This window comes from Strongylocentrotus purpuratus, unplaced genomic scaffold, assembly GCF_000002235.5.
Source record: "Strongylocentrotus purpuratus isolate Spur 01 unplaced genomic scaffold, Spur_5.0 spur5_scaffold_18, whole genome shotgun sequence".
Classification (NCBI taxonomy): Eukaryota; Metazoa; Echinodermata; class Echinoidea; order Camarodonta; family Strongylocentrotidae; genus Strongylocentrotus; species Strongylocentrotus purpuratus.
The window spans coordinates 31,956,596-32,024,444 of record NW_022145603.1 but is presented as its reverse complement, the minus strand read 5'-3'; the positions used below and the strand labels follow the sequence as shown (position 1 = coordinate 32,024,444).

Sequence of the window (67,849 nt, the reverse complement as noted above, 5' to 3'; positions counted from 1 at the left end):
CCCCCCCCCCCCCCCCCCCCCCCCCCCCCCCCCCCCCCCCCCCCCCCCCCTATTGGAAAATCCTGGATCCGCGCCTGGCATATGAGTAGGGAAACAAAAATGTGAAAAAGAAACCAAAGATAAACTTAAGAAAAAAAATAGAGAGAAAGGAAAGTAATAGGCCTATTATCTTGCTCCTTTCATTTCAATTTTCTTGCAATTTAATTATTTCTATAATCTTCAGCCTTCTCCACTTGCATCTCTCTCTTTCTCTCTCTCTCATTATGGGATAAAAAATAGCATATGAACCTACTCATGTAAGGCATAATTTTTCCTATCGGTCTGTATTAATTTGAAATTATGCGAGCCAAATATTGGTAGGTAATGGTGACCAGCAGTGACGAACTAGGGGGTAGTGCAGGGAGGGGCGAGTTTCCCCCTCCATCCTCCGCGAAGCTTATGACGTTGCATTAAATTATTCGAGAAAGAAGACGATTTGTTGTACCGTTCTCGACTCTTAATCCTTGTCTAAATTTAGTTCCCCCACCCCCCTTCTGCGCAAAGCGCGAAAGCTTTGACGTTTCATTAAATTATTAGAGAAAGAAGATGAATCGTTGTACCGTTCTCGAAAATAATCTTCGTCTGAATTCAGCTCCCCCTTGATATCCCTCCTGCGCGAAGATCGAAAGCTTTTACGTTTCAGAAGACGATTCGCTTACCGTTCTCGACTCTGAATCCTTGGATCAATTCAGTTCCCCCCCCCCCCCCCCCCTCTCCTGCGTGAAGCGCGGAAGCTTTGACGTTTCATTTATTTATTAGAGAACGAAGACGATTCGTTGTACCGTTCTCGACTCTTAAAGTCTTAATCCTTGTCTGAATTCAGTCCATCCCCTCCTGCGCGAAGATCGAAATAGCTTTGACGTTTCATTAAATTATTAGAGAAGAAGACGATTCGTTGTACCGTTCTCGACTCTTATCCCTTGTCTCAATTCAGTCCCCCCCCCCTCCCGCGCGAAGCGCAAAAGCTTTGACATTTCATTAAAATATTTAAGAAAGAAGACGGTTCGCTGTAACGTTCTCGTCTTGTATTCCTTGTCTCAGTTCAGTCCCCCCTCCTGCGCGAAGGCTTTGATATTTCATTAAATTATTAGAGAAAGAAGACAATCGTTGTACCGTTTTCGATTCTTAAATCTTTGTCTGAATTTCAAAAGTGTTTTTTGTCTGCTCCCTTTTCTTCCTACGTCCTCTTCCTTTACAATCCTCTCTTTTTTTTGGCCGGCTTTTTTTTTGGGGGGGGGGGGATGGCGCCCCCACCGCCTCCTAGCCACGCGCCTGCTGTCAGATGAACATATTTTGATACTAATACCCCTTCTTTTCTTTTCATCTTCTCCAATTTCCTTCCTTTTATCTCCTCTTTTCCTTTTTTTCCATTTCCTTCCTTCTCTCTTATTTTTTTTATTTGGGGGGGGGGGGGGAGGGGGGAGGCAACAGCCTAGGACGCCCCCGATCTTCTTCTTCCCCTTTTCTTTTCCCTTTCTCTCCTCTTTCCCTTTCCTTCTCTCTCTCTCTCTCTCTTTTTCCTTCCTTTTTTTCCTTCTTTTTGTTCCCCCTTTTTTTCCTTTTTTTCCCCTTCTTTTTTTCCCTTCTTTTTTTCCAGGGGGGGGGGGGGGGGGCGGGCCCCCGGCCCCCCTGGATCCGCCTCTGCTTTCGCCCCCCCCCCCCCCCAAGTCAAGAGCCTCCCCACCCCCACCGAACTACAACTTGTTGGCGGGAAACTTGTTACTGATATCCCCCTTATTTTGTTCTCTTCTTCCTCTTTTTTTCCTTCCCTTTATCTCCTTTTCCTTTCATTTCTCTCTTTTTTCCTTTCCTTTCCCTTCCTTCTCTTTGTTTCAGGTTTGCAAGGGGGGGGGGGGGGGGCAAGGCCCTTTCGGCCCCCGATCCACAGGTTGTTGGCGGGATTAATCGCAACTGTTCTCCCCTCTTTTCACCCTTTCTTTTCCTTCCCCCATTTTTGGGGGGCGGGGGGCAAGAGCCCCCCCCCCCGAACTACAACTTGTTGGCGGGAAACTTGTAACCGATATACCCCTTATTTTTTTCTCTTCTTCCTTTTTTCCTGTTTTCTTTCACTGTCCTTCCTTCTCTCTTATTTTTTTCTGTGGGGGGGGGGGGGGGTCGGGGGGTGGGGGGTGGTAAGAACTGGGAGGCAAGGCCCTTCCCCCCCCCCCCGATCTCTTTTTTTTTCCCCAGTTTCTTTCTCTTCTTCCATTTCCCTTTCTCTCCTCTTTCCCTTCTTTTCAATCTCTCTCTCTCTCTCTCTCTCTTCTCTCTTTTTCTGTTTTTTCCTTTTCCTTTTTTCCGGGGGGGGGGGGGGGCCTTGATCCGCGCCAGAGTTACACAACATATTCTGACGTGAAGCAGCTTTTTTGCTATTAGTCTCTTCTCAATGACAATTTGCATTATTTTTTTAAACGCCAGCGTCAATTTACGTGAGCTTTCGTAGATTGCATATAGCAAATTAACTATTTGTTGGGTCACGTAACCCAACACTTCGTAGATTTGGGTGACCTGTTTCACGAAAGGGCGCAATACGTGATACGTGATCACGTGATCACGTGATACGTGATACGTGAGTGTTCGTTGCAAGCCCAACGATGTGCGTGCAATGACGCCATGTTTCTACGTGTCAAACGAAAGAGCTTCTCTCGCCCTATCCAGAGCAATTTGTACGAAGTCTGTAGCTTCTGTGATATTGGAGATAGGTAGGGCGAAAGAAAGGCCTCAACAGTGACCTTGATGGGATGGTAGTGACTATGCCTACGAAGTTTGAAAGAAATTGGGATATGGGAAAGGACGTGGAAAGGGCTCGCAAGCACTGCGTGCAAAAACCAAGGGGATTTGGTGCATGTTCGTCATTGCAATAAAGATCGTTCTGGGGGTCAAAAGCGTGAACCCGATATGCCCATAGACAATGCGTGTAATGCATGAGCGGAAAACGTACAGGATCTGTATTATGACCGGAGTTAAATTGTTTTTTCTCTCTCTCTTTATGTCTCTTTATGAGCCGTATTTGGTATCATTAGAAAGAGAATTTCATGAATGTTATTGTAAACCACTCTCTTTTTTCCCATGATAATCCTATCGAAACACGTGATGTAAAATAGATTTATAGGACAAAATGGCGTCTTAAATGGCCCCCTTGACCAATTTTAAAAATCCGGCCATGAGGTGCCCTGCGTATTGGAACTCGGCATGTCACTGCAAATTTTCAAGGAAAAAAAAGGACGTTTAAGGGGCGAAAAGCAGTCTGAAAAAATGACGTCATAGCCGATACGTGTTAGATTCGGGCGGAAACTCGGCGGAATTCGTGTAGTGATCTTTGTTCAAATGCGATTTATTCACAATTTTCTGTGTGAACATATACTATACTTGGTATCATTCGAAAGGGCACTTCATTGCGGTCAGTTTGACACCATTGTTATCTTCGCGCAATGTATTGCACGCATTTAACGCGCTATCACGCAATGCATAGTAAATACATCATTTTTTGAGATAACTTTGCGCTGACATAATCAAATTTTACCAAACTTTGCGGACAGTTGTCACGTATATAAATACATGTGTGTGCCAAGTTTTATTGACGTAGGTCAAAGGATCGTAATTTTAGAGCAAGTTGAAGTTATTTTGGAATTTTCTTGAAAATGGCGAATTTGGAGGGCAATTTTCTCAAATTTGGTCAGTGATAGGGTATATAATTTTGTATATGGCTGGAAAGGGCATATCTTCAAGTATCTAAATCCAAAAAAGGGTACGGGTTTGCCAAGCCATTATGGAGATACGGCCACAGAGAGAAAGCCAATTCCCAGAACTTTAGAGGGCGCTATTTATGTTGTGCAAAGTCATTGGAGCGTGAAATTTGGCATGGCTATGTGCAATTATGAGATAAGGATACTGTGAGATTTAAATACAAAACGGAATTTATATGAGAAAGTTATGGCAGTTTTAGATTATTTAGGTGTCAATTTTTCAAGAATTTGAGAGATAGTTGACGGAGTCGGTTTCAGATTTGAATTTTGAGTATGAAGATGGCATTTTGAAGGGCAGGTTATACGTCGCAGATAAAAGAACATCTCTTAGACTATCTAGAGGAATTTGTTAGAAATGTGTAGGATCTAGGATAGTGGAGATAGGAAGGAGGAAAGAAAGGCCTTAAAATGGACCAGAAACGGACAAAATGGCGCCTGGACGGTTATGCATGAGTGATTTCGAAAATCGAAGAATGTAGTGACCTTGAAGGGATGTTAGAGACTATGCCTATGAAATGTGAAAGGAAAAGGACATGAGAAAAGCACCTAACTAGGAATAACAAACATTACGTGCAAAACGAATGCGATTCCTGACGATAAGGATAAGGATAAGGAAAAGGAAAAGGAGGAAAAGGAGAATATTAATGGGGCAGAGTGTGAACGAAAACAAGGCAATGACGAAGGTCGTCATTGCAATAAAACCTCTCCATCGTTATGCTCGAAAAATGAATAGACATTCGTCGCGGATCCAGGTACCAGGGGGCAACCGCTCCTACCCTCTTCCTACACCAAACAAAAGTCAGAACGAAAATAACGGGGAAGAAAAAAACACATATATGATTTGATGACCTTTTTGGGGGGTGTGTTTTGTGTGAAAGTGCGCGTGCGTCAGGTAGTCTAAAGACACAAACTCCAATTTGGCACGTTAAATCATTCCTGATGCATTGAGCAGAGCCATGATTTGTCAGACATATCCCTGGTCAGTGTCTGGCAACCAGCTAAAGTACAGAGCCTATAAACAGCATTCTGTCAGCCTAGTCTTACAGTACAGACACAGTTACGCTCAACAAAGATGGATTGTGACTGCAAACTTTGCGTGAACGTAGACGTTTGGCTGTGTGCGTGTGCTTGAGTAGGTGTTCCCGCGAGCCTGAGAAGTATCGGCGCCTGATTACGATCACGTTCGCAAAAGGATTTATGCCACTGAACATTATTTGTTGTTTCTATTCTTGAAGCATATTTAAGAGTGCAAATACGGGTTCGTTGCTTGGGGAGATACATGTGAAATTGAAAGCAAGTCAAACAAAATCCAAAATGTACTCAAATTTTTGACTGGTGCAGATATAGATTAGCCACGGTGTTAGCGCACTCGAGTATATGAGGTGTAGCTCACTTTAAGACTCAACGTTGACAGGCATGCAGCAGCAATTTCGATGCGAATATCTACAACTATGTATCCTAAAGCATGTGTTCATTTTATTCCCTACTCTATGTATTAAAAGTTTTTTTCAGAAACCACCGACCGTTGAAAGAAAACAATAAATTAAAGGCCGACGCCGGCTGCAGCGCGTGCGCGCAGGATCGCATCGGTCATTTCAAGTCATCTTACTTGTCCGGGAGCCCAAGAGACCGACATTATCAAAACAATACTTAATTGACAGTTCACTAGAGCGACAGCCCCGTGGACCGACAATGACACAAGCTTCAAGAGACCAATATTGACAAGACCGCGACACCCCAACTAGATCCGAACTGACACTCCACTAGAGCGACAGCCCCAGGGACCGACAATGACACAAGCTTTAAGATACCAATATTAACAAGACAGCGACTCCCCAACTAGATCCGAACCGACAGTCCACTAGAGCGACAGCCCCAGGGACCGACAATGACACAAGCTTCAAGAGACCAATATTAACAAGACAGCGACTCCCAACTAGATCCGATCGTGACCGACACAAATAAAATGCATAAACAAATATAGAAATGGAGAAAGTTTCAAAACGTCCACGAGGCCCATGACACAAGACACCAACAGCCGTTAAACTGACGAAAGAAAGAAATACTCGGGGGAAGATAGAAAAGAATACTGGTCTCCTGGGCTGTAGCCTACATCGAGAGATGTAGACAAATTAGCTAAGTAAAGAAAATGCCAAAACCTTGTATAATTTCTTCACGAGGGCACATTGGGGGAGGGGGGGAGGGGGCACGCGGGGGAAAAAGAGGTCCCCTCCCCCCCCCCCCAAAAAAAAAAAAAAAAAAAAATTAAAAAAAAAAAAAAATCACTTTTTTTTTGTCACGAAAGTTATTAATTTGACATTTTGCTCCGTTGTGAGGGGGGAGGGGGGGGAGGTCACCTGTTTAGGTCAGCCGTTTGTATATACATATATATAACAAAATTGCCCGGGGGGAGGGACACGTCCCTTCTTTTTCAGTACATTTTTGCGAATTTAGGGCTAATTTTTACATATTTTGGGGCGGCGGAGGGGGGGGGGGGGGTAAGTGCCCCTTGTGCCCCCCCCCCCCCCTGGATCCGTCCCTAAAAATTGTCCTATGTGGAAATTTTCTTGCGAGTCCAAGAAAACAGAACGGTAATTTTGGAAGCACATTTTCAAGAGAGATTCTGTGATTTGATATCAAAATAGCTCTAAGAGTCTTATTTTGCCCATGATTGAATAATTATCAATGTGAATGATACAACTAATTTGCGTTATTTGTACTAATATTCAAAGTTTGAAGCGATTTTCAGTTTGTATTTAAACATATGTTGACGTATCATGTGTAAAAGCAAGAAAAGGTGTGATTATGTGGATAAGCTCAATAGAAATGTTGTCATAAAATATCCCTGCGACTAGCTGGTTTCGGCTCATTCTAAATGGTCATCCATGCATATCTTCTATTTTCATGTACTTTTGCAGCGCATTCCAACAAAGCCTAGATGAGGTCATGGTGACGTACTATCATGATGATGTTCTACACAACAACGCCCGATTCTCACAAAAGGATCCGCCATTTTCTCCGTAACTGTTCAATCGGTTAGTTTGATTGGGAAACTGTAAGCAAACTAACATCATTTATTTAGCTCTTACCTTCGTGTAATATACCGTACCATCAAACACAAGGTAAAATTTTCGGATAAAAAGCAGGAAGCTAAATTTTAAGAAATGTTCCGAGCGTTTTATAGTTAAACAATTGTATGCACTGATTTGCCAACTGATTGGACAATCTACAATTCATTTTGAAGCAACAGACCTTTGATGTTATATTTGGATGGACCGGAGCACGTTGGGTATATAAAGGAAATCAGACAAATAAATTGGAAATATCACACTTGTACTGAAAGCGCCAGGACTGTCCAAGACGGATTCTATAATCATAACATTTCAATTATGCTCGCAAGTATTTCTTTAATAAATTTAAAATCTTTTTGATAAAACAAATTATTTTATCTGCCGTAATTTCCATTGCATGGTCATAAGTAGACTATGAAAAGTTTTAACCTGCAGGGTTACAGAGATCGATATATTCCTCTTATGCTGTAGAGCGGGTAAATTCATTAACGTATTTAGTCTCTTCTAAGAAACAAATTACAGAACACAAATGTGACTTGATTGACAAACAGATATATAAGGTCCAGAACGAAGAAATATTCATAAGATTTGCCTCACCATTGGGCCCACAGACATAGCAAAAAATGAATGTAAGAGCAGCAAATGAACGTGCTGAGGTCGATAAAGCCTTTCGTACGGCAGCTTCAGAGGGTCATCTTGATATAGTTCAGTTTTTCGTTGGTAAAGGAGCACCGATAGAGAAAGGTGATGCAAATGGTTACACCCCACTTCTTATTGCATCAGGTGAGGGTCACCTTGACGTAGTTGAGTACCTCTTTAGTCAAGGAGCAAATATAGAGGCGAGCAATACTTATGGTTCGACACCACTTAATGCTGCATCAGGGAATGGTCACCTCGATGTAGTTCAGTACCTCGTTGGTCAAGAAGCACAGGTTAATAAGCATAGTAAAGATGGTAGGACAGCTCTTCTAACTGCATCACTTAATGGTCATCTTGACGTAGTTAAGTATCTCGTGGGTCAAGGAGCACAGTTAGAGCAGGAAGATAATGCATGTGTAAGACCTCTTCACTGTGCATCACAAAGTGGTAATCTTTGTTTAGTTCAGTACCTCGTTGGTCAAGGAGCAAATATAGAGGCGAGCAATACTTATGGTTCGACACCTCTTTACTTTGCATCAAGCAATGGTAATCTTGATGTAGTTCAGTACCTCGTTGGTCAAGAAGCACAGGTTAATAAGCATAATAAATATGGTAGGACAGCTCTTCTAACTGCATCACTTAATGGTCATCTTGACGTAGTTGAGTATCTCGTGGGTCAAGGAGCACAGTTAGAGCAGGAAGATAATGAATGTGTAAGACCTCTTCACTGTGCATCACACAGTGGTAATCTTGTTTAGTTCAGTACCTTGTTGGTCAAGGAGCAGAGTTAGACAGGGGTGATAATGATGGTACGACACCTCTTCATTTTGCATCAACCAATGGTCATCTTGATGTAGTTCAGTACCTCGTTGGTCAAGGAGCACAGATAGAGAAGGAAGACAATGATTGTCAGACCCCACTTATTGTTGCAACACACCATGGTCATCTTCGTGTAGTTCAGTATCTCCAGAATGAACAAGAACGGAGGAGAGGAGCATCATCTAAAGGTTTGATTCGCATTTTAACAGTGATTACTATTTCATGTAAAAAAAAATGGATGTATTTATAGGAACAGAACTGGCATAATTTTTTTTAAGTTTTTAATTGTTGTTATCCTTTTTTTTAAAAACTAATTGTAATCACTATAAATGATGTATTGCCGTTACCTTTACAACAATGTTTTTCTTTCCGAATGCTAGTATTATTAGACTAGACACGCGATGTCCTATATGACGATTTTAATATATTATGTTCCTTTATAAAAACAACATATAAATGCATTTTATAACATGAATGGAAAGACTTGCAACGAACACTCACGTATCACGAGTCACTTTCACGTTCACGTTTTGCGCCCTGTCGTGAAACAGGTCACCCAAATATACAAAGTGTTGTGTTACGTGACCCAACAATTTGTTGATTTGCTATATGCAATCTACCAAAGCTCACGTAAATTAACGCTGGCGTTAAGAAAAATAATGCAAATTTTCATTGAGAAGAGACTAATGGCAAAACAGCTGTTTCAGGCCAGAATCTGTTGTGTAACTATGTGGTTTACTCTGCGTATATGCATAGACCTACTACAAATGCGGCGTATATGTATGCTTGACTAATTCAGTATTAAAATGGATTAAAACAAATACTACTACAATTACTTTTTGTAGTTAAATAACATGTAAAAGAAATATAATGTACAATAAAATGTAACAATATAAACTAAAGTATCTTGTACGGTGCTATGATCGACGTGGCGATCGAGGCTATAGCCAGTGCTCAGCGAACCGCTGACTATCGATGATACAAAGTGAGAATGTATACTTTGGGATGATTATGGGTGATATTCTCGAAAGCTAAACCTAGCCTAACTTAGCCTGTGGATTACTTAGGAAAGGTTTAACTTAAGTCCATGGACTAAGTCATTTTCAATTCTCGAAAGATGGACTAACTGATCCATGGAATAAACTCCTGATAATAAAAGGGGCACTTGCTGGAATTGTTAACATTATTAAAAGGACAAATATCAGAGGTGAAAAGGGTCACTTATCGCACCTGAAAAGGGGCATTAAACATATTTTTAAGAGGAGCACTTATGGGAATGAAAAAGAGGCACTTATAATAAAGGAAATGTGCATTTGTTGAAAGAAAAGGGGCACCGATAATTTCGTTAATAGGGTCACCTCTCAAATTTGAAGAGGGCAATTATCAGAGGTGAAGGGGCACTTATAACAATGGAAAATTGACAGTTTTCTGCAAAGGAAAATGGAAACTTGTTAAATAAAAAGGGGGCGTGTCAAAATTAAAGGAGCACTTATCAGAGGAGAAAAGGGGAGGGGCACTTTTCCTATGGAAAAAGGGGCACTTCTTACAAAGTTAAAAGGGTACTTTCCTATATAATAAAGGGCATTTGGGGGTCATTTGAAACAGGGTGCACTGTACTCCCGACTTATCTCCATCTCTCTTTTACAGACACTATCTCACATCATTGTTTATTTCTCATTTTCATGACATCTCTCACCATTAAATTGTTCTTTCTCATTTGCTTCCCTTTCTCTTTAACTCTCTCTCTTTCTCTGTTCTCCCACTGTTCTATTTCCAGACTTTTTCCATGTATGATTCAATGATCCTAACAGTATGCACACTTAGAATCAAAAAGATACGAAAGGAATAAAGTATATAATATATCAGAAATTATGTTCAATTTATTTATTTTCTTAAAACAGAAAAGATTGTAATTCACGATGAATACGATTATAAAATTGAAGGCCAAATATCAAGCTCCAATAGCCTCATAATCTGTTTCTTGACATTATTAGAATCCAATGTTATCTATTTGTTACATTACTTTTTCCCAATTTCTGTAAACAAAGCATAGTTTATTTGAGCCCTATTTTTTGCAGGGAATCTGTTACATCATGACTTGCACTATATGTAAAACACATTATAAAACATGATTTCTTAAATTACTAAAAATCACATTTTTCCAGTGAAACAATGAACATCTGATGTTCATGAAAAAAACATGTTTATGAATGATGATCGCTTTGTTTTTCACACACACACCAAGGACATATCAGGCTTTTTTTTTTTTTTGTTGAATGAAAAGAGAAAAGAATGAAAGGAAGCACATTGAAACCTATTTCTGTTAAAAATTAAAAAGGTCTTGCACATATGAACATTGTGACTAAAGTGGACTTGCATGCAAATTGTGGTAAAGGAGGAGTGCATAATCAATTACATGAAAGTATTGATGGAAAAATGTGAATGAACAAATGCCATCCTTGAAATACCTGGTCATACAAACAACAACTTATTCATACAGCCTACCTGTCAGAAATTCAGCAGCTCAGTAGTTCTCCTTCCTCTCTGAATTCGTCTCAATTCTCAGGGAATTTGCCTTCATTTATTTTACTGAAGAAGAACATCATCCTGAAACAAAAATAAAAAGGTTTAGACCTCATTAAGATATCAAAGATCTACTCCATTGATAATTGGTCTTAGTTAAAGTGTCATTCATATTCTAACTTTAAAAATAAATTTAAGGCTCCTTTCATGTAGGCAGTGACTAGGCACCTCCTCCCCACTCAGTTACTAGTAATCATTGATTTACAGAATGACGACCGGCATCTCTTTTAAAATCAAGAACAAACATACACATTCTTGCAGTACTCATAAATGTGCTTGCACCAAGTTCAACTTGCCATGTCATGGCCTAAGAAAGCTCATACATAGTTAAAGTCTATAGCCAAGTTAGTCCCCTTCCTGAAATCAAGTCTAGAGGTCTACATCTTACATAGATAACCAGCTGACAGTTGGCTTTACCTAGATGTAAATGCAGCCTGGAATGTAGATTTTACTGGGGCCCCAATCGTTAGAGCACAACTTTTCCATTTTACTAGTTCAATCTAACATTAAACCAAAGATTGTCTGTTTTAATGTTATCTCCCTAAAGGAGCTTCGTGAAAGGGAAAAAAAAAAATGAACATTTACTGCACTGTACTGTACTACAGTCTGTAAGTCTCTAAATGTATTATGTTCCAGAACGCTAGTGGTTGGTTTGAATTTTCTTCTGACCCAAATTTGAAAGTAGTTGATCAACTGTTGACTATTTGTCTCTTTTTTCAGAGATAGTTCCGCCCAAAAGTCTAGACCAAGCTGTCATTGTCAGGAGTGACTGGTAGGCATGGCAATCGAGCAGAAATATTAGCTCGTGTCGATGTAAAATGAATAAAAGTATTTGAGTGTAGATTGCACCTACATTCTCAGACAAAACAATTGTGAATCACTTCTGAATGTACCTGTAGACACATCTGCAGATGTTTTCAATAACAATTGTATAAACATAATTTAGTACAAAATTTAGGCGTAATTACAGCTTTACTCACCAGCAGACTTTCCAAGAAAATGGAGTGTCTACTTTTCCTGTTCAGGAAATAACAGGTATTGGGCCAACTGGCTTTGAGATACCTATGTAGGTGCAATCAATAGCACCGGCCATAACGCCAGGGAAATGGCAGTAAGGAAGTGAGATGTATTGCTCCCATCTCCTGACAATGGCTATTGAGATGGACCTCACAAGGCGGGACACCGTAGCTTGGGAGAGGCCTTCTTTTTCATCCCCATGCATCAATTGAACAGAACCTGAAATAGCAGAAAATCAAGAAGAAAAATATGTTGATAAGAAATTACAATTTCCCTTCCTCTGTAGTTTACGAACTAATAGAATTGTTAGACTAAACCATTACTGTAACATTATCAGTAAATGTATGTCAACAAGAAATTGAAACTTCTGTCCATTTTCTTTCAATCTATATTAATTGATGAAACTTAATATTGTATTAAAACAAAATTATTTTATTGGGGGGAGGGGTGGTTATGAAAATCATCATCATCCTGTAGAAAATTATCGCACCAACATCCACAGCTAGCAGCTCAGGCAGAGGTGATACTAGACCTAAATTTCTGTCTCTTTCGTTTGTTAGCCTCTGATTTAGGTAGGGTCGGCTCCTGAAAGAGAGGAGCTGACCCTTTATCTGGCTTATCCTTAGTCCACCTTCGAGAATACCGTAAAAGTTAGTCCATGGTTTAAACCAGGTTTAATCCATGGACTTAAGTTAGTCCACTTTCGAGTATACCACACAATAAGTATAACTCTTCAGCTGTTGTGATTTCAGCTAGTAATAGTATAGACTCTGTAATGACATGCCATACTATACAGTGCGTCCCAAAAAACTATACACTTTTGATATGGCCGCCGAATAAAAAAATATATAATTATGGGGGACAATTTGTTATATATATGGAAAGCTTATGAACTCAGCTTTCATATGACACCAAAAGGTTTGAAAATAATTCATGCTTGGGTGAGCACTGCTCACTTTTGTAAAGGGTATGAAAATTAGGTTGCGCAGGAATTAGCCTTCTAATTTGTGAGAGGTAAATCCTTTGGTGCTTACAAAATCGAGGGTGATATGATACATTCATGATTTGCTGAGTGAATTACATGGTTTATAAAAACCAAAATTGTATGCATGAGTGAACAGGAATTTTAATTTTTATTGTAGGATTCTAACTTTCCCTGTTAGACTCAGTGGTGTGTTCATGGGAGTCAGGATGGGAGGATGGTACATGTTGTAATTTCCATCTTACAAACTGTTATTTTTTACATCTGTGACTTTGAATAAAAACATTCACCCCACATTTCAGTTATTGTAAGATTAGTTGAACATCTCATTGATTTACTTAATAACCAGATGGGGATTATGTAAGATTATTGTAAATTGATTATTCAAATACGGTTTGTTGAAAATAGGAATATCACAGATGTAAATATCCATATTATTATTATTATGTTGGCTACTTATTCTTAAGGTTACCCATTTACCATTTACAGAAACTCAAGTGCTAAAATGACTGGTTGGTTGGTTGATAGATTGAGTGATTGACTGAGTTATTGATTAATTATGATTGAATGATTAAATTGGTTGAAATACTGAATGGTGATTGAATGCTTGATTGATTAATTGATTGACAGATTGACTGATACCGTTCATTGTTCATTAAGTGATTGATAGCTGAATGTAATGGATTGTCAAGATATGCACAAGCACACCCAGGCAGAGAGAGAGAGAGAGAGAGGGGGAGGGGCATACATGTCCTCTTGACCCTAAACCCATCTACCAAACAAGGTCCTACCCTACATTTCACCTCCCCTGCACCATGTACCATCACCCCGTCCTGACTCCCATGAAAACTCCACTGAGTCTACCATGGAAAGTTACATTGCTATACGGTAATAACAAATGCAATTCCTGTTCACTCATGCATAAATGTTAATCCCATAAACTACAAATTTCACTCAGCAAACCCAAACTCATCACAATTGATCATAAATTGGTCATATCATCCTCAATTCCGTAAGCTCCAAAGGATTACCTCTCACAAATTGGAAGGCTAATTCCTGCGCAACCTAATTTTCATACCCTTTACAAAAGTGAGCAGTGCTCACCCAAGCATGAATTATTTTCAAACATTTTGGTGTCATATGAAAGCTGAGTTTATAGGCTTGCTATACATATAAAAATAATCCCCAGGAATTATATATTTTTTTATTCGGCAGCCATTTCAAAAGTGTATAATTTTTTTCGGGACGCACTGTATACGGCTACGCGGCAACGGCTCAACACGGCTTTGCCACTGCAGTGGACTTTGGGCATGCATTGGCCTAGCTACTGTCCTAGCCTGCCCGAGCTTTCTGGGTGAGTCGAGTGAGACAGAGTGAGAGTAAGACCAGACATTTGCATATATGACTATATTTTTGGTCTTTTAACTTCTACTTGATATTGTTAATATATGTAGCCACTATTCATATTGATAATCATTTTTGTTAAGGACCTGAATTGTTATGTTACCATATTTTGTATAACTTTGTATCTATTTTGTATTTTAATTTGTTATACTTGAATTCTGAATACTGAATTGTCATTGTTACTACTTTTTATACTTTGCTTTCAATACCAGATCCAAGATGTAAAACAGTTTTTTTTTTATCTTGTGTACCTGTATAAATATGTATGAATAAATAGATATATAATTAAATAAGACTGGTGATGGCCTGGCCTAGTGTTTCATGAATATGCATGTTCGTAATCATCATCTGCATATTTCAACTTTATCTAATCATCAATAATTAAATAATGCGATTAAAAATGAATAAGACACCCATTTGGCTTGCCATATTCCACCTCCAGTCGTTCAAAAAGTCATGCATAACTTTACGAACATGCATCTCTATGAAACACTAGGCCAGGCCATCACCAGTCCTACTCTCACTCTGTTTCACTCACGCTGCCCCCCCCCCCCCCTGCCCCCACTCCGTGAACGGAGGGATTCCATGCGTGTTCCCAAACTCTCCGGCTCGTAACAAAAGAAAAAGGTCGATCCGTATTGATTGTACACACCGCACTTTTGCTGAAAGGGGGGGGGGGGGGTGGCTGGGAACACGCATATGCGTACCCTGAATAAGACTGAGTAGGGGGGGGGGGGGGTGAGGTTCACTCGACTCATAGTCACACAGGAAGCTCGGTCAGACTAGTAGTTAGGCTAATGCTTGCATGCAAAAATGCATGCCCAAAGGCCAAAGTCCGCTACAGTGGCAGTGCCGTCATTACAGATTCTATAAAGTATAATAATACTAGCTGACATCACAACAGCTTAAACATTATAATCATCCCAAAGTACACTTAGATTCTCACTGTTTATCATCGATAATCTGTGGCTCGCTGAGCGCTGGCTAGCCTCGTTTGCCGCGACGTCGAACCGTACCGGCTTCGTCCTCGTCGATATCGTCGCGACGCGTTGTCAGCTAGCTAGGCGCAGGCGATACGCACTGTACGTACATGCTTAGGTTACGTAATGACTAGTCTTAGTAACAAGCGCTTGCAATTTTAAAAATATGGATTAAACACCCACGTCACGTTTTGTTAGACGTGATCAGTCGTGTTTTATCGGCGTGGAAAACAACGAATGTTAGGACCCTACACTTCGTAAATGACCTATTTTACCAAACAGCGCAAAACGTGAACGTGATACGTGATACGTGATACGTGAGTGTTCGTTGCAAGCCAATGGAAACGTGCGTAAATGGTACGGATAGAAACAAATGTTATGTTGTGCCATTGCAGTGCAACTGTTCTACCGAGGGTGATAAATGATATGATATAATATGATACAAGTATGAAGAAGTGGCAAATAAATCCAGCATTACATAAGCTAGCATTACAAGAAATGATACATTCACTTTTCTTTACAACCCGAGCCCCCCCCCCCCCCCAAAAAAAAAAATAAATAAAAAATAAAAAATCAAATGTATTTGTATTTTGAAGTGACCATTATACGGTGCCCTTCATGACCATGATTTAAATGTATGTTATAAAATCCGTTAGTAAACAATCAACAGCATGTAATAACATAAATGAAAAAATGGGAATATGTTACCGATGGGAAGGTCTGTTCAGTTGTGCTATTGCAGTGCAACTGTTCTACCGAGGGTGAAAAAAATTAACAAAAATGTGAAATTATTTGGTATGGCTATGGGAAAGTATTCTTAGATTAGACAAATAAATATAGCAGTGTCCTTTATGATGATGATCTGTATTCATGGTTAGTTATTTTAAAAAAAAGTGTTACTGCCTATTTGCCTATTTAATGCCGTCCATACCGTTCCTCCTTACTAACATAATTAGAAGCAAGGAAGAAATAGTTACGAGTATTTACGAGTTCTTATGATTTTGCAGCTTTTATACTTTCCCCAAATCGTAAAAAATACGTAAGAATACGTTAAGTATTCTTATCTACTCGTAAAACACTTGTAACTTCACGTAAAGTGCTCGAACTAAATCGTAAAGAAAACGTAAGCATTATTATTAATCTGTAAACAAATCCGTAAAGAAATCGTAAACTAACCATAAAAAGAATCGTTTTAAAACATTTTACGAGTAATTTATGGATTCTTGCGAGGGGTTTACGGATGATTACGTATCGATGCAAGCTGTTTAACGATATATATATATTTATATATAGATTGTTACGAGCTATTTGCAAGTTATTTACGGAAAAATAAATCCGTGGACAATCGTAAGAAGATTTTTGACAAGTCGAAACATTTACGTCTCCTTTCACGGATCTTTAAGAGTGTCTGCGAGTTGATGCGAGCTATTTACCGATACCGGCGAGTTATTTACGGATGCTTGCGATTGACTACGAGTTGGCGATCCGTTAGGAAAATCCGTGCATGTGAAGGGGGTTTTGGACACAATTAATTATTAAATGGACAATATGGATGATGGAAAAATGTTGTTGGACGAAATTATGTTAGACCATACGAAAATTGGACTAAATGGTAATTTACACCTTTTTTCTGTGTACATAGGGTCTGCAAGTATTTCAAAGGTGTCCAGCGCGATGGCATCAATGAGTTTGAACGTCGTTAATGATGACATTGTTTATCAAGAAGGTACGAAGACTAAAAAAACGAAAATTATACATGGCAATATATCTGAAGGTAGAGACATTTTTGTTTTGTTTTTTGAATGTATAGTTTTCGCAGGGAAGGTTTAATTTGGCATTAATTTCACGCTGAGTAAAGCAAAACAAATGAAAAGTTAAAAGACACTCAATAGGATCAGTGCACAATGAAAATATCGCCATAGCGTACTGAGTGGGATAGTTTTGCACACGTACGCGGACAAAACTTAATTCATGGAGCTCCAAATAGTCCCCTTCTACATACATGGAAGGAAACTACTCCGGCGTTTCATGACTTAAAACTTGAGTGCGCAAAAGTGCGCTTTTCGCAACTTTCCCTCTCAATACACTATGGTAATTGCGACGTCGTTCCATTTCTTTAAAGCCTTTCTCGGAGAAATCACTACTAACAAAGTGATCAACTCATTCAACGTATGGTATTGTAATCAGTATGTAATGCTAGGAGTCCACTGGGCCGGCGCCAGTTGGTGCCAGTTCGCGCCAAAGATTATGTGATTGGCGCGTAGTGGCTCGCTGTGGCGCCGAATTAATGTCCGCTCGGCATGTGTCGCTAAGTGGAATAAACTGGGTGCCATATGGCGTGCGCCAAATGCCAAATGCCAAATGCCACCCGGCAACGCCAGTTCGCGCCAGTTTGCGCCATTACACGGCCATTTGATTCCAAAATTCACCCTTGTTGGCGCCATTCGCGCCAATAGACGGCTACTTTGCGCCACTTGGTGATTAGTTTGTGCCAAAGGTCGCCAAATTGGTTTGAACTTGCCGCCGCTTGGCGTTACTTGCCGACTAAATAAATATGGCTACCTGGTTCAGACCAGGTAGAATGAAACGCCGATAATACCAAACAACAACAACAACAGACCTGGTTCAGACCCTCCTCAGCTGCTGTATGAACAACATCTCTAGTAAATATTTACAATTTTGATATGTCTGAGGCTTTTAATAATGTTGGGGTGATGATGCTGCTCCATCAGAAGATGATGAGAGATGCTGAGGTGGCCACTGCCTATCAACTTATGCTGGCCAATCCTGAAGAAGAAGAGCCTCCTAAGAAGAAAAGGAAGCACAACTGGTCGTTTAGACCCATGCTCCACCCACAGTTGAGGGCCGAACGTGGACTGTACCACACTTTGATGGAAGAGCTGAGTGATAATGACAGGAGGAAGTTCAAGAACTACACCAGGGTGTCCCCAGAGATATTTGATGACCTGTTGGTCAGGCTTACACCCCACTTGCAGAAGAAGGACACCCACATCAGGAAGGCCATTCCCCTGGTCTCAAGTTGTCCGTCTCCCTGCGCCATCTCGCCACTGGGGCCACCTATGCCGAGCTGTCTTACAACTTCCGAGTGGGCAAGGAAACCATCCAGAAGTTTGTCCCTGATGTAGCCAGAGCGATAGTGGATGAGTATGCTGCAGAAGTCATCTCCCTCCCCACAACCAATGAAGGCTAGCTTGAGGTTGCAGGTAATTTTGAAGCCAGATGGAATCTTCCTCACTATCTGGGAGCCTATGATGGAAAGCACATCCATCTCCAGAAGCCCAACAAATCAGGCAGCCTTTACTTCAACTACAAGCAGTTCTTCTCGGTTGTCCTGATGGCTCTGGTAGATTCAAAGTACCAGTTCCTGTGGATCGATGTGGGTGGGGTTGGCCATCAGTCTGATGCCCAGATCTACAACAACAGTGAACTGAAGGAGTGCATTGAAGCTGGCACTTTAGGCATCCCAGATCCAGCTCCTCTTCCCCATGATGATGAAGAGCACCCTATGCCGTACTTCTTCGTGGGAGACGATGCCTTCGCCATGAGGACGTACATGATGACGCCCTATGGCCGTCGTAACATGGACCAACAGCAGAAGATCTTCAACTACAGGATGTCCAGGGCAAGGCGTGTGGTGGAAAATTCTTTTGGTATTCTGGTTCTGCGGTTCCAGTGCTTCCTTGGCCAGATGAGACATGAACCAGACACAGTCCGCCTGCTCATTGAAGCTGCCGTCATGCTGCACAACCTCATCAGGAAGCACTATCAGGCACTGGACGTCCGCATGTTGGACCAGGAGGGTGCCCAGCACAACCTCATCCCTAGAGCTTGGAGAACTGCCGACATCACTGTGAGAAAGTCCTGCGATGCCGCCCTGCTTTTATAGGCGGCAAGCGCCGAATGGCGGGCAATCAGGTGGCATTTGGCGCGAAGTAGTCACCAATCGGGTGCCGTTTGGCTCGCGTGGTGGCGCAAACAAGGTGCCCCTTGACGCCAAATGGCGCCATGTGGCGCGAAATCTCTTTGGCGCAACTTGGCGCGCGCCATTACATTCCAGTGGATTCCAATAGGCGGATTGTTTGCGCCAAAGGGCGATATGCTCGCGCCATTTGGTGCCACTTGGCGGACACTTGGCGCTGATTGCTAGATGCAAGTGGCGCGACGAAAATTTCAAACATTTTGAAATTTTCTTGCCGCCACATTCAAATTTGGTGCCGTTACGGGCCACCACGAGCCAATTGGGAGGCAGTTTGAGCCACTACACGCCACTAGGCACCTTATTGGCGAAACTAGGCGCCACAGTAAATTGCATTGGCGCAAACTGGCGCCAACTGGCGCCGGCCCAGTGGACTCCTAGCATTATAAGCAATCTACTGTACGAAACAAATGAGCATGTTTCTTCTTATAACTTTCCAAAACATTCAACTCCTTAGAATATCACTAATTCTAAATAAGGAAACAAACATGTACTATAATCCTTGTTAAAAAACAAATCCTTTATATTTCAACGCATTCAAATTTATTAATTTATTACGTGGCCTCTGATAAAAATATCAACTTTGTTTTTGTTGTAGATGCCGAGAAGGTGACGAAGGAACATATCCAGAACTTGTCAAAACTACTTGGAATAAATCATTTTGACCCGATTTGCGAAACCTTTAGCTTTGATCACAAAAGTTCTCTGAACCTCCTAGACTCGAACGATTCCGATTACAGTACAACCTACGAGCAACTACTGAGCAGATGGAAATCGGGAAAAAACCTGAACGACCTGGACAAGTTATTAAAGGAATCAGGAATAAGATTAACATCGTCTTACAAAAAAAATACTCAAAAGTAAAATCAATAATTGACTGCTTTATTTCATTTATTTATGAATTTACTTGACAAACCACGACTACTTTCTAACAAATCAACTCAATGGCAATTTCAGAAGCCTAGTGCATATTCTACAGAAATCATGTTTGTATTACGTTATACGTCATTGTAATTTTTGCGTATTTCTAGAGGTGATCGACGAGGCTATTGAAATTGTCTGAAGTTGGCGGTCTCCTGCGTTCACAGATACTGGTAATTGTAAAATTAAAGTTTCATATATGTGTGTTTTCTTTATGTGTTTAAAAGTGATTTGTTAATGTCTGAGAACATATATTTCAATGTGATATTCAATTATTATGCATTACATTATCAAACGCAGAAGCAAATTTAAACAAACAAACAAAGAAGTTGATTTTTCGAAAATAGTTGCGATCTTGTTTTGTCTAGTGTTCATACTTTATCTAATATTCCTACCATACTTAATTGCCATTGTTATATACATGCGTCTTATGAATGTTAGCAGTATGCGAATTCTGAATAGGAATGTATTCATCATTTGTCAACCCTGTACATACCATTCGTGTTCAGAGTACAAATGTGTATGAAAGTCAAAGTTTATTTTAGTGTGAAAACAAAGAATTATTTTCATACATTAAGTATCGTTCACAAAATATATTAAATGTAATTTTCTTTTGACTGATTTGAACATAGACTATTCTGATTTGAGAGAGGGGTGATAATATATTTTTTTTTAAAGAGTGTTCTAAGTTTGCTTCTATTTTGATTATCTACATTATATAAACACGCCTAGTAAGCATTGTTGTAGATTTGAACTCTTAATAGGGGCCTACCAAGCTACAATATAAGCAGGCCTATTTGGATATCAAAGTTGATTTGACTGTGAAACCAAACGATCAATACAGTGCCTCATTCACATAATATTTTAAATAACTTATCTTGTGACAGAATTGTACATGGACGTTGTAGACTAGTCTAAAATGGTGTAAACATGATAACGAGTTTTAGTCACATTATTATTCAGTTTTAAAGGTTATTATTTTAGTTTGAAAGATCAGTTTTGTTATAGTTTGTATAGGCCTATATGTTTTATACGGATTAATTTTATGACAAACAGGTGATTTGTTTGTTTGTATCCATAATTCATAATTTCGTAATGCCATCTTTCTATCCATATCTAATCCGAGTTGATAAAGATTTCCACGCATCAATATCTAACAAATGAATGTGCATGTACAGCGTGAGTAACAACACAGAAACACAGATTCAATTCTATAAATAATATGACCGCAACTTTTCCAAAAATTCAACTCAAAGGGAATTTGAATACCCCATTGAAAGTCCCATGGAAATCATGTTTACTTAATACGTCATTGTCACGTTCGTACATCTCAATAGCTGACGCACAAGGCTATTGTAATTGCCTTAGGTTAATATTTCTTAAGTAGTTGCTATCGTATTATTATTGATTCCTTTTTGTCTCTGTACTACATGAGCGGAACCCGGGTATTCAGTTGGTAATGTAGTGTGCTCCCCATTGATGTCTGCTGGCTGTCTCGCCCGGCGTGGCGGTCCTTGGCAATTACCTGAGGGCTACTTGCTTGCGTCAAGAGATTATTATTATATGGTTGTTTTTTGTCCCTTTTTTATGTTACATATTTGGCGTTTATCAATCGCCATGGTTATTACTGCCTGATTGGCTTGGCGAGTGGGATCGGGACGCCGGGGGAGGGGGGGGGGGGGGGGGGTTATGGATGAGAGGATTGTGTGGGTGAGTTCGTGTGTGCGTTTGTTTGATATTGTTTACATGTGCAGAGGGGGGGGGGGGGCGGAGGTTTCACACCAACGGATCGGACCCTGTTTAATATATCGTGCCCTTGATCGCCAGTCCGGACGCTCTTGCTGAGGTCATCGGGAGGTCGTGGGGTCATTACACTAAGCCTCGGTCTTGCTCATGTAAAAAACAATTTTAAATGCTTTTAATACTATTGATTCTGTCACATTTTTGTGTTTGTTTCTTTTTCAATTATTTTGAATTGTACCCTAATTATACGAATCTCCTGTAAGTATTGTAGTTATATTTGATTTGTTATAATAAAATACAATCTTTTTTTTAATATTCATGCAATCACAATATAGTTATATACTTAGTCGGTTATGCACAAGTTGCAGCCTGTCATCTTTTTATTTATATTTTGACACCTTGTGCGATACAATCACAAAGATAACTGAACATTAGCAACAACGGTAGTATTAATTTTGTATCAAAGTTATTCTTATTCATATCACGTTACTTATGCGTGTAGATTCCCTAATTATAAAGATGGGCCTACCTAGCAACGTTTGAAACAAAGAATAATATCTTTTAATACATTGCCATAATTGTACATAGACTGTTCTAAAATGGCGTAGAAGGAAAATAATTCAGTATTTATCAAACTTGCATTATGCCTTTAAATCATGAATTCATTTGTTGGTATCTTTTATTCAATCGTTTAAATTGTAGATAGTCATACAAGTAATTCTTGTCTATTTCTAATTACCCATTTATTTACAAACAGGTGATGGGTTTATACTTCACAATGTTATGGTCTCATTTGTTTCCTGTTTATTTGCGACATGTCCGATCATGTTTTCTTACTCTAAACAACTATTGCCCAATAACTTTCATGACTATTTCGAATATAATTGCAACATCAATAAATATAAAACAAGAAATTCCAATAAAATGTATGTACCTTTTTATATTTTTAACTTTTCAAGAACTACAGTAAGTTTTAAAGGCCCACAGCTTTGGAATGAGTTGCCAAACGTATTAAAAGAAATATCCACTGTTTTTACATTCAGGAAAAAATATAAATGTTATCTTCTTAATTGTGAGTAGTTTTATTTGATCTAATTGCCTTTTATGTGATTTATGTAAATAATTATGTTGTGTTTTTTATGTGATTATGCTATGTTATATTATCTGTTTGTTTGATTGTTTTTATTTTTTATATTTTGTATAATGTATTTCTCTTGAAGGGTGGAAATATAGGGGATCAACCTTGACAGGCCAATGGCCTTTGTTGATCCCCCACATCCTCCACCCTTCATCCTTATTTCATCAGTACAATGTAAATGAATGTTTTTTGTATGTATTTATATTGTTTTAAATGATGATTTGTTTGTATATCTTTTAATGTGTTTTTTTAAAGAGATGTGAAATAAAATTGAATACTTGAATACTTGAATACTTGAATCAGCAATGCTATACCTACTTGAACATCAATGTTTTATAAAGTGTAACAAAAAAAAATTCATCAATTTCGTTTATTTTACAAATCGTTGTATTTTGTTCGAAATTGTACATTTTAGATTATTCTAAATTGGAAAGGGTGTTTTTTTAAAGTGCGTTTTAAGCCTGTTTTTTTTTCTTTAAGCGTCGACATATAAATTATTTAAACAAGTATCTGTATTTTGCTACTTACTAGTATGATGCTAACAGGTGGTGGGTTAGTTTCCTACTTATACTTTGGGATTTCAAGGTGTAAATTCTTGTTCATATCCAATTCACAATGCTTTACATATTAAAGGTACTATGTCCCATTGGCAGGCCCACAAATTGAAAAGGTTAAGTTCCAACGGCATTTGAAAGATTATACTAATTTAGAACTTTCCTCAAAAAGGGGGGCTACAAAATGTCTTTAAGCGGGAAAATAACGACTATTAGTTCTCGAATCGACTTAAATGCTACCAAGTCAGTAAGTCTGATTTTCAGACCATATTACCGAATGGTCGTACGTTTTTTGCTGCGCAAAGATTCAATCAGTTTAATTTTGGCCATTATAAGAAGTGGGTTATTGATGTAGACACAATTTATGCCCATGTACCCTTTACAGTTAATTTTATGTATATTATTACCAAAGAAGAAAAAGAGCCAGTCAGTCACTCAGTAGCGTCTGACAGTGAAGTCTAGCAAGTAAACGGGTTTCCTTGCATAATTTCAATATTAGGACATTGCTAACGTTCACAGATAGGACATACATGACATATTCATAATTCCTGCAAAGTTCTACAGAGTTTGAAGCTGGCTGCAAAAGGGACATGGTATCTTTAATGTATGAATTCTTAAAAGCGTACAAAATTATAGAGATAATTTCATGGAAGTCAAGATTCGATATGCTGTGCACACAATTTTTTAAAGAAAAGCATTGTGAAATTATCCCCTCGTAAATAAATTATACATAAACTGTTCTAAAATGGTGTGAGTTTAATAAGAATAATCACCCTGTAAAATAAATATACAATAGGCATCTCTTTGTGAAGCAGAGAGATCACTCCATCTATGAAAGATGGCTCCTCCGATTACCACGTATCAATTCAAGATTGGGGGAGTGTAGTTTCTTTTATTATGGCCCCCAAAATTTGGAATACCCTCCCTTTCGACCTCCGTACCTCTCCCTCAGTTGAAATTTTCAAGAAAAAACTAAAAACGTACCTCTTCAATAAGTAAATTGTAATTCTAATATTTTTGTTTGTTATTATAATTACTCTTTTATACATGTATTATCTTGTGTTTACTATGTCATTATTTCTGTAAAGCGCTTCGAGCAATTCGTTGGATGTTGCGCTATATAAAAGACAATTGTATGTATGTATGTATGTAATGAACATCTTTCATACCATTACCATTTTTTTTTTCAATTGGGCTTAAAAATCATCTAATGCTCGATGCATATTGTTACATTTCAATGTTCTTTTTTATACAACCCATGCCATACGAATAATGACACTGTGCCACATTGTATGTACTATGTCACCATAACGTTTGGTGATCTTTAATTGTAAGTTAAGTTTTAATATGTCTGTAATCTTAATTATATTGAATATTAATTTTAATTATTTGAATGCGCCTTGAGCATCTATAGATAATGATATGTTGCGCTTCATAAATATTGTTATTAATGTTATTGTTAAAGGTACTATGTCCCTTTTGCAGCCAACCTCAAATTCTGTAAAATTTTGCAGGAATTATGAATATGTCATGTATGTCCTATCTGTAAAATTTAAACGTTAGCAGTGTCCTCATATTCAAATTATGCAAGGAAACCCGTTTACTTGCTAGACTTCACTGTCAGACACTATTGAGTGACTGATTGGCTTTTTTTCTTCTTTGGTAATAACATACATGAAAAGAGTTGTAACGGGTACATGAGCATTTGTCTACATCAATAACCCACTTCTTGTGATGGCCAAGATTAAACTGATTGAATTTTTGCACAGCATAAAACGTATGACCATTCGGTACAATTGTCTGAAAATCAAGACTATTACTTTTGGGCTCTATAGCCCTAAAGTCGATTTGACAACTAATAGTCATTATTTTCCCACTTGAAGACATTTTCAAGCCCCACCTTTTTTAGGGAAGTTCTAAATTAGTATTATCTTTCAAATGCCGTTGGAATTAACTTTTTCATTTTCTTGGCCTGCAAATGGGACATAGTACCTTTAAAATTGTTTAAGTATGCGTACAAAATGGTTTGCCCCGATTAATGTTTCCTGACAATTTCACGAACAAAAATCTAGAAAGTCTTATTCATATCCAATGCGCAATACTATATCTCTAAACGTTTTGTAACAAATTTAGATCATAAAGTAGTTGCTGTATTCAAGAATGCGAAGTACGCATACACACACAGGTCATTATTATATCCGTATAGAGTGTTGCTTTGTTGAACATATCAAACTCTTTAATGTCAAGACTTTGTTTTCCGGCTATGCCTGCGCTTCCTTCATTAAGTTGTAACTATTCGTCCTCGAGCAAGTCTTGCATGAGTCAAGGGTCTAGTTTGACCAGCCAGTGGCGGATTCAGGAGAGGGAGTCGGGGGCCCGCCCCGCCAGTGAAAAAAAATGTGTATTTTTACATTTTTGAACGTTAATTTTACCCTTTTTTTTTGTTTATATGCCCCCCCCCCCCTGGCGCTCAAGGGGTTGGGGGGGGGGGGGGGGGTGGGGTGGTGGTGGTGGGGGGGTGCATTTTTTCAGATTTTCGAGGCCCCCCCCCCCCATATGGAAACGTTTGCTTGTATTTGTCTCATAAAAGAAGTTGATCACAAACTGACTCCCACACGGTGTTGAGTGCTCATGGGTCACAGGCCACTGGCTTCATCGGGCAGATAGTTCCATTATGTAATGGGTAAATTAACTATTACAAAATGAGGGGACACATTACATTGTACAATAGGGACACACATTGTTTTTATTGTGCAGAACATACTCTTTTATTGACTTACTTATTGCATGAAACTATAAAAACCAAAATGCATTTTGTATTCTAACAATTGGAATACAAAGAATAATAACAGGTGAATGAAATGCATAAACACCACAAACACCTGGGGAGGAAGCATTCATAAATTTGAATACATATAGTTGATAAACGACTCCGATGAAATTATAAAACCAAAATTAAATTTGTGTTCTGGCAATTGGAGTACAAAGAATGATAGCAAGTGAATGAAATGCTTCAACAACAACACAAACACCTGTGAAGCTAGGAAGCATCCATACATTTGAATAATTTAGTTGATAAAGGACTCCGCATGTGGTCGTTTGTTGGAGCAGAAAGCAGTGGATTCAACAAGAACCCATTTAACAGAATGTCTGAACAAAAATTAAATTTGGCGCGGTTGGAAAATGCATCTTTCTACCCTGCGACTTTAATGGTACGATCCAGTAAATTAAAACAGTAAAAAGGCTCTTATTTTAAAATTACTCAATAAATAAAACCCCAAACTTCAGTGATATCAGAAAAAATATGTTAAATCTTACTAATAGTTTTAAAAAAGACGTATAAACATTGTGAAAGTGTCGTATTTTACGATAAAAGACGCCGATTTAGCAAAGATGACGTCATTAGTGCGCTTGCATCAGGGAATTGAAGGTCAAAAGGTCAATTCAGACACTGATAAGTAATTGGTCGAGCCTTTTTGTTTCCTTTATAAACGACATTTAGCTGGATTAATGTATTTTTCCGACAAAATTACAGAAAATTTGCATTTGGTCTTTTTATATTATACTTTATGAAATGTTACCCGAGTGACTTCCGGGCGCCCCAATGCTGGAAAGAAACGCACATTTTAGAAAACTTCACTTTTTCATGGGAAAATGCTTATTTGTTCTATGCACGCAAGTCAGATTGAGCGGATGATACAACGTTTCCATATGCCCCCCCCCCCCCCCCTCGCACGATTTTCATATTTCAGCACAATACATTTCAAATTTTGGCCCCCACCTCTAGGAAATCCTGGATCGGAAAGGACATACGCGCAATCGCGCCTGGCTGTCCGGCAGACCCTCAGCTCAAGGTCAGACTCTGCCTCAACTCGAGGTCATGTTGTATTCCTACTCGGAGGTCAGCCTGATCGAAATCAATCAATTATAGCTCCTTGATACATTCAGATAATCATAACCATTTGTTTAGAAACATGAAGGCAAAGGACAATTAATTTATACAAAAAAAAACTTGAAATATCAGCCCACTTACGAATTGAAAAGCCTGCCAAATTATAAATTATTTGTTTCCGATTCAAATGATGAGCATGCGTTAATTCAGTTTATAAAAAAACGAGTTCAATAATGTAGCCCATAGCCATTGGAAGCGTCAACCAAAATGAGTTTTTACTCTAACTAAATGAGAAAGTGCTCTTTAGTTGGCTTTTCAATTCGTAAGTGGGTTGATATTTCAATTTTTTTTTTGTATAAATCAATTGTCCTTTGCCTTCATGTTTCTAACCAAATGGTTATGATTATCGGCAGCAGCATCACTTCCCTCCTAAAATAGTGAGAATATGTCTAATTTAAGACAAGGACTAAGAACACGATTTGCTGTATCATTATCACCTTCAAATGTTGAGCTGCCTTTCTTCCTAAAATAAAAATGAATGAATAAAACTGAATGTACATGTAATTGACTCATCTCTTCTTTTACCAGTATACATGAACACCCATGGTCTTGTGTGGTTGATGTTTGAGGGAGACTAGAGCCACGTGCAAAATTAGAAAGCAAACTTTGAGAGAGACTGAGTGTTTACATGTAGTTACAAGGGCAGTGAGACCATGTCCGTAACCCTAACCCTAACCCTAACCCTAACCCTCATAAAGCGTACAGAACACAAATGAACATTTTTATTTAAAAAAAAACATTTTGAAAGTATTCCGTTTTGAGCACATTATAAAGACTGTTCCCAAATCGCGTCGGTTTATTCAGAATATTTTAACTTTAAAATAACACATATATATACTTTAAAACAACATATATATATATATATATATATATATATATATATAGTGCGTCCCACAAATACTGAATCCCGCAAATAAACGGCTACAGTGAGCAAAGTACGAGCTGTATAGGAAAAGCTTCTTGCTTTTCATCTCTTAAATTCTTTTAATTGATATTGTGATTATATTAACCAACAGGTTACACTAAGAGACATTTGAAAATAGCACGTCAATATTCGTTTCTATGACAGATTTGGGTAAAACAGTGAAAAGTTGGTATCGCGTGTGAACATGACAAATTTCCATTGTGTGGCGATGTGAATGTTAATTGAGCAATACCCATTTCTGGGATGGCAGGTATATACAAACTTAGTTTTCCTGACTTAATAGAGAAATGAAAAATGTTTCACTTTTTTCCTTGAAAAGGGTGCCCATCCGAGAGGGAAAATTATATTCCGATCAATACCTTGCTCTTCTGAATAGTTCCATTTTTGAAAAATGCAGAAATCTTTATTTATTACAATGAATTCCATCACTATTTAAAAAAATGTATGGGAACTTTTTCTCATTGGGTTGTATAGTTTTCATTTTATTAAGGTATTACTTGCATGTGATTTAAACATTTGCAGGGCTTTATTCTCCAAAATCTGGCTCAAATGGATTTGTACATGCCATGTTCAATACAATGGTGCTCAGTAAAGCGTGCTTTGGAATGCTGTGATAAATATATCACATTAAAGCCCCGCCCCCTCCCCCCCCCCCCCCCCACTCCGGGGTCGGAATAACCCCATGCGTGTTACCAAAATGTTCGGTAAAGGGGTACTTTTCGTGCGACAAAGTCCGGCCCGAGAATTGTAAACAAAGGGGTGTATTAACTTTTCACCCGGAGATTTCTTTAAAAGGGGGGTGTTTGTCCTTTTTTTTCTCTCGTCTCTTTGGACTCCTGAGAAATTATTCCGAATTTAGGGGGGTACATTGAGCATTTTTCATGATTTAGGGGGGGGGGGGGTCTCCGAAGCAGGAAAATCCCGCAACAAGCCCGCGAAAGGGGGTTTCGAAAATGTTGACAGTCCTCAGATAGGAGGTGCTTTCAAAAAGAGGGAACGAGCATATGCGTACCCTAAAAAACACTGAGTGGGGGGGGGGGGGGGCCGGGATTAAAGCACCCCGGCCCCTGGATACGTCACTGATATCTTTCTAGTGTTAATGCATAATGATAGTTTTCTTTACATGCTTTTCAATTCGTCCGCAAAAGCTCTCCTAGGTTTAAGTTCAGACTACATGCCAGAAAATTGACATTATTTCATTCGATTTATTTTTCTCCTCCATCAATAGCAAGTAGTGCCTGAATTCATAACACAGGGGATTACTTTAGCGGAGCGATACAATCCCAAATTTTAGGCAATTTACAAAGGGAAAGCAAATTTGATCTCCCGGTGAGGTCACACGGTTTGTTATTTTCATGTCAATCTGACATATTTTGTGTCGTCATTAAAGTATTTTAAGCGCAAGAGGGCGTCCTTATTGTATTGTCCATAAATAGAAATCCAACGTTCATAGTAAAGAACTTTCAAAGAAAGCAGAAAAATTAGGGAAGCAGACAAGTACAAATTTGAATAAAATCGGACAAAAAATAACAAAGATTTGACTTTTGGAAAGTTGTAATCAGTATACGTATCTGAATTTTAAATGTTCTGAATTGGTAATGTCTCTGTAATGCAGTGCCAGACAATTTTCTCATTTATTCCAAACTGACACAAAATTACTGAAATATCGATTCATCTCTCAAAAGGTATAACTCGGGATAGTCTTTTTCCTTTAAGAGGACTTATCCTAATATACGATCTATAAGAGGCCTATATCTTCAAGTAGTGGCCCAAGGGAGACGATAATTAGAACAAAAGAAAAAATAATAATATTTGTGTACACGACTAACGGGAGTATTGTTAATCCACTGACAACATTGCCAATTTGAGAATCGCATAGCTACACTGATCTCATATTTCAAACATTCTTATTAAGCCGTTTGATTTAAACTTTCGCCATTCTTTTTTTCGTATTTTGTTTCGCTTTCATATAAATGGACTAGTTACACAAATAGGAATACCCTAATTAATCGTGTGCATATGACCATCTGAGAGGGGAAATTATATTCCGATAGAATGCCTTGTTCTTCTGAAAAAGTTCCACTCTTAAAAAATATAGAAATCTTTATTCATTACAATTAATTCCATCATTTCTTAGAGAAATTTATGTGAACTATCACTCATTGGGTTTTATAGTTTTCATTTTATTAAGGTATTACTTGCATTTGCAGGGCTTTTTTCTCCAAAATCTGGCTCAAATGGATTTGTACATGCCATGTTCAATACAATGGTGCTCAGTAAAGCGTGCTATGGAATGCTGTGATAAATACATCACATGAAACCACCCCGGCCCCTGGATACGTCACAGATGTCTTTCTAGTGTTCATGCATAACGATGAAAATTAATTTTCTTTTACATGCTTTTCAATTCGTCCACAAAAGCACTCCAAGGTTAAAGTTTAGACTACAAGCCAGACAATTGACTTTATTTTATTCGATTTATTTTTCTCTTCCATCAATAGCAAGTAGTGCCTGAATTGATTACACCGGGTATTACTTCGGCGGAGCCGTAAAATCCCACATTAAGGCAATTTACAAAGAGAAAGCAAATTCGATCTCACGGTGGGGTTCACAAGGTTTATAATGTTCATGTCAATCTGACATTAGTGTCGTCATTAAAGTATTTTAAGCGCAAGAGGGCGTCCTTATTGTATTGTCCATGAATAGAAATCCAACGTTCATAGTAAAGAACTGTCAAAGAAAGCAGAAAAATCAGGTAAGCAGACAAAAAAAAATGGAATGAAATCGGACAAAAACTAACAAAGATTTGACTTTTGGAAAGTTGTAATCGATATACGTATCTGAACTTAACATTTTCTGAATTGGTAATTTTTCTGTTATGCTGTGCCAGACAATTTTCTCATGTGTTCCAAAACACAAAATTACTGAAATATAGATTCCTCTCTCAAAATGTATTACTCGGGATGGTCTTTTTTTTCTTAAGAGGACCTATCATAATATACGATCTATAAGAGGCCTATATCTTGAGTAGTGACCCAAGGGAGACGATAATTAGAACAAAAGAGAAATTAATGATATTTGTGCACACGACTAACGGGAGTATTGTTAATCCACTGACAACATTGCCAATTTGAGAATCGCTTAGCTACACTGATCTCATGGCATATTTCAAACATTCATAACTCTCCTATTACATCGACAAATTAAGACGCACATTTTTTTTTTTAAATCCCCAAAATTTCGCAATGACTCAGCCACCCGCTGAATAAGCGGGGGGGGGGGGGGGGGGGGTGGGGGGGATAATAGCAATTTTTGTTGTGTGTGTCCAAGAAGTTGAAAATTTGGTCGATCGATATTTCGTTTCGTTTTTCAATTTAAATAAATAACTAGGGGGGGGGGGTTTTCCAAAACACACAAATACAAACGTTAAAAGGGGGTGTACAGCCCCCCCCCCCCCCCCCCCCCCTGCGTACGCGCCTGTTCTCACTATAGTTTCATGCTCTTAAATCACTTATTTTACATTTAGGTAATCAAAAACAGATTTGGGTACCTCATATTTGACCCTCAAAGCCTCATACCGAAAATGTATCACGACTTTTTGGTACCAGAATATAGCGATTAACTGTGCTCCCATTAGTTCAGAAAAAAGGTTTCAAGCAGACCTCTGACGGTCGTGAGGTACTGATTCTTCGTACCGCTAATAGTAGGTTTTCATTACCAAGCAAACATTTTTAGCCAAAATATTCGATCTGAAATGAAAAAAAAAAACAATGGTTGGCCCCTATCATATTACGATGTCGCATTTGGGGACATTTGACCAAAATTCAAATTTTATACTAGAAACCATGGTTTTTAAAATGGAACTCCGTTTCCCTCTTGGAACAACTACCATGAAAGCAAAGCAGACACTATTTGCTTTGATTACGATTGCCTGGCGTGTAGTCTGGACTTTAACACTGGAGAGCTTTTGTGGTGTGAGTTGAATAGCAGCAGGTAAAATAAACCTCTCTATCGTTATGCTCGAAATTGAATAGACATTCGTTACGGATCCAGGTACCGCCCCTACCCCTCCCTACACCAAACGAAAGTCAGAACGAAAAGAACGGGGATGAATATTATACATATATAATTTGATGACCTTTTTTTTTGGGGGGGGGGGGGTTGTGTGAAGGTGCGCGTGCGTCAGGTAGTCTAAAGGCACAAACTACAATTTGGCACGTTAAACCCATTCCTGATGCATTGAGCAGAGCCATGATCAACCAGAGCCTATAAACAGCATTCTGTCAGCCTAGTCTTACCGTGCAGTCTCGGCGCCTGATTATGATCACGTTCGCAAAAGGATTTCTGCCACTGAACATTATTTTGCTGTTTCTATTCTTGAGGCATATTTTAGAGTGCAAATACGGGTTCGTTGCTTGGGGAGATACATGTGAAATTGAAAGCAAGTCAAACTAAATCCAACATACACTCGAGTATATGAGGTGTAGCTCACTTTAAGACTCAACGTTGACAGGCATGCAGCAGCAATTTCGATGCGAATATCTACAACTATGTATCCTAAAGCATGTGTACATTTTATTCCCTACTCTATGTATTAAAAGTTTTTTTTCAGAAACCACCGACCGTTGAAAGAAAACAATAAATTAAAGGCCGACGCCGGCTGCAGCGGATGAGCGCAGGATCGCCTCGGTCATTCCAGGTCATCTGACTTGTCCGAGAGCCCAAGAGACCGACATTATCAAAACAATACTTAATTGACAGTTCACTAGAGCGACAGCCCCAGGGACCGACGATGGCACAATCTTCAAGAGACCAATATTGACAAGACCGCGACTCCCCAACTAGATCCAATCTGACGGTCCACTACAGCGACAGCCCCAGGGACCGACAATGACAAAATCTTCAAGAGACCAATATTGACAAGACCGCGACTCCCCAACTAGATCCGATCGTGACCGACAAAAATAAAATGCATAAACAAATATAGAACTGGAGAAAGTTTCAAAAGGTCCACGAGGCCCATGACACAAGACACCAACTGCCCGTTAAACTGACGAAAGAAAGAAATACTAGGGGAAGATAGAAACGAATACTGGTCTCCTGGGCTGTAGCCTACATCGAGAGATGTAGACAAATTAGCTAAGTAAAGTAAATGCCAAAACCTTGTTTAAAATCAGGGACGGATCCAGGAATTTCTTCACGGGGGCACATTGGGGGAGGGGGAGGGGGGGGGGCATGCGGGGGAAAAAGAGGTCCCCCCCCAAAAAAAAATCGCCTTTTTTTTTTGGTAACGAAATTTTTTAATTTGACATTTTGCTCCGTTGTGAGGGGGGGGGGGGGGTGGAGGTCACCTGTTTAGGTCAGCCGTTTGTATATACATATATATAAAAAAAATTGCCCGGGGGGAGGGACACGTCCCTTCTTTTTCAGTACATTTTTGCGAATTTAGGGCTAATTTTTACATATTTTGGGGCGGCCGAGGGGGGGGGGGGGGGTACCTGCCCCCTGTGCCCCCCCCCCCCCCTGGATCCGTCCCTAAAAATTGTCCTATGTGGAAATTTTTTTGCGAGTCCAAGAAAACAGAACGGTAATTTTGGAAGCACATTTTCAAGAGAGATTCTGTGATTTGATATCAAAATAGCTTTAACAGTCTTATTCTGCCCATGATTGAATAATTATCAATGTGAATGATACAAATAATTTTGCGTTATTTGAACTAATACACACAGTTTGAAGCGATTTTCAGTTTGTATTTAAACATATGTTGACGTATCATGTGTAAAAGCAAGAAATAATGTGATTAAGTGGATAAGCTCAATAGAAATTTTGTCATAAAATATCCCTGCGACTAGCTGGTTTCGGCTCATTCTAAATAGTCATCCATGCATATCTTCTATTTTCATGTACTTTTGCAGCGCATTCCAACAAAGCCTAGATGAGGTCATGGTGACGTACTATCATGATGATGTTCTACACAACAACGCCCGATTCTCACAAAAGGATCCGCCATTTTCTTCATGACTGTTCAATCGGTTAGTTTGCTTGGGAAACTGTAAGCAAACTAACATCATTTATTTAACTCTTACCTTTGTGTAATATACCATTAAACACAAGGTAATTTTTTCGGATAAAAAGCAGGAAGCTAAATTTTAAGAAATGTTCCGAGCGTTTTATAGTGGAACAATTGTATGCACTGATTTGCCAACTGATTGGACAATCTACAATTCATTTTGAAGCAACAAACCTTTGATGGTATATTTGGATGGACCGGAGCACGTTGGTTATATGAAGGAAATCAGAAAAAAAATTGGAAATATCACACTTGTACTGAAAGCGCCAGGACTGTCCGAGACGGATTCTATAATCATAACATTTCAATTATGATCGCAAGTACTTCTTTAATAAATTAAACGAAAGCTTAAACCTGCAGGGTAACATAGATCGATATATTCCTCTAAGGCAGTAGAGCGGGTAAATTCATTGACGTATTTAGTCTCTTCTAAGAAACAATTTACAGAACACAAATGTGACTTGATGGACAAACAGGATATATAAGGTCCAGAACGAAGAAATATTCATAAGATTTGCCTCACCATTGGGCCCACAGACATAACAAAACATGAATGTAAGAGCAGCAAATGAACGTGCTGAGGTCGATAAAGCCTTTCGTACGGCAGCTTCAGAGGGTCATCTTGATATAGTTCAGTTTTTCGTTGGTAAAGGAGCACAGATTGAAAAGCGTGATGAAAAATATGGTGTGACAGCTCTCCATTTAGCATCAGCTGACGATCATCTTTATGTAGTTAAGTACCTCGTTGGTCTTGGAGCACAGATTGACACGTGTGATAATACGTATGGTGACACACCTCTTCACACTGCATCAGGCCATGGTTACCTCGATATAGTTCGGTACCTCGTTAGTCAAGGAGCACCGATAGAGAAGGTTAATGCAAATGGTTACACCCCACTTCTTACTGCATCAAGCAGGGGTCGTCTTGACGTAGTTGAGTACCTCTTTAGTCAAGGAGCAAATATAGAGGTGAGCAATACTTATGGTTCGACACCACTTAATTCTGCATCGGGGAATGGTCACCTTGATGTAGTTCAGTACCTCGTTGGTCAAGGAGCAGAGATTAATAAGCATAGTAAAGATGGTAGGACAGCTCTTCTAACTGCATCGCTTAAGGGTCATCTTGACGTAGTTAAGTATCTCGTGGGTCAAGGAGCACAGTTAGAGCAGGAAGATAATGCATGTTTAAGACCTCTTCACCGTGCATCACACAGTGGTAATCTTGGTTTAGTTCAGTACCTCGTTGGTCAAGGAGCAGAGTTAGAGAGGGGTGATAATAAGGGTCAAACACCTCTTTACTTTGCATCAAGCAATGGTAATCTCGATGTAGTTCAGTACCTCGTTGGTCAAGGAGCACAGATAGAAAGGTGCAATAATGAAGGTAACACCCCACTTATTGTTGCATCACACCATGGTCATCTTCGTGTAGTTCAGTATCTCCAGAATGAACAAGAACGGAGGAGAGGAGCATCATATAAAGGTATGATTCGCATTTTATCAGTGATCTCTATTTTATGTTTTACAAAAATTGATGCATTTATGGTAGCATATATTGGCACCAAGATTAGTGGCGATATGAATATTCATTATTCCCTACGTCACAGACGTGCGGCGTGCGTACTCTGTCATATGCGACGACTACGTTCGTAAGCATTAGTACATGTACATTGCTCCGGAATGAAGAGAATCATTATAAAGGAGGAATTACTCCGTGAAGCTAAGTACAAGCAGGGAATTGAAAATAGCAAACGTTCCTCGGAGCAGCTATACACTCCCTAATCTAGCTAGTTTTGTAATGATAGTTTATTTAGGAAAATGGACATATTTTAGTACTGTTTAGTTGTTCTATAACATCACTCAGTTTGATTTGATTCGAGATATATCTCATTAATAAAACAGTATAAAGGCTGAGTGAGTTTCGAACAAACCATCGATCGCCACTAAACTTGGTGCCAACACCGTTAAACCATGCTCCAAATTTAGTAATATATTTTATATGCCCTAAAGATCCGGGGTTGGAATATTTAAGAGAACAGAAGATTGATATTGTAAAGTTGTTCTATAACATCACTCAGTTTGATTTGATTCGAGATATATCTTATTAATAAAACAATATATAAAGGCTTTACCTTTTGATACCTTATTTTGTGACACTGACAGGACACTAATTGGCGTAGGGTAGAGCGGGTGGAGCCCCCAGAAGCTCAGGGGTTTGAGGCATTAAATTATTGTCAAATGAGCATCCACAGGGCAGCGTAGGGCCCCTGGTTGGGCTGAAGGGGCGGAGCTATCGTAGACTACGATCAGATGAGCATATTTTGATACCTTATTGTGACACTGGCAGGACACTAATCGGTGTGGGGTTCAGGGGGGAGGGTGGAGCCCCCAAAAGCTCGGAGGTTTTAGGCTTTAAATTACCGTCAGATGAGCATATTGGGGCCCTCCTTAAGGCCCTAGGTGGGGTCCAGGGGGCAGAGCCGCCGAAAGCTCAGGGGGTTTTAGGTATTAAATCACGGTTTAGATGAGCATATTTTGATACCTCATTATTTTGTGGCATTGGTAGGTCACTATTTTTTCTTTCTCCCTTTCTTTCCATACCTCTTTTATATACTTTTATATACACACGAGCATCCAGGGGCCCGCCTTAGGGCCCTAGGTGGAATCCGGGGGGCAGAGCCTTCGGAAGCTCAGGGGTTTTCGTTATTTAATCCCGGTCAGATGAGGATATTTTGAAAACTCATTATTTTGTGACACTGGCAGGTCACTATTCTTTCTTTCTTTCTCTTTTTCTTTCTATTTCTCTTTGATATAATTTTCAAAAAAGTAGGAGGGGAAGCTCGAGGCCACCGAGCCCCGCCGTTTCGCGGGCCCTGACATGTACGTCTCAAAATAAGCAGATTTCTCGCCTAACGGTAATTTTAGGAATTTGTCATTTTCCAAGAAACGCATAACAATGTACAATTTACTAAAAAAGTGAGTAAAAATCTATGTCATTTCAGCAACATTTGTAAATCACCGATATGGGGGGGGGGGTGGCACCCCATCCCACCCGTACGCCAGTGCATCCCCCATCCCCCACCCACCCCCGCCTCGATCTACACCTTGTTGGCGAGAAAAATCGCAACTGATCTCCCCTACCTCACTTCTTTCTCTTGTTTTCCTTCCCTTTCTCTCTTCTTTCCCTTTCCCTTCCCTTTCTCTCTTCTTTCCCTGTCCCTTCCCTTCCTTCTCTCTTTTAGGTTTGATGAGGGGGGGGGGGGGGCAAGGCTTGCTCGGCCTCCCTGGATCCGCGCCTGCGTGTGTGTCCCATATTTGATTGGGTTTAGAAAGATTAATAATAATAATAATATTCCGTGTTTATATAGCGCTCAATACATCGATCCAACGATGTGCCTAAGCGCTTTACAAATATATTATTACCCCGATTGTGGTTGACATAATTAACAAGAAAATTGGTTGGCTTGCACATATCTGTATTACTGTATGAAAGGTTAAACAAAAATAAATGAGTATTTGAATATTTGACAAGGCATTTCACACAGTAAATTGCACCTGAAATTGCATCATGTGCATTGTAAGTTCCAAACGCTTTCTTTCATATAAATACACACAAAAAGTTCCAAAAGCTTGAATGCATGCTAATTCACAAGATGTAATAAAACATTATGAATAATTATGATACACTTACATGCAAACGCATGATCGTTATTGCGTTTCTTTCTGCCTGCAACGTAGTTTTCTTCTGCATTTCTTTTCTAAGCTGTTATGATTTTATATTCATATTCTTGTTCTCTGACAGAAATGAATAGATAAATATATGAATACATTCAAGTACAATGAAAAATGTACGTTAGGGACTTTTCGCACGGCGACGCAAATGCTGACTACGGGGTATTTAAATGAGCTCGCCACTCCGTAATAGCTCGACAAACGACGCTAATCAGGCTGAATACCGTCGTAGGTTTGGACGCTACGCGGAAATTTTCGCTCTGAGATTAGCGTTGTAGAAGGCCCCCGTCGCCGGTTGCCAAAACGTCATGATGATGATAGAAGAAGCGATAAATATCGCAACTGATCTTACCTTCTTTTCCCCATTTTCTTTTCTTCTTCCTCTTTAATTTATTTCCCTTTCTCTCCTCTTTCCCTTTCTTCATTTCACTCTCCCTATGTTTGTTCGGGCGTGGGGGGGGGGGGGGGGGGTGCAAGGACCTTTCATTCTCCTGATCCACACCTCGTTGGCGGGAAAAATCGCAACTGATCTCCCTACCTTTCTTCGTTTTCTTACCTTTCCCTTTCCCTTCCCTTCCTTCTCTCTTTTTTAAGTTTGCTGGGGGTGGAGGAGGCAAGGGCCTTCCGGCCCCCGATCCACACGTTATTGGCGGGTTTAATCGCAACTGATCTCTCCTTCTTTACACCCTTTTCTTTTCTTCTTCCTCTTTTTTGTTCCCTTTTAGCTCTCCTCTTTCCCTTCCCCCTTTTTGCCCCCCCCCCCCCAGAATCTAAGGGGTTTTAGGCATTAAATAACGATCAGATGAGCATCCAGGGGCTGGCTTAGTGCCCTTGGTGAGGTCCAGGGGGCGGAGCCCCCGGAAGCTTAGGATTTTTAGACATTTATTTAAGGTCAGATGAGCAACCATGGGCCCGTCTTAGGGCCCTTGGTGGGGTCCAGGGGGCAGAGCCTCCGGAAGCTCAGGGAAATACCACGCCATTTCACGACATTTGTAAATCACTTTTATCGAATAAAAATAAACCACATTTGAATTTTATTAGGGGGCAACAGCCCCCCCCCCCCCCCATCATTACGCCAGTGTTGGCTCCAAGTTTAATAATGTAGGTTCGTTTGAGACTATTATAGCCTTTATATTGTTTTATTAATGATATATATCTCGAATTAAATCAAACTGAGTGATGTTATGGAACAACTTAACAATATCAATCTTCCGTTCTCCTAAATAATCCAACTCGGGTCTTTGTCGACACACACAACGTATTACTAAATTTGGAGCATGGTTTAACGGTGTTGGCACCAAGATTAGTGGCGATGGTTCGTTCGAGACTCACAAAGCCTTTATACTGTTTTATTAATGAGTTATATCTCGAATTAAATCAAACTAAGTGATGTTATGGAACAACTTAACAATATCAATCTTCCGTTCTCCTAAATAATCCAACCCCGGGTCTTTAGGGCGTACAAAATGTATTATTACATTTGGAGCATGGTTTAACGGTGTTGGCACCAAGATTAGTGGCGATGGTTCGTTCGAGACTCATACAGCCTTTATACTGCTTTATTAATGAGATATAACTCGAATCAAATCAAACTGAGTGATGTTATTGAACAACTAAACAGTACTAAATGTCCATTTTCCTAAATAAACTATCATTACAAAACTAGCTAGATTAGGGAGTGTATAGCCGCTCCGAACGTTTGCTATTTTCAATTCCCTGCTTGTACTTGGCTTCACGGAGTAATTCGTCTTTTATAATGAATCTCTTCATTCCGGAGCAATGTACATGTACTTATGCTTACGAACGTACTCGTGCACAAGTGCATGTCTATATGACAGAGTATGCACGCCGCACGTCTATGACGTAGGGATTAATGAATATTCATATCGCCCCTAATCTTGGTGCCAATATATGCTACCTGCATTTATAGGAACAGAACTGGCATAATTCTTTTTAAGTTTTAAATTGTTGTTATCCTTAACTTTATTTAAAGGTGATTGTTGAAAAATTCCTAATTATATTAATTCGATCTCATTTTATTTCTTCAATTGTTTACATCATGAACTAATTAACCAGCCTTACCCAGATTGTAGAACCTTATTCAGCAGTTGTTCCTGATCCTATAACTGAACTAATTTGAATCAAAATGGATTGTGTAATGCCGTATGACCACAGTTCACTTGGTCCAATACCCAGTTTTTCCAACGCCCCCCTCAATGTTACTAGGGTACGCATATGCGTCTTCCCAGCACCCCCCCCCCTTTCTGCATAAGTTCGGTGTGTAAAGTTAATACGGGTAGGCCTTTTTATTTTGTTATACGAGCGTTTTTAGCACACACCCCCCCCCCCTCCTTTTAGCATAAGTCCGGTGTGTAAAGTCAATACTGGTAGACCTGTTTCTATTGTTAAAGGTAATACAAAGTTTTGGGAAATTATGAAAATTGGGCGGATATTAAGCAAATAAATACCATTGGTGAAGGTGATGGGACAAACTATCACTTCCGAGGCGATCTGGATGTACCTATCTTTCCGAAGTGAAGCTGAGAAAAGTTAGCGTATACATTCAGATCGCCGAGGAAGTGATAGTTTGCCATCGCCTGAAACCAACAGGTGATTATTTGCTGTATATTCCACATCGGCAACATTCCACTTCTTCCGTCATTTTTGTATTACCTTTAAGAGCCGTAGATTTTGGGAACACGTATGCGGTCCCTCCTTCCCCAGGGTTGGGGGGGGGTTCCCATTTGATCCAGGCATTATATTCCCGTTTGTCTATATACATTTCGTCTATTTTAATTTCGTCTACTCCCATTTCGCCTAACTACCATATGGTCTAATCTTCATTCGGAAATTAATTTGTTTTGTATTACTGCCGATTGCTCTATTGAACAGTTTTGATCATTACCGTTAAGCCTATGTCTATATAATGGATACGTCTTATTTTTTATTTATTTTTTATTTTGTGTATACCAAGAAGAAACTATAAGTTTTCTATTTAGTTAACAGTATTCTAAGTAACGTTTTTTGTTCTTTCTGATTCTGATAGTGTATCTGGAGATGGGAGCGGGGTGGGTCATGCCAAGCAGTAAACATGTTTGGACAATAATATCTGGGCCCCGTGTCATAGAACCTGTTATCAATAAGAAATGCTAAGTTTCTATGAAAAAATTGCTCTGAGCCAATCAAATGCCATGATTTCAGTAGCTTATAACATTTACTGTAACTTGTTATTGATAACACGTTTTTACCAAAATTAATACAGCCCTGATTCGTGCGCTACTTTACGAATTTAGAACGAATATAGATTTAAATACAAACTTTGTTGAAAAAATTGGATTGTTTAGTGTGCATCGTGTACAAAAATAAATTGCCTTTTGGGAGTAGCAAACTCAGAGAATTATCCCGGCGGAGGGGGGGGGGGGGGCAGTCACATTAAAACAGGGTAGCCTCATCAGTAGTTGAATAACTATCATACTTCGGGCCCTGCATAACATAAACAATACAGAGTAGGTACATGTACATGGTTGTGACACGATCATAATTACGATGATATTGTTTTCCAGGGAATTTTAAACAGAAATAAATGCAAAATTTAATCAACATGCCCAACAGCAACAAAAACATGAAGATTAACTACTTTTTTTGTTAGTAAATACTACTTCTTACACGACCCCTAACGTTAGGTTGTATTCATGGTTGATTTAACCACTGGATATTTTAAGCAATTGAAGAAAAAATCACTACATGTACCATTTATATACACTTACATTATTAGAAATGCATATACAGGATCCAGGTCAAAGGTTAGCTGAACGGTGCTTTTAAACGGTCTTCATGATTGTCATAATGACTTCTATTTTTCCTCTTTGATTTAGAAGCACCATCAGGGGCAGATTTCCAGGGAAAATCCAATGAAGTCCATAATGCAACATTGTTTGTTCATCAACCGGAGGTAAAGCTTGATCAAATCAAGATGATGCACCTTACTGTTGAAGACTCCAGTGGGAAAACATGTGCCTTCCATGAGAAGAAAGCAAGGGAGCATGAAGGATGTCATTTGGGCGGAGGCTCTTTTGGGGAGGTCTTCAAGGCTACACATAAAGTACATGGTGAAGTAGCAGTGAAGCTTGCTAAACCTGGTAAAGAGTGAGTAAAAAGAATCGTTGAAAGTTATATCGACCAAAAGAGGCATAACATTTTCCAAATGTCTGGGGCGGTACTCTGAAAACTATGTTAACTTCTGTGTCCTTGGTCGGGAGTTTACTAACAGGTGATTATTTCATCAAATCAATTAACATAAGAAAAGGGGGACCATGGGGACCAACGGTCATCTATAAGGCACTATTTGCAATATAGAGGGCGCAAGTAGCTATCAGTAGTGAAGTGGGGCTTTAATCGGTATTCTGAAAACGATGTCTAGGGTTTGTTATTCTTTTGTACGTTATGCCCTTGACACGTTCATTTGTCATTGATTCTTCATCGACTTTTTGATTTTTCATCGATTCTCCAATGGGACTCACTGTGGTTAAAATTTCTCAGCCAATCTTGTTACACGTTTGATAGTGCGTACAGCTATGTGAATTATAGAACATATTGATTGAGCATCATCAATTCATTCGCATTACCTTTATCCAAGTCTTTGTCAGAAAGGTGTGCATGAAAATCCACCTAATTTCTTTCTTTTCTATGTTTTCTATGTTTCTTCTACTGTCAAAGCATTATATTGTAGTGATCAAGGAAACGAAACGGGAAAAACAAAGGAAAGAAAATATTTATTCACTTTTTTTCTTCTTATCCTCTTACCAAGTGTTTTATTTCATATATTTTATATATGAAATCATTAGTTTACATTTTAAACATAATACAACAAGACAAAAATAATTGAATGAATGGTTATATCCTTTACATGTCTGGGAATAATTTATTTGTGTTTCGTCAATAAACAACAATGCTTATTTGCTATACAATATCGTAATAAACAGACTTTTACTATTATAATCTTTACCATCATAGCGAATTCGGATATGCATTATGTATATTATGTATTTGCCTAAAATTAACTGAAATTTATCACACAGTTTTCTTTTTTGCAACATATTAACCTATAACTAATGTTTTTTATAATTAATATGTAATTTTTTACGAAAGTAATTATAAATAACTTTCAATAATTTTCCAAAAAAAACAAACATTATTACACTTTGACTTGACATGAAAAGTTTTTCTGTTTCTTTACATCACATTGCTCATTGTCCATTATAGTCCAGGCATCTGCATAGATTATGTTTTGATTGGAAAACATTATGCAATACTTCAAATTAACTTGCTTCTTCCTATTATCTCCTATTTGTTGAAATTTTAAGTTAAAAACTTTTTGCTAATGAGCCATTTCGTAAGTACTGTGTGCACATAGGCAGATACATATCATTTCTGATAAAACAGTAAAACCCACCGAGATGAATACGTGCTCATGTTATGTAATCATTATTCTTGTGTTGCACCTACGGTACATTTTATGATACAAGAGGGCAAACAAAAGCTTTTTATGAAGCAAGTACATGACTTTGGCATTGATTATTCTAAAATACACAAAGTGGGACTTCTCCATGAGTAAAAGATTTGTGGATATTTGGGGTCATTTTACCCATGTGCTAGCTACGAAATGGTCTATTAAAGGATAAAGGTAAAATTCAAGTAATTTCCAACGTGTAACACTTGGTTTCATGGGTTTTTGTTTAAGGAGGGATTAATAATGATGTTTCGTCTTCTAAACTAAATAAATGTATCAACACGTTCTCATGTAGCCACTTCTATCAAATTTGGGATCTGCTGTAAAACATAGAAACCTCACAACTCGTGAATAGACCAAACTCTATGATAAAACTGGCTTGTGGATGATAACCACATACCTCTCGTAAATTTCCGGTTGGTGTGAGAAACAATTATTGTAACTCTCAGCATAAACACAATTTGTAATAGGCTTACAATTGTTTCCTATGTCACAATATGCACAAGGAGCCCAACACGTTTTGCAGCTCATGACCATATTTAAATATTCTAAGAAAAAGTCCTCACACTTTTTGTTAAATATATCATCTTCTTTGATTAATGTTTCTCTCAATATCCTACATAGAGATCTAGTGGAGATGTACCAGAAAGAGGTTCGAAAGCACGGAATTTCCCTGACCTCTGATCATATTGTCGCCATCAAAGGGTTTGTGCAGTGTGAAGTTCATAGAGGTAAATGTGGCCTTTTTGGTATCGTCATGAAATACATGGAGAATGGATCTCTCTGGGACTTCCGTAAACGTAGATGGCAAGATCATCCTGATCTCTGGCCTTTGACCAATAGGATGGTCTATGAAATCTCGTGTGGAATGCATTTCCTCCACTCAAATGATATCATTCACCGTGATCTGAAGCTGGAGAATGTTCTAGTAGATGGTAATCTTCATGCCAAGGTAACATTCTTCACCTATCATCCATCCAGTGTTTTATCAAACCATCATAAGTACTTTATGAGATATACCTGAAATATGTGTATTGTAATTAACAAACATTTCCCAGTAGAATGCCGGTGAACTCATGGTTTCACTGAACGATGCCCTTCTCTTAAAGTTTGAGTATCTCACTATTTTTGTCTGAGAAGATTGAAATAGAAGAAATCTGACAAACTGCTTTTCAAAATATTCCTTGGCTTTAATGAACTGCAGTCTAGAATACCAGGATATAATATCAATAGTTCCAAGGCTAATAAATCTTGTCTAGCTGCAAATTAAAGTATATTCATCAACTGTGATTCAGGTGCAGATTAGAGATACATATTCTCAGGTTGTTCACAGGATTCTTACTAGGTGAATTTATTTCCAAAATTGTTTGCACATTTTCCTATCATAAGTTATGCAATACTGAAGATATATATATTTATATATATATATATATATAACATGATGGAGCTTGCAGCTGAACTTATTTTGTTATAGGAGGATGGGAAAGCATTTATGATTCCCAATTAAATCTCCTTCATAAAATCAAACAAAGGTCACATGAACTTTCCTGCCAACCAATATATGTATACCTTAACTGTTTAGGAAAAAATAGTTTAGAATAGTTTGATATAAATTTGATGTGTTTTCTCTCGCTATGTTAATGGCATGTACAGATTGCAGATCTTGGCCTTGCAGCCGATCTCCGAACTTCATTTGGTGATAGATGTTGGGGCACGGACAGTCACAAGCCTCCAGAAGCTTTTAGGACAGACTTATCCAAGTCAATTAAGGTTGTCAATCCTAAGTACGATGTCTACAGGTGAGAAATTTTAATTCGTATAAACAATCCTCATAAGTCCATTACATGAGCAAAGAAGTAAACATTGGTGAAATGTCCAATCAATGTATGTTCTGATTCTTAAAGGATTTTTTGAAGGAATTTTGGGTATATTGTAATCATCCTACACATTCAAGTATTTGAGGAGAATAGTTACTGAATGTCATTTCATGCAGGACTGTGATGGCAATTTCTTTTCTTTTCTATAACTCATGATCCTGTTTTTCATTGTTTTACTTCTTTTTTTCTTCCAAACCCTGCTTTCACTTTTTCATTTTGATAACAAATGTTACTTCAGCATCAATTTGGCCACCTCGCTGTCGAAATTTGAAGCTTCAAATATACTGCTTTGTAATTAAACAGAGTTTCGCATTCTGAACATCAATATGCGGGTTCCATACATGAAATGTTTTATTGGTCTATGCTCCAAACCTTAATTCAATAATGTCCAGCTATTAGTACCTTCTGTTAAATATCTGATTTAATCAGTTTTGTATCAATTTGAGTGCAATGTATCGCAGTATGTGTGAGATTTGTTGATGTATTCATTTATGTTATATTGGAGAGTTAACAAATTTCCATCTGCCTTTTTGTCATGCATTAACCCACAGCTTTGCGATGACCCTCTATGAACTTTTGACAGGTATTCATCCATACGCTGGTGAGTGCTTGCTTCCTGTTTCTATAGCATTACTTATATGATTTTTGGGTTTCCTGACTGCAAAAAGGCGCATGTAGGTTTGTAAGTAAGCAACTCGATGACTTTAAATCATCTCTGAATGACATGGTAAAACTTGTTAACGCATTACTAAAGAGCACTAGTCAAGTGCATTTACATGGTTTAGAACCTGGTCCTCCCATAATTGATCTACCACTGAGCCATCTCACATCCTCAACTTGGTGTAATTTTTGTGTTAAATAGATCAGCTTATGCATTCAAAATTATGTTACCAAGAGGCTTTATAAGATGGGTAGAAGAATCCCTGCAATTTGATTGGTAAATTAGCATGTAATTATTTTTACTTGATGCACGCGATATCGGCAATCGATTTTTGTTTTATAATTCTTTTTTTTTTTCTTCTTTTTTTTTTAATATATTTTTTTTTTTAATGATTTTTTTGATAACTTTTTTGGGGGTGATAATTATTTTTTTTCGTGTTTTTTGATAATTATAATCTGTTTAAAAAAAAATAATTTTTTTTTACATTATTATCATTATTTTTTTTTTTTAAAGATAAACTTTAGTACTGGTAATGCGATTGCATTGTGAAAGAAAAGGTGTGGAAAGGATCAGAAACAGTTGATCATGTAGCATGTAAGTATTGGTGTGCACTGCAAGGTTCTGGAGTCATCAAAATCATAATAAATTTGACCGAGTCTTGATAAAGTAACAAGCACTCACATAGAAAGCTATATATGGGACAACACACATGATGTCGGGGCTAGTACTACCTTGATTTCCTTGTCTTTCTATGCTCATTACTCAGCCAGTATACATTTTCTTCCAAAATTGTTTGGCACATGTCATTTATTTGTAATCTTGAACATTCAGTGTAAGTTTCGTTTGATTCTGTGAGAATTATTATTATTTTTTTACCAGTACTGGAGTTTATCTTTAAGTTTACAGTTAAATGTGCACTGACAATTTTGTTATTTATTTTTTTAAATTTCATGATAAGTTAGAAATCATGCGTCGGGTAAAAAAAAATTACCGGACTCATGATTTTGCCATGCATCCGGTAAATCCGTAAAATAACACAATTTTGTATTTTTGACAATTTTTGGGGCCCCATAATATAAACAGATGATGCACAGGTTTAATTTGTGGGTCGGTGGAATTGTGTGCACGCGGTACCTTTGAATTTGGTCTAAAACCGTTCTCAAACCTGTGCATCATTTGTATAATAGCCTCAGTTTGCTAATGCTCATACATTTTGTTTGATTGCACTCAAATTTTATTGTAAGTTTTACTCATCATAGTTTAATTTTCAGTAAAAAATAAACTACTAATGCAATTAATTTCCCTATATTATGATTTATGATTTTGTTTCTATATCAGAAAGAGGATTGGAAATGGTGAAGGTCTTTAAATTATCTGACCAGGCTCCATGTCTGAAACCTGTTCCAGTAAACACTCCTACACCTCTGATCAAAGTCATGACAGATTCATGGAGATATGCAGCGAATAGTCGTCCAGCTTTCATAGGTTTGTCCATACTTGATTAGCCTTAAAGGCTGCGTATTCTACTGATCCTACTTCAGATTAAGGAGCTTTAAGAGATGGAGACCCAACTGGCAACAAATTGTTCCGAGCAGCTTCCGTTTTCTATGGTTGCACAATATAATCTATGGTTGTGCTGGTACATTTGATGATTGAGGTTCGAAGCCGCCAATATCATTAAAAAGCTAGAGTAGTGATCTTGTAAAGATAAACACTTTGTACTGCTCGTATTATCAGACGAGTGGTAGCGAAAAATAATCATCATTACGAAAACATATTCCCCTTTGAAGGTGGCCCGTTAGTTTGCAGCTGGGCATGAATTTATTTTTTCCACGTATCTGCAAGGAAGATCCAGTTAAGCACATGCCTCACATATTTTCTCCTGGCGGCATCGTAGATGGTTTAAAGGGAATGAGCTAGCTAGAACTCCATTTCTTAAAACTCTTTGTTCAGACGTTTACTGCCATCTGCTGCTCACAATGTCCCGGTGCGTCGATAGCAATGTCCCACAATGCAGCACCACCTGCATGATACGCGCATGACGAACCTTGGGTACATGGCCCGAAATCTATGTACGCCGTCCCCGAAAGACTTCGCAATTGAAAATATATTACAGTAGTGGTAGCGATGTCAGTCAAATAACCTGCCTTTATATTACAGTCTTCTAATGAAATATATTAGTATTTAACAACTGTGAACAGAAAGGGATTTTTTTAAATATTTTGTTTTAAAGCAGTAAGGCATGCTGGTATATATTTTCAGAGGGAGGATTTGACAGTGAGATTGTGAAATATTTGATATTACCTTTTAAATCTCAGATATTGACTTCCAAATCGAATTTCCACCTATAGATAGTGGCGTGAGGGTGATTAGGTTAACTCATCAATAGGTTGTTATCTTGGGGTTATTTCTCTTGAGGATAATTGTCCTAGGTGTTCATTTTTCATGTTGTTCGTTTTCTGAGGGGTATCATACCCTAGGAAGTAGATGCACTGGGAAGTCTAAAAGGAGAGTTGTTGTCATGTGGGTGAGTTTCCAGGGGCAGTTGTCCTGATCATATAAAATACCTCCATGACAGTTGAGCTTGAATTGCCCATTTGCTCTCAATTAAAGTGTATTACCAGGGAGGTAATAGAGAAGAAGTGGAAGCAAGCCGCACTCCATTGACCCCATGCTCCAAGCCGCCGAATAGTTATGCGTTAATTTGCAACTTTTACCCAAGTGGCGAGAGAAAGGAGCGCATGAATATCAGGATTGAGAAGTCTTACATCAGAAAACAGTATCCCTTTCAATCTGATTTTTCTTTTACCAACTCTGGTACACAATTTATTGGAAGGGCGAAGTGCCAAATTTGAATAATTATTTGATGCACTATTCCCAATAAAATTCCCATATAAAGTTCATAACTTACATTACAATTTGCCGGTAATCTAATATTTTGCAATAAATGTGAAACTGGCGCCTGGCCTCCGACATTCCCCGCAGTGGAGGCGCGGCTCGGAGCATGGAACTTCAAAGCAAAGTGGATTGTTATATGTTTACGTTTTAGAACGCACGGGTGCATTTGAATAAATTACTAGAGTTTCCACTCCTTCTCTATCACCTCCCTGGTATGACTTAGTAAATATTACTCCTGATGAGATCTTGATTAGGTCTAGGCTACAATATTGATGTGCTTTATCTCTAACCATCCAAAATGTTGTTGTTGCTTTTTATTTCTTAAATCAGAAATTACAGATTGGGTAAAGAATCAGCTAAATATTAAACCCACTCATCGATCACTCGGAATCTGTTTAGGAGAGGTTAGTCTGTTTGTTATTGTGGCACTAGTTTTTATTTTGTATTGTATGTGAAGCAAAGTTGATTGTTCACTATTAATTGTAGGGCAATCTAAGAATATCAAGTAATTATTATCTGATGTAATGTTTTATTAACAGTTAAAACTGAATATATTGAATACATAGGATGTGTGTGAACAACAAAATTCACTGAGAAAGATGGAAATCTGCATATTATTTCTACTAAACATTGACGATTTTTTTTGTTTTAATAGTAGGACTGTTGACGGACTGTTCCATCTTAATTTTTAATTTTCTCTTTCTCCGTGTGCATTTATAAGATTTGAAATATTGCGACATCCAGTGGCTTGTACAAATGCAAGTATTTTTTCATTCAAAAATGTGTATCACAAGTTGGTTCTTACATTTTGGAGATGCAGCTACGGTGTAATTATTTTATTGGATAGTTTGTTTGTTTGTTTTCTCAAAATTTCAATTATACAGCGAAGGTCTTCCAAGAAAGAAGGAAATACAGACGGTGAATCTGTAAGAAAAGGAATGAAAACTTAACTGTACAGGATCAAGCCCCAGCCAGATATCAGAGTAATACCATACATGATACATAAATGGATATGTGTATGATCACACTCCTGTCGAGAAGAGTAAAGTCAATATAACACAACAAAAAATACTCCCCCTTAATCAAAATAGCGTAATATAGCCTCTTATGTTCACACAACATGTAATTATATCTTTTTTGTAAACATATCTGGGGTTATTTTTTTAATAAGCTGAGTGTATTTTGCAAATTCAAATTCAGAAGGGTTGATTTTCTTTTTTAATTTGTGCTCACCCAACATAATAGTAGTACTAGAAGTCATTATAGGCATTACGTGTAAAGTAAATGAGGGGAATCCTCAAGTGAGAACGAATGTTCAGACAACAGGATTTTGTTTTGATCGTGTAAAAAGTGAATATTTTGTGTACAAAATTAATATAAGTTTATTATGGAGAACAAGGTTCTTATAACACGTATGTCTTTGTGAGTTTTGACATTTTGAATTTTACTTAGAGAATTTTCATTATCCTTTAGTCTTAATTTTTCGGAAAAAAAGATGACTCATAACATGTGTTTCTACGGGATTTTGACATTTTTAATTTTGCTTAGAGATTTTTTACTTTCCTGCTGGACTTGTATAAACACACCTAGTGAGCATTGCGGCAGATTTACAACTGTATGGGCCTACCTAATAACGTTTACATCTAGACATATTTCGAAATCAGAATATATTGACTGTGAAAGCAAATGATCAATACAGTGCCTTATTTACCTAGTATTGTAAATGTCTTATCTTGTCTTATCTTGTGACTGAATTGTACACAAAACATGTAGATTATTCTAAATTGGTGTAGAAAGAAGACATGTCAGTTTAAGGCAGATTATTATTTAGTGTTAAAGAATATTTCCTGTTTTTCTTCTTTAACGTTTTCACTTCAGTTATTTACTTGTATACAGTGCGTCCCAGAAAAAAACAAAACCGAGAATTATCGATGTTTTACCATAACTCCGTTTTGTTGACAATATGCCATGCATTAAGTCTGTCGTCTACGGCTGATTGTCAACGAAACGGAGCTAAATCTGTTGTCAATTCTGCTAGTTACTACGGCAGGCAGCCAGTGAAAACGAATTCGTTTGATAAAATTATGGAAATGCAAGCACTGCTTTAAACAAACATAACTTTGTCATTCCTTGCTCATTTTTCTAGATTGAGGTGTCATATGAAATGGCAGAGACTCAACTTTCTAGAAATGTGATTTTCTCTTTGAAATTCGGATACCGTCCGCCAAATGACTTTTTGGTTTCCTCTTTTCAAATTCATTTTATTTACTTAAGCGTGAAAGAGGACAATCTAAGCTTTACAAATATGTGTCATTTATCAATTATAAATGTGAATAAGTTATGGTAAAACATCGATAATTCTCGGTTTTGTTTTTTCTGGGACGCACTGTATAGTTTCTACAGGCCTATGTATTTCCGGACTAATTTGATGACAAGGGGTAATTAGTATATTTCGTATCCATAATTCATAATTCCATGATGTCATTTGTCTATACTTTCATGCACAAATATCCAACAAATGAATGTACATATGTAAAGCGTGAGTCACAACAAGGAAACCCAGATTCAATTCTATGGATAACACGACCGCAAATATTTTCGAAATTTCAACTCAGACGGAATTTCAATACCCTATTGTATGTCACATAGAAATCATGTTTACTCAATACGTCATTGGCATGTTCACACATTTCAATAGGTGATGCACACGGCTATTGGAATTGCCTTGGGAAAAGGCCTAACTATTTGAGGTCTTAAAACGGTCGCCCCCCCCCCCCCCATGATCTCGGCCGATCGCCGCGAAAAAAATGTGCATGCATGTCAAATGAAGTGTAAAGAATACTATGGTAATTTAGTTTTTTGAAAAAATCACTCATTTGCATATTAATGGTAACTTATGCAAATAATGTCATAAAATTAACCTTTTTACCCATAAATCATATATCCTTTATATTCAAACATTCTTTTTCACTACATGTATCCGTAATAGACCATTTGGAACAATAATACGACCAAAAAATTGGAAGAGCTAGGTTATTCCTTTTGTTTTCTTTTGTTTTGATAATTTCGTATGTATTTCATTGTTTCTAACTCATGTATGTTTTTATGTTTTTGGTTTTATTTCATTTCCTACAATTCAACTATTTTGACTTCCAAAACAAACACCTAAACTTTAAACAAGACCCAAACAACCGATGTTAGTTGGTGATGCACAAGTTGCAGCCTGTCATCCTCTCCTTATTTTGACTCCTTGATCAATAAAAATCTTATAGAAAGCTAACAGTAGCACGTCCATTTTGACTCTGGCCAAGTTTTGAATGTTCAACCCAAAATTTACTTCTATGGTCTCCTTCCTAAATGAATAAACCCATACAATTATAATGAAAGTAGCTGGTGAACATTATTATCACAAACTTGGGCAAGGTCGATTTTCAAATGCTTTTTAGAATGGCCAGTGCTCTGTCATCCATGATCGCATTTCGATGAGTAACCTGTTAGTGAAATAAGACGTTATTATGGTAACCTTATGTTATATTCCAGCAATTTTGCTTGCTTTTTATGACAATGGGGCTTGAATGTGCATTTCCATTTTCACTGACTCATTCTGTCTTAGGAAGTCAAAGTTTAATATTGGCTCTCAAATCTATCAAACACACCGGCCCAGACATCTGTAACCCTCTGCCCATTGTAATAAGAAGCCTTTGGACATTGTATTATTTTAAGAAGGCGGTTACAAATATGTTGTTGTCTAAATATTGATCCTGTCGTGTTTTATTCTACTTTATTCATGTTTGTGTGTACAGTGACTGTATTATATACTATATGAAATATTGTATCAATCCAATGTTAATGATGCAGTAAATATATTCGTTTAATTTCGTTTATTTTATGTTTATCTACACATGAAATATTGTATTTTACACTACATTTTGTTTCCTGTTTCTATGGTGATTTTTTTTCTTCAAGTATCTACATTATAAATGAATTATCTTCCTCCGACTCAAATTACTAGCAACAATGGTTGGGTTCATTTTGTGTCAATACAAATCAATTTACGGAGGCGTGATGGCTGAGTGGTAGAGCAGTGCTCTCGTAACCGGGAGGTCCTGGGTTAGAGACAAATTCGATCATCTATGCCCTTTAATAGTGAGGCATTAATCCTTATTACCAAGTCTGTCGGAGAGAACTTAAAACAGTTGGTTGCCTTGTTGCTTAATTACAAGCACATGCATGTTTTCTTAGCAGTCATATTCGAGATGTCCGATGAGCAATGGGCAATATACCTACTTTAAACATCAAAGTTTTGTATAGTGCGAAACAATTGATCATCAATTGTTTTTCTTCACATATCATTGCATTTTCTTCAGAATTGTACATAGATTGTTTTAAACTAGAAAGGGTGAAAACACTTACTCAGAATTGTTATTTCAGCGTGTTTTAAGCTTATTTATATGTTTTTCTTCAAGTATCGACATTACATGTATTAATGACTTAAACAAGTATCTGTATCTTTCAACATTATCAGTCTAGTGCTCACAAATGATGGGGTAGATCTCTTTATATACTAGGTGTACATTCTCATTCATTTCAAATTCACAATGATGTACATCGTCAATAATGTATCCCTAACAAACACATAATCAAATAGATCATTCATGGTTCATTCATTCATGGAAGTCAAGATATGCTGTGAAAAAAAATTATCATTTTTCTAAAGAAAACGAGCATTTAAAATTGATTCTCTTGTAAATAATGTATACATATACTGTTCTAAAAGTTGTGAGTTTTATAAACAAATAATTACGCATGATTTGTGTCTGATGTGAAATAATTAAAACATTGCTAAATTTACCAGTACCTTAGAGGAATCTTTCTTATTGGTGTTAACTTTGTATTGTCGTATATACATTTGACCTTAAACTCATACGAGTGTCATCTGTAAGCTTCCTCGTCTCTAGTGATACATTATTGGCCATATTTGTGATTTTCTTTGAATATCTAATTTAAGGCAAGGACTAAAGAGCACGATTTGCTCTAACATTATTAACGTCAAAGACCGAGCTGCCTTTCTTCCTAAAATAAAAGTTAATGAATGGATCTGAAATCCATCGACTCATCTTTTCTTTTACCTGTTATAATCGCCGATAGTCTTGTGTGGTTGATGTTCGAGGGAGACTAGAGCCTCGTGCAAAATAAGAAAGCACAAATGGAAAGAGACTGAGTGTTTACATGTAGTTAAGAGAGCAGTGAGGCAGTTTCCGTAACAGTTATCCTAAAGCGTACATAATTATTTACATAATTTCATGGAAGTCAAGGTTTGATATGGTGTGAAACCAAATGATCATTTTGATAAAGAGCATTGTAAAACTATTCTGTTGTGAGTGGATTATTACATAGACTGTTCTCAATCTGTCTATATTTCAATCATAATCATTGTCCTTTAAATTATGTAGGCCTATATATAGTACTCCCCCCCCCCCAAAAAAAAAAAAACAACAACAACAACAACAACAACAACAACAAACACAAACAAACAATACCCGAAGAGTAACGGTTATTGTGACCAAAGTACGGACTTCTTGCTTCTTGCTTTTCATCAGGTAAAAGTAAGATTCCTTAAACTGGTACTGTGATTACATTAACCTAAACATTTTTCACTAAAGCAACATTTGAAAATAGCATGTCAAAATCCGTTTCGTCCCATATTTGGGTAAAACTGCGAAAAGTTGGTATCTCATGCGAACATGGCAGATTTCCATTGTGTGGCGATATGCATGCTAATTAAGCAATACCCATTCCCGGAATTACAGGGGCAACCACCCTTAGTTCCCCCAAATTAATTATTAACTTTAGATCAATGAAAATGTGTCCCTTTTGTTATTGAAAGGGATGCCCACCCGGTAGAGAAAAAACATATTCCGATAGTTCATGTTTAGCCTACATGAGTCCATTGGACTATACCTTTCCCCTTTATCAAAATAAACGGTCTTCCTAACTTTGGTTCTTGCTGAAACGTTACCTGACTGAATGCCTTGCTCTTCTGAAAAAGTTTCAATTCTGAAAAATGCAGAAACCTCTTTTCATAACAATTAAATGCCCTCATTATTATTTTAAAGAAACGTAAGAAAACTACCTTTTCATTGGGTTTGAAATTTTCGTTTTATTCAAGGCATGGTTACATGTAATCATAACATTTTCAGTGTTTTTTTCTTCTCCAAATGGATTTTACATGCCATTTTCAATATAGTGGCGCTCAGTGAAGCGGGTTATGGATTGCTGTATATACAGGTATTATTTGAAAGCACCCCGGCCCCTGGATACGTCATTGATGTCTTTCTAGTGTTCATGCATAACGATGGCAATATTTTTTCTTTACAAGCTTTTCAATTCGTCCACAAAAGCTCTCCTAGGTTAAAGTTCAGACTACAAGCCAGACAATTGACATTATTTCATTCGATTCTTTTTTTCTCTTCCATCAATAGCAAGCAGTGCCTGAATTGATAACACCGGGTATTACTTTAGCGGAGCGGTAAAATCCCACATTTAGGCAATTTACAAAGAGTAGGCGAATTTGATCTCACGGTGGGGGTGAGAAGGTTTATAATTGTAAAGTCAATATGACATTCTTGTCGTCATTAAAGTAATTTAAGCGCTAGAGGGCGTCCTTATTGTATTGTCCATGAATATAAATCCAACGTTTATAATTATAGTAAAGAACTTTCAAAGAAAAGAGAACAATCAGGGAAGCAGACAAGTTTAAAAATTCAATAAAATCGAACAAAAACTAATAAAGATTTGACTTTTGGAAAAGTGTAATCAATACGTATCCAAACTTAAAATTGTCTGAGTCGGTAATGTCTCTGTGATGCAGTGCCAGACAATTTTCTCATTTATTCCAAAAAACAAAATTACTGAAATAGATTCCTCTCTCAAAATGTATTACTCGGGAAGGTCTTTTTTCCTTTTTAGGACCTATCATTATAATATTATTATACTATCTATAAGAGGCCTATATTTTGAGTAATGACCCAAGGGAGACGACAATATGAACAAAACAGAAATTAATGACATGTATGTACACGACAAACGGGAGTATTGTTAATGACTAGGTCAAAATCCACTGAAAAAAATTGGCAATTTGAGAATCGCATAGCTACACTGATCTCTTATTTTAAACATGCATAACTTTCCTATTATTAAGCTGATTGATTTCTAACATTCGCCATTCTGTTTGTCTTATTTTGTTTCGTTTTCATACAAATGAACTTGTTACAAAGATGGGAATACCCTAATCACCCATGTGCATATGACTCATGCTCCAGTGACCATTGCCCATAGGTCAATATCGTATACTAACTGAATTTCTAACTTTAAATATTAGATTCAAGATTCAAATGATGTTATTTCCCATGCAAAACATAATAATACAATTGTAATGTTATTTGCAATTATTCCTAAACATGGCCCTAACTCTTTTTTTACACATAGCTTTGATAAAATGAAACGTTTTGGTATGGAGTAATGTGATTGGAGTAAAAGAAAATTTTCACAGGGGACAGGTAAAAACGTCAGAGGTAAACATTTCAGAAGGTAAAAACGCCAGAGGTTTAAATGCTAGACGTAATCGTGTCTCATTATTTTGTATCGATTGAATAAACTTTGACATTTTAACTATTCTGTTGAAAGTATATTCGTAGCAAGTTTGAACACTGTACGACAAGCTGTTTTCCAAAAGGGAGTATCAAATGTCAACCAAGCTAATTGTTTAAGAGAAGCATCATACGGAGTTCCCCATGTTAATGTTATCGTTAAAGTAACATGCCGCCCTCTTGTGGAGTTAGATTAAGAATGTCATAGTTTGTATTATTTCTCCCTGTCCATTTGTTACAGAAAAACAACATGTTGTATTATTTTCTATACCCTCGATCTCTCACTTCTTTTTGTCATTGTCTACGCTTTGTATTATGACCGCGTTCTTCTATCTTTGTCGTGTAAAGTATTGTCTTGTCCCTTTCTCGTCTCTATTGGCATCCCCCTTTTTCTTTCCCCTATTTTGTTTTAGTTCCTTTTATAGGTACATATTAGTTAATTGAATTACTCATTATTCCTAAGTTTCATCTGAGGTGTTCACACTTCTACAAGCATTGCTTTTTAGTGGACCCCTCTGTTTCCAACATGTATTTCTTAAATTTGTTTTAAATGCTTATAATTGATTTGTAGGAAACATGAATAAATTTGAAATCTTGAAATCTTGAAATCAGTATACCTGGGATAATTGAAAAAGTGAAAATACTGTTTTCAGTCTCTTTATAACTCCTGAGTTATGTTTGACTCTATTCGCAAGTAGATTATCTATCGCTCAAGACGGCTATCTTTAAGGTTCTGAATTGCTGAAAGTCGATAGATTCTGGGGGATCTGTATTATGCTCGCGCGTTTGCGCATACTCTTGCTTCTCCCCACCCCCGTTTGGGCAATCCTGGATCCGCTGCTACTATTTACCATTCCACGTTTTGTGCTTGGCAAACACACCCTTTTTGTAACCACTTATTCCAATATTCCTTTTAAATAACTATGCTCGCTTGGGTGTTTTCCATTATTCCATTATTTGCTCCTAGAAGTTGACACAATATACATGTTTGGTGTTCGGTTTCAAGATTGAGGGTCTAAGTTCTTGCATGGGAGCGGGCCATAGAGCGATAAGTGTTGATCTTGACTCAAAATCTTGTGTAACTCTAATATAATAGCAGGGCATACGTTTTGACAACGACAAGTACTATTTATTCATTTTGGTTTATTAATACTACGAGGACGCAATATGATTGGTTTACGTAGCGCTCTTTTGAAAGAACATGCAATCTACTGTATACTACAACGATCTTTTAGGGAATGTTTAACGCTAAATGGAAAGCGTGCAAATTATAAATGCGTATAGACTTGTTCACTTCGAACTTTGTAAGGGATACTTTTTATTCATCGAATCAAGATTTAGATTAACGGATCTATTTTGTATTTATCATTTCAGCACATTATGTACCGCGTTATATCTCGTGAAAACGCGCTATAAAATGTGCCTTACCAGACAATATGCTTACCTTTATTTTAACATAACACAATCACTTTCTTTACCAAAAAACACGTTGGTCTATTGGTCTGTAGCCTACAGTATAAATAAAGAAAAGTTGGCCCAAGTAAATACCCCCAAACCTGTAAAAAAATAGTAGCTCAACTACTTCAAAAGAAAATTGAAAAGAGACTATTTAATTCAGCAATACGCATTACATTCCAACTTAGCGATTGGGGCCCATTCATATCTCTCCCTCTTTCTCTGTCTGTCTCTATTTCTCTCTCTCACTCTCTCTCTTTCTCTCTATGTCTGTCTCTCTCTATCTCTCAATGTATATCTTTCTCTCTAGCTTTACCACACTCTGAATCACTCACTTTCATTTCTTTTTTCTTAAATTCCCTTTCCTCTATCCTCAATCTCTTCTTTCTCTCTTTTTCAACACATAGCGCTTTCCACTGAGTTCCTTATTATACATTTCTGACAGAGTGGAAGGGGAAAGCAACTATCAACCTACCTATCACACGTTGGTGTTGTTGTTTTGTGTTGGTGTTTTTGATCAAATGGTCTTTCCTTTGTTTGACCTAATTATGACCTTTATGACCTAATGAGATCAGTGACTCTCATCGATGAGTTCAACACAACCAGCATATAGCATAATGTTTCAAATTTTCAGTCAGTAAACTACATGGGGTACTGGGTCGTTTTGAATAGCTTAGGGCTGCGGTGGGGAGGGGGGGGGGGGGGCTCAGTTACCGCAAACATTGCGTAATATTGGTAGACTTGATACGTATCTTTACTTAAACACAATTTCAAATGTCATAAGAAAAAAAAAGAAATATCATTCGCATTATAGTTTCATGCTCTTAAATCACTTATTTTTTTACATTTTGGTCCTTAAAAACAGATTTTTGGTACCTGAGACATATTTGGTCTATAAAGCCTCATACCGAAAATGTATTATGATATTTTGGTACCGGAATATAGAGGGTTTCAAGCAGTCCTCTTGACGGTCGTAAGTAGCTGATTGTTTGGGCTCTTTTAGAGAAACGGGTCTATGTGATCTATTTCATTGTGCTGTTCATGGTAGGTTTTCTTCACCGAGCAAACATTTTTAGCCAACATTTTCGATCTGAATTGCAAAAAAAAAAAAATGTTTGGCCCCTATACTATTACGATTTCGCATTTAGGACACAATTGGTCAAAATTCAAATTTTACACGTGAATCAATGATTTAAAAAAGTGAACTCCGTTTCCCTGCTGTGCAGGCTATGTACCTAACTACCATATAAGCAATGCAGACACTAATTTTTATATAACAATTGTCTGGCATTTACTATGGACTTTAACCAAGGGGACCTTTTGTGGGGCGAGTAGAAAAGTGGGTTGAGAATAATAAATCTCTTTATCGTTATACATGAATACTAGACATACACCGGTGGCTGATCCAGGGACCAGAAAACACCTACTCATATGGAAACGTTTGCTTGTATTTGTCTCATAAAAGAAGTTAACCGCAAACTGACTCCCACACGGTGTTGAGGGCAGGTAGTTCCATTATTTGAATGGGTAAATTAAGTATTACAAAATGAGGGGACACATTACATTGTACAATAGGGAGACATTTTTTTTTATTGTGCAGAACATTTTTTTTTTTTACTTGAAACTATAAAACCAATATGCATTTTGTATTCTAACAATTGGAGTACAAACAATAATGACAGGTGAATGAAATGCATAAACACCACAAACACCTGGGGAGGAAGCATTCATAAATTTGAATACATAGTTGATAAACGACTCCGATAAAACTATAAAACCAAAATTTAATTTGCGTTCTGGCAATTGGAGTACAAAGAAAGATAGCAGGTGAATGAAATGCTTCAACAACACAAACACCTGGGAAGGAAGCATCCATACATGTGAATAGTTTAGTTGATAAACGACCATGCATGTGGACGTTTGGTGGACCAGAAAGCAGTGGATTCTTAACAACACAAGCCCATTTAAGAGAATGTCAGAACGTAAATTAAATTGACGCTGTTGGAAAATGCATCTTTCTACCCTGCGGCTTTAATGGTACGATCCAGTAAATTAAAACAGTAAAATGGCTCTTGCTTTAAAATTACTCATTAAATAAAACCCCAAACTGCAATGATATCAGACAAAATATGTTATATCCTACTAATAATTAAAAAAAGATGTATAAACATTGTGAAAGTGTAGCATTTTACGATAAAAGACAACGATTTAGCGAAGATGACGACATTAGTGCGCTTGCATCAGGGAATTCAAGGTCAAAAGGTCAATTCAGACGCTGATTAGTTATTAGACAAACCTTTTTGTTTTCTTTATTCCAACATAATTATACAATCAATCAAAACAAGTTTAATACCAGAAGAAAGCTAACGATTAGTATTTTCATTAACCGCCTGCCCCAAAGTCGCTTGACCACAGTGAAACGAGTGAGAGCTTGCGAATGCGGCCAAAGTGTGATTGAAACTCGCTATTTACTCTTCTCCAACGCAAAAAGAGACGACATTGTGCTGGATAAATGTATTTTTTCCGACAAAAGTACAGACAATTTTCATATGGTCTTTTTATATTATACTTTATGAAATGTTACCCGAGTGACTTCCGGGCGCCCCAATGTTTGAAAGAAACGCACATTTTAGAAAACTTCACTTTTTCATGGAAAAATGCTTATTTGTTCTATGCACGCAAGTCAGATTGAGCGGATGATACAACGTTTCCATATGCTTAGCCCCCTCCCCCCCCCCCCCCCCCCGCCCACACAACAAAATCCGACGATTAAAAAAGGGGAAGGGCAGACTTAATATAGGAGTTGATGACTTTTTTTATGTTTAGACTTACAGCCCTAAACTGTGGCAAACTGAAATATATTAAAGGTACTATGTCCTATTTGCAGGCCAAAAAATGAAAAGGCTAAATTCTAACGGCAATTGAAAGACAATACTAATTTAGAACTTCCCTAACAAAAGGGGGACTTGAAAATGTCTTTAAATAGGAAAATAACGACTATTAGTTGTTGAATCGACTTAGGAGCTATAGAGCCAGTAAGTAATAGTCTGATTTGTCAGACCATCGTAGCGAATCGTCGTACGTTTTATGCTGCCCAAAGATTCAATCAGTTTAATTTTGGCCATTACAAGAAGTGGGTTATTGATGTAGACAAATGATCATGTACCCTTTACAGCTCATTGTATGAATGTTATTACTTAAGATGAAAAAAGCCAGCCAGTCACTCAATAGTGTCTGAAAGTGAAGTCTAGCAAGTAAACGGATTTCCTTGCATATTTTGAATATTAGGACCCTGCTAATGTTTAAATTTCACAGCTAGACCATACGTGACATATTCATAATTCCTGCAAAGTTCTACAGAATTTGATGTTGGCTGCAAAAGGGACATAGTATTTTTAAATATATGATTTCTCTTTTTATCAATATCCCCTCGCTGTAAAGAAAAGTAAAAGCACATTAAGTCCAGATTAATTGGTGTTAGGAATATACACGACTCTATAAAATGCACAATAAAAACACAGTACATAACATAATACATTGAAACACAATGTATAGCTCTTACCTGATTTAAAACATCTTGAAATCCATCAGCTGCTGAGAATCGTCACAAACTTAAATTAGGTGGGTCATACAGCTAGTGAAAAACTATCTTTAGAATGCTACCAAAATAATGTTAAGATCTTTCCCCCAAAATAGTCTGTTTTTCCCTGCAAAATCTCAAATCTCAAATAAAGTCTAACTCAAGTACCTTAACATTTTATTTTCCGCGAGTGTCAAACATGATAATAGGTAGATCAGAACATGGATCTACTTATTACTTATCATCACAATCATTATAACTGTATTGTCATTACCATTATTCGAATAATACAGGCAAAAGTTTCTGTTACAAAAAAAATGTAGTGTATGTAAACATTCATAATGTGTGTCAGTGTTCGCGTAAGTACATGTATATGCATGAAAACTTATCTTAGAGTGCAGACACCGTTATGCACCCCAAGAGTGGATTGTGCCTGGAAACTATGCGTGACCGTAATCATTTGGCTGTGTGTGCTTGTGTAGGTGTTCGCGCGAGAAATCTCGCGTCTGATTACGATCATTCTCTCCTCCACAGCCCCCCCCCCCCTACACCCCTCCTCAGAAAAGGATATATGCCACTGAACATTTGAATTCTTAAAGCACATCATACAGTCGAAATACGGATTCGTTGCTTGGGGAAATACACATGGAATTGAAATAAATTCAAACAATACCTTCCTTCAAGCTAGGAGGAAGTAAAATTTTGTTTGTAAAATATATGCAACTATTTATCAACAAGCATTTGTTCCTTTTATTCCCTACTCTATGTAATGTAAGTTATTTAGAAACCACTGACTAACGTTAAAGAGTAGGTTGAGTTCTGGGAAGAGGTGAAAAATAATTTGTGAGCGTTATCATTATATTATGCAAGTATGGAAGTACATCAGATAAGACATGTTCCCTGAAAAGCATGGCTCTTCAAATGCCTTCATATTCTAAATATGTATGTAACATCGTAAAAATCGGGGGCCGGCTTTTTACGTCACGTGTTCGTGTAGTCCCATATACATCTTTCTGTGTACAGGGTTTGTAACTTTACCAAGACTTGGCCAAATTTCTTATCATTTTGATGATTCCAGAACCTTGCAATACACACAAATTCTTATATGCTAGATGATCAACCTTTTCTGGTCGGTTCCACATCGTTTCTTTCACAATGCAATCGCATGACCAGAACTCAACTTCATCTTTAACCCTTCACTAAAGGCCAAAGCCGGGTGCAACCGGTGTGCGCAGGATTGCCTTGGTCAGTTCAGGTCATCCCGCTTCTCGCCCACGAGACCAACATTAACAAAAGAAATACTTAACCGACGTTCCACTAGAGCGACAGCCCAAGGGGTCGACAATGTCACAAGCTTCAAGAGACCAATATTGACAACAAGTTTACAAGACCTCGAATTCCCACTAGATCCGGTCGAGACCGACAAAGTTAGAAGAAATGCATGAGAAAATATAGAAATGGAGAAAGTTTCAAAAGGTCCACGATACCCATGACACAAGTCACCGACAGCTCGTTAGACTGACGAAACAAATAATTACATAGGGGAAGATAGAAAATGCTGGTTTCCTGAGCTGTAGCCAACATCGAGAAATGTAGACAAATAAGCTAAATTAAATGCCAAAACAACTTTTTTAAAAATTGTCCTATGTGGTGAATTTATTGCGAATACAAGAAAAAAAGTACGGTAATTTTGATGGCAGATTTCACGAAAGATTCTGCGTTTATTTTACGGTGATGGAATAATACTCATTCTAAATGAACCATCTATCATTGCGTTATTCGAACTATTAATACAGATAGTTTGACGTGATTTTCAGTTTGTATTTATCCATAATGTTCAGGTATCATGGGGAAAACGAGAACAAAATTGTGCGATCGATCGAGTGGGTTAGCTCAATACAATTTTTTTCATTAAATATCGCTGCAACTATTTTGTTTCCGGCTCATTCTTATTAGTCAACCATGCAAATATTTTCTGTTCATGTAATTTTGCAACGTTCTACCGAAGCCTAAATGAGGTCACGGTGACGTACTATCATGATGGCGTGCTACAAAACAACGCCCGTTTCTCACAAAAGCCTCCGCCATTTTCGCCAGGACTGTTCCATCGGTTAGTTTGATCGGGAAACTGTAAGCACACACAAATGAATTTTTTAGTTGCTACCTGTGTGTAATATACCATCAAACACAAGGTAAATTTTTGGGATAAAAAGTAGAAAGCTAAATTTTAAGAAATGTTCCGAGCGTTTTATCGTGGAACAATTGTATGCACTGATTTGCCTTGACAATCTACAATTTCATATTGAAGCAACAAACCTTTGATGATATATTTGGATGGACCGGAGCACGTTGGTTATATGAAGGAAATCAGACAAATAAATTGGAACTATGACACTTGCACTAACACCACCAGGACTATCCGAGACGGATTCTTTAATTATACAATTGGAATTATGCTCGTTAGTATAACTTTATCAAATTAGAATCATTCCCCTGCCTAGTTTCCGATTCATAATCATTAGTAGGCTTCGAACAGTTTAAACATATTCCTCTCTGGCTGTAGAGCGGATAAATTAATCGACGTATTCAGTCTCTTCTAAGAACGATTTACAGAACACAAATGTGACTTAATTGACAAACACGACATATAAAGTCTAGAACGAAGAAATATCTATAAGATTTGCTTCACAATTGGGTCCACAGCCAAAGCAAAACATGGCTGTCAGAGCAACAAATGAGCGCGCTGAGGTCGATAAAGCCTTTCGTACGGCAGCTTCAGAGGGTCATCTTGATGTAGTTAAGTTTTTCGTTGGTAAAGGAGCACAGATTGAGAAGCCTAATGAACGTCTTGGTGCGACGGCTCTCCTTTTAGCAACAGCTGGCGGTCATCTTGATGTAGTTAAGTACCTCGTTGGTATTGGAGCACAGATTGACACGTGTGATATTACGTATGGTGATACACCACTTCACACTGCATCAAGCCAGGGTTACCTCGATGTAGTTCGGTACCTTGTCAGTCAAGGAGCACCGATAGAGAAGGTTAATGCAAATGGTTGCACCCCACTTCTTATTGCAGCAGGTGAGGGTCGTCTTGATGTAGTTGAGTACCTCTTTAGTCAAGGAGCAAATGGAGAGGCGACCAATATTCATGGTACGACAGCACTTATTGGTACATCGGAGAATGGTCACCTCGATGTAGTTCAGTACCTCGTTGGTCAAGGAGCAGAGTTAGAGAGGGGCGAGGAGGATGGTATGAGACCTCTTCATGTTGCATCAATCAATGGTCATCTTGGTTTAGTTCAGTACCTCGTTGGTCAAGGAGCAGAGTTAGAGAGGGGTAATAAGGATGGTATGACACCTCTTCATTTTGCATCAGTCAATGGTCATCTTGATGTAGTTCAGTACCTCGTTGGTCAAGGAGCACAGATAGAGCGGGAAGATAATAATTGTAACTCCGCACTTATTATTGCATCAATCCGTGGTCATATGCATGTAATTGAGTATCTCCAGAGTGAACAAGAACGGAGGAAAGAAGTACCACCTGAAGGTATGATTTGCATTTTAACAGTAATCACTATTTCACTTTAAAAAGCGATATATTTATTGAGACAGAACTATCTTAATACTTTATTTTCATGTTTTTGTTGTTATCCTTTACTTTTTTCAAAGGTGCTTGTTGACAAATCCCCAAATAATAAAATTCGATGTAATTTCATTTCTTCAATTTTTTAAATGATGAACTTTTTACCCGGCCTTACCAAGATTGTAGAACCATATTCAGCAAATTTTCCTGATCCTATAACTGAACTATTTTTAATCAAAATAAATTATGTATTGCCGTATGATCACATGCCACTTGGTCCAACACCCAGCTTGTCCAACTTCATTTTAGTCTACATGGGTAAATTCGATAAACCCGCTATACATGGTCAATCATCATGCTAGTCAATTATTGACCGATAGGGCCAATAGCCACTTGTCTGTAACAAATTGGTAAAATGGCCGCTTCGTCCAATCTATGTTTTTTTTTTTTTTTGCCTTTTGGTCCAATTGCATTTTGTCTAATATAAACCCAATTAGACCAGTTCCTATTTAGTCCAAGCATTATATTCCCGTTTGTTTATTATTTCATTATCTCTATTTTAATTACGTCCAATCCCATTCCTTTTCATAACCATATGGTTCAGTCATCATTTGGTCTAAACATTATTAGGCCAAATTTTGAATTTTGTGTATTTGCCGATTGGTCTAATTACCAGTTTTACCCATTACGTTTAGGTCTATGTCTAAATGACCGATTAGTCTTGGATTTATTTTTTTTAAACCAAGAAGGAACTTAAAGGTTTATATATAGGTCCGCAGTATTTTCTCATTATCTTCGGATTAACTTTGGGGATAGAAGGAGTAGGTCATGCGAAATAGTAGCATGTTCTTACAATAAATTATTGGTCCTGTTTCATAAAACTTGTTATCAATAACAAATTATATGGCAATTGTGCTCTCATCTAATTAAGTGCCAATTTTGTTGAGCTTATGACAGCTATTGTAGCTTGTTATTGATAAAAGGTTTTATGAAACACAGCCCTGATCCGAGTGACACTTTACATCCCCGAATTTAAACTTAATCACAAACTCTGTTGAAGATTTGGATTGTTCAATGTGCATTTATTACAAAATATATTGCTATTTGAAAGTATTGGACCTAATGGATATTGGACTTAGAGACTAATCCGGGGGAGGGGGGGGTGGCAGTCAAATAAGTTGCTCATACTAGCAAATGCGCCAAACACGATAAAAAGAGAGAGAACAAAATAAATGTAAACGTGATTAGGGTTGTTTTTTATGTTTAAAGCCCATTACGCTTAGACAAAATGAATGATTATTTGACTAAATAGGTGATGGAAAAACAGTTGTTGCATGAAATGATTTTAGACCCTATGAAAATTGGACCAAATGGTAATTTACACCTTTTTTTTTTATGTAAGTAGGGTCTGCAAGTGTTTCAGAGGCGTCCACCGCGATGGCTTCAATGAGTTTGAACGTCGTTACTGATGACAAAGTACAAAATCTGTAATACGCCTAAATATAGTTTTACAAACACGAGATTATAAATGACAAGATATATGAAGGGAAACAAGACATTTTATTAAAACTGTGAATGTATAATTTTTGCAGTTAATGTCTAGATTTAGAATGAATTTTACGCTGAGTAATTTAAACAAAAAGTTTTGTTATTTTTGTCCCAAAAATTAAAGCGAAATCAATATGAGCAGTGCACAATAGTAATCGCCATAGCGTATTGAGCGAGAAAGTTGTGACACGCATACGCGTGCGCACTCAACGTTCAAGTCATGGAACTCTGAAGTAGTTCCCTTTCATATTACCGTACAGGCGCGCCAGAAGCAGTTTAGGACCGGGGGGGGCAAACATTCCAGGGGGTTCATCTTCCAGGGGCAGTGGCGTAATGAGCAAAAACGTTACGAGGGAGGGGGGGGGGCAGAATACAAATCTGCATCACCACCACTCTTACACGTTACATGCAGGCCCGGCAGAACGTTTTTCAAAGTGGAGTATTAACGATCAGGTAGAGCGTAAATTGGCGTGGGGTCCAGGGCCTGATACTCGGCAGGGGCCAAGGGGCTGAGCCTCCGGAAGCGCAGGGTATTTAGGCATTGAATTACGTTCAGATAAGTTAATATTTAGATAAGCTTATTTGTGACACTGGTGGGTCACTAATTGGCGGGGAGTCCAGGGGGCAGAGTCCCCGGAAGCTCAGGGGTCTTTGGTATTTAATTACGGTTAGATGAGCATCCAGGGGCCCTCTTTAAAGCCATCAATGTGGTCCAGGGGTCAGAGCCCCCTGAAGCTCAGAGGTTTTAGATATTTAACTACGGTCAGATGAGCAACCAGG

At 37.9% G+C, this 67,849-nt stretch overlaps 3 protein-coding genes across 3 annotated transcripts; all 3 read left to right on the top strand.

Annotated features, from left to right (window-relative positions):
- The first annotated feature begins 35,129 nt into the window (after nt 1-35,129).
- LOC105445533 (ankyrin repeat domain-containing protein 50-like) lies at nt 35,130-41,398 on the top strand. Its single transcript, XM_011681201.1, has 2 exons — nt 35,130-35,947; nt 41,356-41,398. The coding sequence occupies exons 1-2, from the start codon at nt 35,130-35,132 to the stop codon at nt 41,396-41,398; spliced, it is 861 nt and encodes a 286-aa protein (XP_011679503.1).
- A 584-nt stretch (nt 41,399-41,982) lies between these two features.
- On the top strand, nt 41,983-49,779 carry LOC100888442 (ankyrin repeat and protein kinase domain-containing protein 1-like). The gene is made up of 6 exons (XM_030989015.1): nt 41,983-42,455; nt 44,443-44,770; nt 45,472-45,617; nt 46,247-46,296; nt 47,695-47,841; nt 49,585-49,779. Exons 1-6 carry the CDS (start codon nt 42,283-42,285, stop codon nt 49,707-49,709), a joined length of 969 nt encoding a protein of 322 aa, XP_030844875.1. The 5' UTR covers nt 41,983-42,282; the 3' UTR covers nt 49,710-49,779.
- A 14,874-nt stretch (nt 49,780-64,653) lies between these two features.
- LOC105445529 (protein fem-1 homolog A-like) lies at nt 64,654-66,990 on the top strand. Its single transcript, XM_011681185.2, has 2 exons — nt 64,654-65,264; nt 66,927-66,990. Exons 1-2 carry the CDS (start codon nt 64,654-64,656, stop codon nt 66,988-66,990), a joined length of 675 nt encoding a protein of 224 aa, XP_011679487.2.
- The last annotated feature ends 859 nt before the right edge of the window (nt 66,991-67,849 follow it).

Excerpts from the sequence above, each read along its gene's own strand:
- LOC105445533 (XM_011681201.1), top strand. The coding sequence starts at position 35,130 with ATGAATGTAAGAGCAGCAAATGAACGTGCTGAGGTCGATAAAGCCTTT. Across the intron at positions 35,948-41,355 it reads CAAGGAGCACAGATAGAAAG|TGTATCTGGAGATGGGAGCG; the intron begins GTGCAATAATGA and ends TGATTCTGATAG.
- LOC100888442 (XM_030989015.1), top strand. The coding sequence starts at position 42,283 with ATGATGCACCTTACTGTTGAAGACTCCAGTGGGAAAACATGTGCCTTC. Across the intron at positions 42,456-44,442 it reads CTTGCTAAACCTGGTAAAGA|AGATCTAGTGGAGATGTACC; the intron begins GTGAGTAAAAAG and ends TATCCTACATAG. Across the intron at positions 46,297-47,694 it reads AGGTATTCATCCATACGCTG|AAAGAGGATTGGAAATGGTG; the intron begins GTGAGTGCTTGC and ends TTTCTATATCAG.
- LOC105445529 (XM_011681185.2), top strand. The coding sequence starts at position 64,654 with ATGGCTGTCAGAGCAACAAATGAGCGCGCTGAGGTCGATAAAGCCTTT. Across the intron at positions 65,265-66,926 it reads CTCGTTGGTCAAGGAGCAGA|GGTCTGCAAGTGTTTCAGAG; the intron begins GTTAGAGAGGGG and ends TTATGTAAGTAG.